This window comes from Quercus suber, unplaced genomic scaffold (assembly GCF_002906115.3).
Source record: "Quercus suber isolate HL8 unplaced genomic scaffold, Cork oak 2.0 scaffold_167A, whole genome shotgun sequence".
Taxonomy (NCBI): Eukaryota; Viridiplantae; Streptophyta; class Magnoliopsida; order Fagales; family Fagaceae; genus Quercus; species Quercus suber.
The window spans coordinates 69,955-142,043 of record NW_027071807.1 but is presented as its reverse complement, the minus strand read 5'-3'; the positions used below and the strand labels follow the sequence as shown (position 1 = coordinate 142,043).

The window sequence follows — 72,089 nt, the reverse complement described above, 5'->3', positions numbered from 1 at the left end:
TTAGCGGCGACAGGGAGAACGGGCACGCGCCCTTTGAAAGTGTTGTTTGTAGCCCAACATCCAGCCGAAGAGTCTCGGACAGAGCCGAAGAGGGCCAGGAAGGATTTTCCCCCAGCCTTGAGTTTCTCGGAGGAGGACAAGATTGGGACCACCTAGCCCCACGATGACGCACTGGTCGTTACCCTCAGGATTGGGGGCTACAACGACATGAGAAGAGTGATGGTGGATGGTGGCAGTGCAGTCGAGGTCATGTACCCAGACCTTTACAAGGGGCTGGGGCTAAAACCGGAGGACTTGACGCCTTATAACTCCCCCCTAATGAGCTTCGATGGGAAGCTCGTCATCCCAAAAGGCATGATCAGGTTGCCTATACAGACTAGCCCAGAGGTGGTGGAGGTGAACTTTGTAGTGGTGGACACGTACTCCTTCTATACAGCCATCGTAGGGAGGCCCTGGCTCCACACCTTGGGGGGTGTTGCCTCCTTCTTGCACCAGAAGGTGAAATTCCCATCAGGGGATTAGGTTCTAGAAATTCGAGGTTGCCAGCCCACAGCGAGGCAGTGCACGGTGGCTGCCATATCATATCCGCTTGACCCACAGCCCTCGGCCACCACCGAGGAAGGTTTATAGCAATCAAAGGCCGCGGTGGCGCCTCCTGGTACAGTTGCCGAGGAGGCCAAATGTGAGGACCTGGAGAGGGTGGTAATTGACGATGACCCGGAGAAGTTCTTCCAGGTCGGGGCCCAGCTGCCTCTCTGGGAGAAGGAGGAGTTACTTGAGTTCCTTAAAGGGAACCTCGACGTGTTTGCATGGGACCCCTCCGATGCCCCTAGGATTGACCCATCCTTCATCTGTCACCACCTTAACATCAATCCATCCATGATCCCCAAGAAGCAGCCATCCCGGCACTCGTCGAAGGAGCATGCTGATGCAATCAGGGAAGAGGTTAGTAAGCTTAAGCGAGTAGGGGCTATCAAGGAGGTTTTTTACCCCGAATGGTTGGCCAACACTGTGGTGGTCAAGAAGAAAAGTGGAAAATGGAGGGTTTGCGTAGACTTCACGGACCTAAACAAAGCATGCCCAAAGGACCCCTTCCCAATGCCACGAATAGACCAGCTAGTAGATGCGACGGCAGGCCATCCTCGGATGAGCTTCCTAGATGCCTTTCAGGGCTATCATCAGATCCTACTAGCTCTGGAGGACCAAGAGAAGACAGCCTTTGTGACGCCCATTGTGAACTACCACTACAATGTTATGCTATTTGGCCTAAAGAACGCAGGGTCCACCTATCAAAGGATGATGACAAGAATGTTCGAGCCAATGCTGGGCAAGAGCATCGAGGTCTATGTTGATGACATGGTGGTAAAGAGCAAACTGGTGTCCGAACACTTGGGGGACCTCGGCCGCACATTTGACGTCCTGAGAAAGCACAAGCTACGTGTAAATGCCTTAAAATGCTCGTTTGGCGTAGGCTCTGGCAAGTTCTTAGGATACATGATCACCCATCGTGGGATCGAGGTCGACCCTGACCAGATCAAGGCCATTCATAACTTGAAGCCTCCGCAGAACCCCAAAGAGGTCCAAAAGCTCGCTGGGATGATCGCGGCGCTAAACCGATTCATCTCCAGGTCGGCTGACAAGTGCAGGCCCTTCTACCTCCTGACCAACAAGTGGAAAGGATTTGAGTGGTCCGAGGATTGCGTCGCAGCTTTCCAACAACTCAAGGAGTATCTATCTCGGCCGCCTGTCATGTCCAATCTCGAGGCCGACGAGGTCCTCTACACATACCTTGCTATGGCATCCCACGCAGTGAGCCTAGTACTTATACGGGATGACAATCGCGTTCAAAAGTCAGTCTATTACGTCAGCAAGTCTTTGCATGAAGCGGAGGTCAGGTACCTACCCTTGGAGAAAGCCATACTAGCTGTGGTCCACGCCACGAGAAAGCTCCCCCACTACTGCCAAGCCCACACAGTGGTTGTCCTAACCCGACTGCCCTTGAAGTCTGTACTCCGGATCGTAGACTACACAGGGAGAATCGCGAAGTGGAACACAATTCTGGGGGCTTTCAACGTCAAATACATGCCTCGGACCTCCATAAAAGGCCAGGTTCTGGTAGATCTGACAGCCGAGTTCGCTGAGCCCATTGTGGAAGTGGCAGCCGAGGAGAAGAGTTGTGATGAGATGTCGGTTGGGGTGATCTCCATCCCAGAGTCACCATGTTGGGAGGTATACATTGATGGCGCGGCAAACCAAAGGGGGTCTAGAGTGGTGCTAGTCCTAGTATCCCCTGAAGATTATGTCATAGAGAAGTCCCTGAGGCTTGGATTCACGGCCACAAACAACGAGGCCGAGTATGAGGCTTTACTGTAGGGGATGGTCATGGTACAAAAGTTGGGCGAAAAGTCGGTGGAGATGTTCTCAGACTCGAGATTGGTTGTAGGGCAGGTAAGGGGAGAGATGGAGGCCCGAGACCTGAGAATGCAAGAGTACCTGAGCCAGGTCAAGCGCTTGCAATCAGACTTCGACCCTTTCAGTTTGTCTCATATTCCCAGAGGTAGAAACAGCCATGCCGATTCATTAGCCACACTCGCAACTTCCTCGGCAGGTGGTCTACCTCGGATCATACTTGTGGAGCATCTAGAGAGGGTGAGTGAAGCGGTGAAGGGAGCGACCCTCATCCATTAGGTCAAGATGGGGTCCTAGCTGGATGGACCCCATAGTGAGGTTCCTCAAAGATGATGTCTTGCCCGAGGAGAGGGCGGAGGCGAAAAAAATACGAAGGAAGGCCCATCAGTTCTGGTTGTTCGAGGATCTCAAACTATACAGACGCTTCTACTCTGGTCCGTACCTACTGTGTGTCCACCCAAAAGCGGAAAAATCGCTGCTTGAAGGGTTGCACGAGGGGATCTGTGGGAGCCACACAGGAGGGAGATCCTTGTCTCACCGGGTCGTCACACAAGGATACTGGTGGCTGGGGATGCAACAGGAGGCCCTGGAGTATGTCAAAAAGTGTGACCAATGCCAAAGGTTTGCCCCAAATATCCATCAGCCGGGAGGGGTCCTCAATCCTTTGTCCAGTCCCTGGCCATTCGCCCAATGGGGCTTGGACATTATGGGACCTTTCCCCAAGGCACCGGGGAATAAGAAATATCTGTTGGTGGCTACGGACTACCTCATCAAGTGGGTCGAGGCCAAGCCGTTGGCCAACATCAGGGACGTAGACGGAAAGAAGTTCCTTTGGAGGAACATTGTCACGCGATTCAGGGTCCCTCGCACCCTCATCTCGGATAACGGGCTCCAATTCGATAGCAAGGCCTTTCGGAGGTACTGTTGTGAACTTGGGATCACAAATAGGTACTCAACGCCAGCCTACCCTCAGGAAAACGGATAGGCCGAGGCTGTCAACAAGGTCATCGTCAATGGGCTTAAGAAGAGACTGGACGATGCCAAAAGGAGATGGGTAGAGGAATTGCCCCATGTCCTCTGGACGTACCGGACTACGCCTCGGCGATCAACGGGGGAAACACCTTTTGCCATGACCTATGGTGCTGAGGCAGTGATCCCCCTAGAAGCAAACCTCCTGACGCTAAGGATGAGCTCCTTCACTCCAGGCAGTAATGATAAACTGCTGGGGCGGAGCCTAGACTTGATAGACGAACGAAGAGAACGAGCAATGATCCAGTTGGCCTATTACCAGCAAAAGCTCAAGCAAGGATATGACGCTAATGTAAAGCTCAGACCACTAGCATCGAGGGACCTGGTGCTGAGAAAAGTCATAGGGGTTGCCAGGAACCCTTCATGGGGAAAACTGGGACCCAACTGGGAGGGGCCCTACCGAATCACCTCAGTAGCAGGGATAGGAGCATAATGTTTGGAAGATTTAGATGACAAACCTGTACCTCGTCCATGGAATGTAAATAACCTGAAAATGTATTACTATTAATAAAGAAGTCTTTTTTAGTTCTGATTTTTAGCCTATCATGATTATGTGTCTCGCTCCCTGACGGCCAAAATTAAGTGTTAGACAGAACCAAGGCATTGCATGGTCCTCGGACTCAATCCTATGGGGAAACTAACTACTTCAAGAAAACTAAGTGTTAGATAGAACCGAGGTATTGCATGGTCCTCGGACTCAATCCTTAGCAGCCCCCTCGGCCTCAGAGTCATCTAGGGTAGCCTCGCGGATGGCAGGGGGGAAGTACACACTCTCCTCTTTCCATAGGGCAGAGGAGGCCTCTACCCTAGCTTGTTTGAGGGCTTCACCCCAGGTCTGGGAGCTGTAGCACAGGCATACCTCAGGGACTTGGGATTTGAAGGCAGCTGCCGTCTTGGCTGCCCTCGCAGCATAAGCTGCCTCCTCAGCTTCCTCTTTAGAGGCCCAGGCCTCCTCTCTACCCTGGTCTGCCTCAAACTTGGCCCTCTCAGCCTCTCCCTTGTCCCATTCAGCCGCCCTCTTGGCTTCCTCAGCAGCGGCCACATCCTTCCTGAGGTCAGCTATCAGCTCTTTGGCAATCTTCAGTTGATCCTTGGCCTCACCCAGACGCCTCGTCTGATCCTCGGCCTGCTTCTGGAAGCCAGCGAGACCTGCCACTGCGTTGTCCCGGGCCCTGGTCATTGCCTTCAGCTTTTCCCTGGCCTTGGTGAGGTCTTCCTCGGAGGTTTTGAGGGTCCGAGTTGCCTCCAGGCACTTCTCACGCTCTGCATCCATGGCCTTTCCTTAGTCATGGGCCGCCTCCTCCAGCCTATAGGTGGCTTCGACAACCTGTTAAGCAACACGGAAACATAATAAGCCAAGCACAAAAAAAAAAAAAAAAAAAAGAGAAGGAGAAGAAAGACCGAAGCAAGAAAAATCACAAGTAATGAAGGACTCACCATTCCCAGGTATTGTTTGAGGCTGAGGAAGACCTAGTTGCTCCTCATGGCTCCCAGCTCCGCTATGTCCGCGGGAAGTAGCAGGCACCTCTCCACCGCGTCGGCCACATATGCGCCTTCGCCCTCCCTAAAATCCCTGAGGGAGGAGTCATCCCTCAAAGGACCCCAATGGAGCATTGGGGCAGGGAGCCAGGCCTGAGCCTCGGGCTGGACATCGACCTGTTTGTCTTGGCCTCGGGAGCCTATTTTCAGCTGCTTCGAGGGATGCCGAGTGTCATCCCCCTCTCGCGTGGGCCCGGACTTGTCCTCGATGGGCTTCTTGCCTTTGTCCTTCTTTTGTTTAGGATCAGCGGGATCGTGCCCGGGCGGTAAATTCTTTTGAGGTGGGGCGGGAGGAAGCCTGGATTGGGCAGAAGCCGACCTGGTCTGGGCAGGCAGAGTTTTGGACGGAGGAGGAGAAGGAAGCTTTGGCTGGGACTTCCTCGGCTGGCCCTCAATTAAATCGAGCAGGCTGGGTTGGGACTTCTTTTTGTAACCCATGACAAGCCGAGAAGAAGACTCTGATGTTAGGAAGTCTGCTTCGGTCAGACGAGGGTCACCCAAGTCTTCAGAAGGGTCCTCGGACTGGTGGACTTGTTCAAACACGTCAAAATCGTCCTCGGCAGGACCAAAATCTGCAACTTCCTCTTCCTTCTCTAAGTTCTCTTCCGCGGCCTCTGGGAATATGTGAGAGGAAGAGGGGCCTGCTAACGTGACGCCTTCTGGAGCGGAGGGATCCTCGGGAAATTGGAACCCGTCCTCGGTCACAGTTATTCTCTGCAGCCGAGGATCCTTTGCTCTGATCACATGCTTTGGGGCCGTGAACGACTTTTGGATCGGGGTGTACCCCAGGATTTTGTGGGTGGCTCTAAGATGGTCAATTTCATTCTCGAAAGCCGTTGCCTTGAGCACCTTCTGCAAATCCTCCCTATTGACCAGGTTGAACTGGTGCGCGAGGGTGTGTGGATCTGCAGAAAGAAGACACATTCATGTTAGTAACCAAACAGTAAAAAAAATATATATATATATATATAAATAAAAAAGATAAATATAGATAATAACGCATAAAATAAACTAAACTAAATCTTTTGAACCCCCTCCTACTCCCACTGCCCCACCTAGTGTCCCTTCCGTCGTTGGGCAGTGAGCCATCGTGCCACTTTCCTGACACGATGAGAAAATCCTCGTTCAGCCCCTTGCTGGACTCAGGGAGGCACTGGATAAGCCGGACCCTGTCGTCCCTTGTCCTCATGTAGTACGATTTGTTCTTCAGGTGTTGAAGGTTGTAACAGTAGTTCACGTCGTGATGGGTCAGCTGTAGCCCCATCTTCTCGTTCAGAGCATCCACACTACCCAGAATTCTGAACATGTTGGTGGCGCACTGAGTAGGGGTTAACTGGAAGTATGTGAGATAACCCCTCGTCATCGGCCCCATGGGGATTCTCATACCGCCTTCCGGGAAGGCGATGATGGGAATCACCACCTCGCCCTCTTGCCTCCGAAGGAGCCACTCCCTATCCTCACGATACCTCAAGCCCACGTTGGCCGGTATCTTGTAATCGGCGATGAATTTCTCCATCGCCTCCTCAGTATAGACGTACTTCTTAAGTCTACCCATCCTAAATGACGCCTAAGAGAGCTAAAGAAGGAGCTAATAAAAGAGAAGGAGGAGTAGAGAAAAAGAAAAGAAGTTCAGAGAGGGATAGAGTAACTTACAAAAATGAGGAGAAGCTCATCGGACAGGCTTTTTATGCTGGGGATGTAGGTGGAAACATTGCTGGACTCACGATATGTATGCGCAAGAGTTCTGGATTGCGAGTAAAGAAGAGGAAAAGCAGTTCAAAAGGGTATTTATACCCCAAATCGAGGAGCCGTGCGGGCTTTCCCGCCCATAAATGATAAGCGAATCCCCACCGTTAGATTGTCACCTACCCGTTGGCGTGGGGAGCACAGAGCCGCCTGAATTTAATGAAGGACACGTTACGCGCACCAAAGCGTCAGTAACGTACCTTGGGCAGGTGAAAAGGATCCGACACTGACGTGGGACAAGACTCGATGGGACGCAGATTAGGCCTGAGGGTGTCAAAATCCCCCTCTCCGCCCGAGGATGCGGATAGCAAGATTTTGAGGGGCTATTGTGGGGCCAGAAAGAGTTAGCCGGTCACGGCTCGCTTCGAACCAGGCCTAAAGGCCCACGCCGAGGAGGTGTCCGAGGTCCAAGGACGAGGGCGTAAAGCCCAGTTGCCTAAGAAACAGTGCCGAGGAAGATTCCTTCCTCGGATGGACGAGACCACAAAGTGGACACGCAGCACGCCATCAAGGGGAATCTTCCTGAACACCCAAAGAGCAAATAGCAGGTACCTAGCGACGGTAGTGGAAGCATAGTGGAGGAACAAGCCCCGAATGAACTGTCACCTCTACATTAAATGCCCTCAACTAACGCCCTGGCCGCATTAATGAGGATATGATTCCTGAACAGTGCTGCCTTGGGTGCTGCAACCCACAGGAGGAATGGGGATGCGGCTGATAGGACAGGTTCTCAAGTGGTGGCCTGGCTGTTCAACAAATGTAGGGCCAGGATCAACTGAAAGAGATATATATAATGTAAGGAGTCCCTCTTGAGAAAGGGACACAGAAAAAGGGGCCAGAATTGAGAAGTACTGTAGCAACTTGTGTTCTCTCAAACCTTGTAATCAATCTTAAAAGAAGTAATAAGGATTTCAAGTTCTATAAGGCTCGTCCGAGGAGCATTATTGTACCTCCCAATTTACGTTTAAGTTATTACACCCCCAAACATCCATGCATGGCCGCTGCATTCCTCGCTAGGGCCTAGTTCTCGAACCCATTCTCTATAAATTCATTGCAGGGTTAACTGGGCTTGGGTCCATTCTCTGAATAACAGAAGAGCCCAAAACTGGTCCCTACATATATATATATATATATATATTTTTTTTTTTTAACAAAGTAAAGGAGAAGAAAATAACATAAGACAAGCTCATATCTTTACTCGGTTTAAAAAAAAAAATTGGGGTTTGCTTTGTTTTTATAGTGTTCATGATTAACCTCGCAAATTTGGAGACAAATTATCAATGTTTGAGTTTGAGTTAAAGTTAAACTTGTTAGAGAGATAGAATTTCACTCCTTATTAAGTTTGGATTAAACAAAAATAATTTTGTTTTAAAAAAATGATAATGATAAGTTTGAGTTTAAGTTTAAGCTAAGCTGGACTTGTTAGAAAGATAGAGTCTCACTTGTTGTTAAATTTGGACTAAACAAAAATATTAAATAAAATGATAATTTTATTTAAATATTGTGCTGACGTGAAAAATTGTGAGAGATTCAAAAGTTTCGGTTATATATATATACTCCGTATATAGTAATAAAATGATAATTTTATTTAAATATTATACTAACGTGAAAAATTGTGAGAGTTTTAAAGGTTTTAGTGTTATATATATATATATATATATAGAGGTAGATGAGAGAGCACAAGTAACTATTACAATAAAAAACAACATAACTATGGTTCACCAATGTTTTTGCCTAAAACCATGGACTACAAGGATTTGGTTTTGTAACCCATAATATGTGGTTTTAGAATTATCACACATATTGATTCTTAAAAAAGAAGAAGAAAATATGTTATATTTTATATATTTATTTATCAATATTGTGAGATACACACTGCAACAGATCTAACTTTTTTCAAGGGTCAAAACCCTTAAAAAAAGTATTAAAAAACCTTGCAAAAAAATTATTTCAAGAGTCCAATTGACCTTTGATAACTTTTGAAACATATACCATCGAAAAGGAAATTTTGAAGGCCTTCGTGGCCCTCAAAACAAGTGCTCTAATCTTATTTTGACGACTAAGAAACCCTTAAATAACCTTTTACCAAGGTGGTATATTGCTACAATTACACTTTCTTTTATCTCTAAACTCAAACCTACAAATTAACAGATTAGAGGCCGCATACAAACTGCCGATATGTCAATTATTGTTTAAAAGAAAAGATATCAACAACCACAATTTGTACAAAGACCAAATTTGTACAAGAGTAAAAAGTTTTTATATATTTTATTCTTCATCATTATCTCCAAAGCAAGAAGTTATTAACTAGTACAATTGAACATTTCAACCATTATGGGTGCCCTCAAGTTTCTGAAAAAGAGAGAATGATACCAAAAGTTTGTTAATTTCCCAACTAATGTATCTACACACATTGCTGCAATATCAAATTCAAGATACCCACAATTTTAAAAAGAACAAAAAAGACACAACAGAATTCATATATCTAAATAAAACATGCTGATTAAAGAAACATCATTCATCAACAGAGTCTTACGAAATTACTTTCTTTCATAAAAATCCATTTATCCATAAAAAATAAAAAAATAAAATTAAGAAGAACACTTGGAAAGAACATAGGTCCATAAAATACGTGGGTACCTCTCTATTATTTCTTATTTCATTTTTAATATTACAAATAATCACACCAAGCAAACACAGCAATTTAGTTTCCCAAGCAATCAAATTACATCACATCAATATAAAACCAAAAAAGAAAAAATTACATGCGGCAATTGCTAAGCACAGGGTATATCCAACCTTGAAGCAGAAAAAATCTGCCACAACCAAAAAAAAAAAAAAAAAAAAAAAAAAAAAAAAAAAAAAAAAAAAATGAAAGTCAATTCAACACATACATATAAAAATCCATGTACAGAATAGAGAGATGGGATATATGGGAGATCTTTTTGGAAGGATTGATGAGACAAATACCAACGTTTCTCCTATAATTCTTTTTAATTTCAAAAAGAATTAAATAAATGTCTTGGTTCAAGGTTTTGGATTTATGGTTTCAGAGACACTCACCAATTTCTAAGGTAATGAACAAACTCTGAAAATAACTTACATCATCCAAATTATTCACAAGTTTATCATCTTTAATTGATGGAGCAGAATTTGAATGAGGGAGAGGAACATGATTAATAGAAACATTATGACTTGATTTTGATTTACCTGCACAGATGCATGAATTGGCCAATTAAGGATAGAAATTTCGAAGAAACTAAATATTTATGATAACTGAGTATAACTAACAGCACAGTTAACCAGGGAACAAAATAGCAATAAAATATAGTCATTTAAGAAGATATAAGCTGACTCATACAGTGGAACTCAAGAACATAACTAAGTAGCCAACAAGAGAAATTACTCATACAGTGGACAAAGATTCATGTAGGACAACTTATAAGGATTAAAATGGCAGAGCCTACTTCCAATAGTGTACTTGCTTTGCAAATCCTGTGAAAAAGAAAAATGAAGACAGAGACACCATTAGATTATTTTGACGTTTTAACTTTTAATTCAATGAAATGATTGCTTTAAAAATTCACATTAGTATGGCAGCACTCTCAGGATAAGCAACTCAACCATGACAAGATTGAAATCAATGAGATAGCCTTTATTTAGCTTCCAAGAGAAGATGAAGTTCCTAGGCTTAACATCTCTGTGAACCACTCAATGCAATTACAAAATAAAGACCTTTACATATGCTCCACATAAATCTACTCCTCTATGCTCATTTCATAAAAGTGATTCATCACAGCCCCCATAACTGCTTCAACCTCAATTCTCTCTGAATCAAACCCATAGATCCACAAACTTTCATGCCCAAAACTCCACTTCGTAAACCCAAGCAAAAATTACCAATTTCTCACAACTAAAGCAAAACCCAATCATTGAATCAACCAAAAAGAGGCAAGTTAGATCAAAAAAGGGAATTTAAATACAAACTGGGTTTCGGTCATGGATGAGAAAAACAAGAGGGAAAAAATTAAAAAGAAATAAAAAGGAAAATAAAGAAGAGAAGCAGAGAGAGAATCTGAGGAGCGGCAGCCACCGCTAGTGGTGACGCCATCGTGGACTGGTGTCTATTATGGTGTCACGAAAATCGATCATGGCTGAGCTCAAAGACCCAGTAGTGAGATGAGAGAGAGGATCCGAGAGAGATAGAGAGCCACCCCCATTGTGACTTGCAGTGGTTGTTGACGGCAATCATGAGAGGTACATCCATGGAGTTGAGGTCTGGCTATTTTAGGTATTTGAGATGATTTATAGTTGCATTTGGTATTATATTTGGGTTGATTTATGGGGTGTGTTTTGGTATTATATGTTGATTTTCGGTTGTGTTTGGTTGCTAAGAAAGTCAAAGAAAAGCTGGAGAAATTTTTTGAATTCACCCTTTAATTTTTTTATCCGATGTGGAGTTTTTATTTTTTAAATTGTTACATGGCTTTCTTTAATAGTAATTAAATTTTTTTTTATTGTTTAATTAGCCATGTCTGTGCCGTGTGTGCAAACTATTTGCCACGTAAACATTTTTTGTTATTGTTTTAACGGTAGGGATTAAAAATAGCAAGGATTAAATTGATTATTATTAAAATGTAAAGACCGAATTAACTGTAATTCCAAAACACAGGAAATAAATAGTATTTTTGCCTAAATAAATATATTATAAATTCTTATGGGAAAAGATGCATCACAGATTTTTTCTTTTTTTTACACGTGCCTTTACAAAGTACTTAAAGGAAGTTAGGTATAATTGTTAATGTCTTTGAAGAAGAGGTAAGAGCACCCACAGCAGATGTGAGATATGTGCCAAATGCTAAATATTTGGCACATAACCCACACCAAACCGTGTTTAGCCCCATTTATCAGATGGTGTAAATGGTATATTTTTTGCAACATTGAACAGTACAATCACAAATTTGCAATTGTACGGTAAGATGTGGTATATTGGTTTATTAATTTTTTAATCCTCATTCACTCTCATTTCTCTTTCGTCTCCTTCAGTGTTCAGCATTCACCGCCTCCATCTCCATCTCCACTCTCTCATTCTCTTTCCGCTTCCCTCTTCCCTGTTGCTCTATTTTCTTCCCGTTCAAGAATATGAGCTACCACCGACTACCATCACTGATCTATATCCTTCGTTGGTTTTTTTTTCTCCCATTTCTTCACTCTTTCCTCTCTCTTCTCTCGGCGTGGGTCTGGGTTGTGGTTGTGATTTTCGATTGTGGGTTTGGTTGTAGGTTGTGGTTGTGGTTTCCGATTGTGGGTTTGGTTGTAGTTTCCGATTGTGGGTTTGGTTCTAGGTTGTGGTTGTAGTTTCCGATTGTGGGTTTGGTTGTAGAAAGATTGAAATCAATGAGATAGCCTTTATTTAGCTTCCAAGAGAAGATGAAGTTCCTAGGCTTAACATCTCTGTGAACCACTCAATGCAATTACAAAATAAAGACCTTTACATATGCTCCACATAAATCTACTCCTCTATGCTCATTTCATAAAAGTGATTCATCACAGCCCCCATAACTGCTTCAACCTCAATTCTCTCTGAATCAAACCCATAGATCCACAAACTTTCATGCCCAAAACTCCACTTCGTAAACCCAAGCAAAAATTACCAATTTCTCACAACTAAAGCAAAACCCAATCATTGAATCAACTAAAAAGAGGCAAGTTAGATCAAAAAAGGGAATTTAAATACAAACTGGGTTTCGGTCATGGGTGAGAAAAACAAGAGGGAAAAAATTAAAAAGAAATAAAAAGGAAAATAAAGAAGAGAAGCAGAGAGAGAATCTGAGGAGCGGCAGCCACCGCTAGTGGTGACGCCATCGTGGACTGGTGTCTATTATGGTGTCACGAAAATCGATCATGGCTGAGCTCAAAGACCCGGTAGTGAGATGAGAGAGAGGATCCGAGAGAGATAGAGAGCCACCCCCATTGTGACTTGCAGTGGTTGTTGACGGCAATCATGAGAGGTGCATCCATGGAGTTGAGGTCTGGCTATTTTAGGTATTTGAGATGATTTATAGTTGCATTTGGTATTATATTTGGGTTGATTTATGGGGTGTGTTTTGGTATTATATGTTGATTTTCGGTTGTGTTTGGTTGCTAAGAAAGTCAAAGAAAAGCTGGAGAAATTTTTTGAATTCACCCTTTAATTTTTTTATCCGATGTGGAGTTTTTATCTTTTAAATTGTTACATGGCTTTCTTTAATAGTAATTAAATTATTTTTTTTTATTGTTTAATTAGCCATGTCTGTGCCATGTGTGCAAATTATTTGCCACGTAAACATTTTTTGTTATTGTGTTAACGGTAAGGATCATAGTGACTACTAGTTAAAAATAGCAAGAATTAAATTGACTATTATTAAAATGTAAAGACCGAATTAACTGTAATTTCAAAACACAGGAAATAAATAGTATTTTTGCCTAAATAAATATATTATAAATTCTTATGGGAAAAGATGCATCACAGATCTTTTCTTTTTTTTACATGTGCCTTTACAAAGTACTTAAAGGAAGTTAGGTATAATTGTTAATGTCTTTGAAGAAGAGGTAAGCCGCTCTGCAAAGCCATGGATGGCTTTTGGGTGCTTTATTCAAGTTGTAAGACATGGTGCAAGACAGCTTGCAAAGGGTGGCCAAACTGTATGGTGCTCCACCAAGAAAAAGATAGAAGCCTAAGAGTCATTAAAATAGGTATGCCAATGAGCTATAATTCAAATGACACCACCTCTCACAAAAATGGAAGGAGGATGAGGTCGTGGGTTTAAAACCTACGACATGTTTTGTACAACAACAAAGCCTTAGTCCCAAAACTCAGCTTGGAATCTTCAACAAACTAATAGATTAATGCAACAAATCAACACTTATTATTTCTGCACTTTTTAAATGCAATTCAATATTCCTTCTCAAAAAATTCAACACTAACTACTAGAATTACTGCAATATATACCACATACATTAAAGGGCTCTCATTAAAATCAACATTGGTTTTTATCAATAAATCCATTACACAGAAAACAAAGGAAATAGGAATCCTAAAACTAGAAAATATGATGCACAAACCTTAGGAGCCAGCGTAAGCATGGATTTAAGAGTCAGTTAACGAAGGAAAGCAGATGTGTCAGAGAACCCGGTAGCAACATGAGGGTAAACCTAGTTGCAAACACCAAATGAAATTTTAGAATTTCCACACTGCTAAAACAATAGATAATAGAAGAAAAGTAATTAGAGTTTGCATGATTGTAAAAGACATTAAAATCATTTGTATCAATGACCGCATACTTGTAAGTACATTTTTGTACAGCATTAATCCATAGTAATTAATTTTAATGTTAAGGTTGTTGAGGAAAACTTTTTTACACCACGTGGCTTCATTTCATTGGCGACCCACACCACGTCAACACTTTCATGGATTTTGGGAAAATTTCTTCTAAAGCCCAAAAGAGCTCGTATTTACACAAAAAAGGCGTTAAAGCCCATAGTTCAAGCTCATAGCACATCATCTCATTTTTGGCTCATGATCAAAGCTCACGAGTCTCATCGAGTGAATTTTGAGAGTCGTGGTTTGGAGGGCCAAGAAGTATGTTCAGTAAAACTCCAGTGGTTCAAAGTTGATAAAGGAAAGCATGTTGTTTGGCATGTCTTCCCTAATTCCCTGAACTCTGACGGGTTAGTGTGCAATAGGTAACATTTGGTAAGCTTCTCATATCACGTAACACTTAAAATGATAAAACTCCCCATACTTTTTACAAAATTAATGTCCATCATATAATATAAGTTTTAAAATATAATTATATCATTCCATATTAATTATATTATTATTTTCATATAAATCAATTCCAAGCACATGGCTAAATATATATTAGTATCTCATATCTAGCATTAAATGCTCTCTTTACTCTCTAAGATTTGGTTAAAATACAAAAAGACCATAATTACATCTCTAAAACTTCATCAAAAATCTACCAATTAGTCTATTACTTACCAAAATTATATATGAACTAAACATATAATTTTTCCAAGAGAAAACTTAGCTGAAAATACCAATAGCAGCTCTAGCAGAAGCAGAAACAGCTCCAGCAGAAGTAGAAACAACTCCAGCAGAAGCTGCAAACAGCTCCAACAGAAGCAGAAACAACTTTTGCAGTAGCTACCACAACTCCAGCACATCTTGTAGTAGCTCTAGCTGTGGTACCAGAAATAAAAAGATCTCTTAAAGATTATCTTACCATTAATGCCAAGTATTTTCCTCCAAGCAAAAGATGTCATTCATATGACATCATCCAGCTGTGTTAGCAACATTTAAGTCTCAAACTTTCTTCTTTTGGTTAAAAAACAAAAGACCACTTACTTTGTCAAAGATTTTCTCTTATTTGCTAATTTTCCCTTCAACTAAGTTTTGATCAAGTTACACACTTGGCTCTATAAAAAGAGAACCAAGCCACACACTAAAGGGGGATCCCCTCTCTCATCCTCAATAATTTTGAAACTTCTCTTCACCTTGCTGCAGATATCTCTAAACTTCTCCATACTTCTCTACCTCTCTTACAAAATCACTTTTCATGGATAACAACACAACCATTACACACTATCCATCTCTCCCATACTTCAATATTCTGAAACTTCATCACTTTTGCTACCCAAAAACACATCTTCATCTCATTCTTTATTCCTCATACAAAATCTCCCTTCTTAGAAAGCAATATAACCCATGACATAACACAAATAATCTCATGTATTTACTATATTATCTATCTCACACTTCTATACATATTACAAACTCCATATCTTACAATACACACACACACACACACACACACACACACACACACACATATGTTTCTTACCATCTCCACACATCTTAAAAACATATCAAATACTCTTCCAAGAACACATTATAAAAGCCCTTTCTCATGGAAGGCATATGAACATCAATATTAAGGCCTTTTCCTAAAAGGCACAAAGACTTCATATTAAAAATCATTCTCATTAAAGACATACATTTCTAATACTTAAAGCTATTCTTATGAAAGATAATATCATTCATGCTTGACTAAAAACTTAAAGAGCATTACATGGGAAAAGTCATTTAAGTGCATGATGAAAGAGGACAAACTTAACCAACCTATGCACACGGTTGGACGTGCTCTCTCTCCCTTTATTCCATCCTATTTTTCCTCTTTTATTTGTAACTATGAAGCCTTTAATCCGTTTTTAGTATTATTATGATGAAGGCCGTAATGTTTTTGGAAACTATGAAAGTTTTCCCTTATATTGACTTAATAATAATAAGGAAAAAAAAATATGATTTTTACCATGTAAACACACTTACTAACCTGAAATTACTCTACCGCTAGATATAATATTGTAACACTAGAGGACTGATTTGAACTATCAGACTAGGACCATTAATGTACCAATTAAGTATTGTAACGTGTTTTTCATTGGACTTTTGTTGCTGTTTTGTCATGTGCAGCCTTTGTTTCCTGCTTGTGATAGGCTTTGTCATCACATCGAAAGCCTTTGGGTATCATCTTAAGAGCCCATAGTCAAGTTTCAGTTTGGCTTCCCAACATCTTAGATAGAGGCATCAATTCACCCCTCGACAAAGGTAAAGGAATGCTTTATAAAAAGTTGGAAGTCATCATTCAAATGTCAAATTGCCCATATCTGCAATCAAAATTTTAACTTAGATGGAAGGTCTTATTCCTGTTATCCACATACTCAAATGGTAAATTTTCTAGCACTACAGGAAGTTTTACAAGTTTATAATGCATCGATATGATGCATTGACACCATGCCATGACTACACCGAGTTAATACTTTCAGGTCAGACATAAACATCTTATCAAAAAGAAAAAGCATGCAGGCTTTATATTCATTGGAACAAAACAATAACAAATATAAGGGAAAAATAGATTGCCAATTCCAAGCTACATAACTTGAAAATGAATTTATAAACTTCATAAGCTCTAGTAAGTTTTATAAACAAAATGAGTGTAAAAAATATCTGCAATGTAAAGAAGCTAAACAGAGCATTGAATTGCAATGACACAAACCAAGTAAAAATTGAATTAATACTATTGATAAACCAATGCTCGTTTCCATAGGAAACCTAAAATTAACAAACACAGCAACACAAAAAAACCTCATAGATCCAACGCATACTTAAATTGATATTAGTGAAATACTACACCATTAACACTTACCAACTCCTTTTTAAGCATTTCTTCAATATAATATGTTCAAACCATACTTCAGATTCCAAATGACTGGTATGTATTTCCATTTCCAAAGTATCCAAACACTAGCCCCAAATTATATTATTGGTGAGGAAGAGAAATATCAATGGAGAGAATGAGAGAGAGAAAACAAGAGAGAATACCAAAAAATTCTTTGCAAAGTTCTACTAGGTAATTTCCAAATTCAATATTTTTTTTCTCAGGAAACAAACAGAGAGAGAGAGAGAGAGAGAGAGAGAGAGAGAGAGAGAGACCTATAATCGGAAAAAAGGGCGGAGGAGAGAGCTCTGACTATCAACGGCAGGATGACATCGAAGATAGGATTGCCAACCATTGCGCCTCAACCTATTGTCAGACGTGATTGAAATTAGGGTTTCTAAGTTGCCGGTCGGTAATTGACACTGAAGATTCATTGATAAGCCACAGAACTCTCCGAGCTTCACCATCAACTTAGTAACAACAAAAAAAAAAAAATTGATTAATTATTCACAAAAAACCAAACGAATTCACAAAAATCGAATACAAAAATGGGAGAGCACACAAACTTGTGAAAGAAATAGAGCGATCGACGGTGAGGACACATGTCAGGTCACCGGCGTAATGAAGAGTGTCGTCGGTGTAGCGAGGGAGGATTTTCTCACCATAACTGCAGAGGAATTTGATGGTCTCTATGTTTTTGTTGTTGTTGGACTCCATGAAAGTTTTTGAGAGAGAGAGAGAGAGAGAGAGAGAGAGAGAGAGAGAGAGAGAGAGAATTTTCTAAGAGAGTGAGAAAAGATTTTATTCAAAAATTGGTTTTCTGAATTCAGAGTTTGAGGGAGATAGAGAGACTTTATATCGAGGGTTGAAACATTTGGATTTCTTTTATTAAGGGTTGTGTAAGAATTTCATTGAAAAATGTAAAAATTTGGAGGCAACAATTATGCGGGATTTTAGTTTTTTAGTTTATTTCAGGGGTTTTAATGACCATTGTAACATGGTTAGTCAGAATTTAATTATCATGCCAGTTTGTTAGCGTTTGTTTCAACCATTTTCAGTGAACCCTTGGAAAAAGTGGGTTGAAACAAGTCATGTTTTTTGTAGTGACAATACTATATAAAAAAGATGTAAATGTATTTACGTATGTGTGTATATCTGCTTACAATGTTTGACGCAAATCAAAATGTATTATCAATTCATGTGTGTATAGAAGAAGAATAGAAGTAGGTTAATCGGTAAATATAGTGAAGAATTTTCAGCTATAATAATAATAATAATAATAAAGAAATGATAGATATACAAAAAAGAAGTCATAACTTATTGAGGTAGCAAATTATGACTGGCGCAACATAATTTGTTTAAACATATTATTGACATCACTTTTATTATATACAAATCACAATACACCGCCTTAACAATAGTGGGAAAGAAATTATGAATTTGATAGGATATGAGAGAGCACAAGCAACTATTACAATAAGAAACATCATAACAATAGTTGACCAATGTTTTGTTTGATGCAATGGGGTACAATGGAAATGGACTATGGGGGTGTGGTTTTTTAATATTTTTAATATATGGGTTTAGGATTGCCATATATATCTTGATATATTTTATAACAATTTATATATTTATTTAGAGGTAGATTCAAATTATACTTTAATTCTTTTCTTTTTTTTTTAATGAAAAATACTTTAATTCATAATTAAACTTTAGATGAGTTACACATTTTTAAAACATAGATTGTTTGAGAGATCTATATAAGTTACATATGATTAGGGGTATGCAACCAACCCACTAATCCGCAAAAACCAACCCAACCTGCTGAGTTGGTGTCGGTTTTTAGAGGTGAGTGGGTTGGTGTGGGTTATTAAAATTTTTTAACAGTGGGTTGTTGGGATTAGTTACAGATTTTTAGAACATAGATTGTTTGAGAGATCTATATAAGTTACATATGATTAGGGGTACGCAACTAACCCACTAACCCACCAAAACCAACCCAACCTGCTAAGTTGGTGTCGGTTTTTAGAGGTGAGTGGGTTGGTGTGGGTTATTAAAATTTTTTAATAGTGGGTTGTTGGGATTAGTGCTCTAAAATCCTATCGTATGATATTATGTATGATATTATGTATGACATTATGTTTGACATGATGTATGACTTAATATTGTAATTAATAAAGTTGTTTTATTATTATTTAAAATAATGGTAACATGAATATTTGGATATTATCATTTAGTCCATGAGATGAACAATATGTGATTTATATGGTTTAGTCACAGAAGATATAAGTCACAAGTTCTCTGTAAACTCAAAATTTTAGTTCGTAGTCGGTGATGAAATTGGGCGTTTCATTTGCAAAGACTATAACATATAAACTAAGATGATTTGTCTTGATCATGGAAGTGGAGACTTCTAGTTGATCTGTTGATATATTTTAAGAGTTAAGACATATTGAACTGGACCGCTGTTAGATTTATTACTCTCCTAATGACTGTCAATTGAATAATAAATCTCACGACTTATATTTGCATGAACTCTTAATCCTGAGAGAATAATGGACCTGATCATGAAGTGTATGCTACTTTGATATATCAAGAGTGAAATCTAAAGTAACGAACAAAATCTCAGTATGTTGGGCAGCCACATTTAGTGTTGATGGAACATATATTCTCAAGATGGAATTCATAGTCTCTTAACGGAGATATAAAATATTCCCTTGAGATAAGTTTATTAGGTTCAGTTATTTAGAGAGTTAGGCCTAACCACTTTAGTAAGAAATTACTAAAGTATATATATATATATATATATATTTATGAAATTGGATTTCATAAATATATGGTGAATAAAAAGGATTAAACCAGGTACTCAAGTAAGAAATTACTAAAGTATATATCAAGAGTGAGATCTAAAGTAATGGTCAAAATCTCAGTATGTTGGCCAGACACATTTAATGTTGATGGAACATATATTCTCAAGATAGAATTCATAGTCTCTTAACAGAGATATAAAATATTCCCTTGAGATAAGTTTACTGGGTTCAGTTATTCAGAGAGTTAGGCCTAACCACTTTAGTAAGAAATTACTAAAGTATATATATATATATATTTATGAAATTTGATTTCATAAATATATGGTGAATAAAAAGGATTAAACCGGGTATTCAAGAATTAAGATGTAGTAATTTACAAAGTTGTAGTCTACTTTCATAACTTTGTATTACTACGAATATTTTATGAAGGGGTTGCATGTATAATAAATTCTTGTGATATAATTTATTAATAAGGCCTAGAGTGCAATTATATTTATATAGTAGTATTAAATATAATTAATGGTAACTTTGGACTTGTCAAGAGTTGATAGAAAAGCCCAAGGTCTATTGGAGCTAATGTCTTATTAGTTCCTTTTGGTCCCACTCCAAGCCACATACTAAAACCCAATTGGAAAGGCCTAAAAGGCTAGCCCAATTAGACAATCAGTTATTAGGAGAGAAACATACAGAAATTTATGACAGACAACAAATTTGTGAAATGGTGTGTATGTGTGAGTGAAGCCACTCAATTACTCTCCCTTGGAAACTGATTGAGACCACACATCTTAAGCGTTAGTGGAATTGGAGTGAAGATTGAAAGTGTTCCTGAAGACCGCTGTGATACCAATTGTTTGAAATTCACTACATCAAGGTACATTCTCTTGTTTTATATTCAGAAACTTATATTATGCATGTTATCAATTCTGAATAAAGTAGATTCGTTATTTTTTCACTGCGAACATTTGTATTTCCAATAATTGGTATCAGAGCGGTCTTCATTTTCGAATCTGTATAATATGTTTAGTGAGTTTTAGAATTAGAGAAAACTATTTTCATAGTTGTGAAAATTATGCAGTCATTTTTCTGCATATTATAGTTTTGAAATTATTGTTTGATTAAAATTGTTTTTGATGTTATGATGTTGTTCAAGTTTGATTTTAACCATGTAAAATTGAATTTTAACACTTTAACATCAATGAAATTCAAGTTTTAATCTTCATCTCATCATTTTTGATCATTAAGTATGTGTTTTGTTCATTGGAAACATAAAAAACGGTTAAACAGAAAAACGGCTATTTTTGGGTTTTTTCGCTACTGGCGAGTTGTGAGATAAGTTGCCAATGAGTTGCTAAAGTTTCTAGATGAACTCGCGACTGGAATCTTGCGACTAGGCAAGTTGCCAAAACAAGTCGCCAAAACTCACGACTGGGGTAAGTCGCCAAAACCAGTCGCCAAAAATTCTGACACCTATTTATTACATGTATAAAGTGCAAGGCTATGTGTAATTAGTTTATATATGTATTAAACAATTAAAAAACTTTCTTTTAAAAAATCTAGTGGGAGAGAGATACAAGGGTTGAATCTCATGGCCTCCATTATTAGTTCATAGTAGTGTGAGGTAAGCACCTCGTCTTGGCGTATATGCCTCGCGATCCCAAAGGAGGGTGTTTACTTCATAGTACTACAAGATTGAACTTGCCCATTTAAAGTAGTGTGGACAAGCACCTCGTCTTGGCGTATATGTCTCGCGATCCCAAAGGAGGGTGTTTTGTTCCATGGTACTACAAGTTTAAACACCATAAAGGGAGATGAAATGTGGCTACACATGATTCTAGATAACGGTGTACACTAGACTAAGTGTAATGTTAACCTCCCAAAGGAGCTATGTCATTATTACTTAGAGGCTAAATTTAATATGGCATATTATTAGTGTTTGATAAGAGTTATCATGATAGCACTAATAATGAGAATAGTTCTCAATCAATTACTGTGTTTATAATAAACTTGCTACCAAGGAATTATAGATATAGATTGGGTTGTCGTTGCATATATTATTTTATGGTTTTATTAAGGTTCCATTATATGTTTATATGCTAAATTGATAATGTCCAGGTTACTTATTATATTCATGTTTATTATTTTCAGATTTGTTTATGGCATCATTAAGCCCACTTGTTACTATTCTTAATCAAAACAAACTGATTGGATCCAACTATGTTGACTGGAAAAGAAATTTGGACATAGTTCTCACTGTTGAAGAGCATAAATATGTGCTAACTAAACCATGTCCTAGCTTTCCTTCATTAGATGCTCCTCCTAAGGAAAAGCAATGATATGATCGTTGGCAGAAATCTAATGAGATGGCCAAGTATTACATCTTAGCATCTATCTCAAATGTTTTACAGCATCAAATGTAGGATGTAGAACTAGTTTCGGGCATTATGCTAAGTCTAAAGGAGATGTTTGGTGAGCAAGGCCGTTCTGCAAGGCACGAAACCATGAGGCAAATTTATAATACCAAAATGACTGAAGGTAGTTTAGTGAGGGAGCATTGTCTTACAATGATATCTAATCTGAATACATTGGAGGTTTTAGGTGCCGATATTAATGGAGAATCCCAAGTGGATATGATACTCTAGTCACTACCGGAATCATTCAAGGAATTCAGACTCAATTATAACATAAACAAAAAGATTTATTCATTGTCCGAATTAATGAATGAATTGGTAGCGGCAGAAGGCATTCTTGGTACTTCTAATGTTGAAGCCAATGTGGGCGAAGCTTCTACTTCTCAATCTAAGTCGAAAGGCAAAGGTAAGAAGAAGAAGAAGAAGGACTTCACCAGGCAAGATGGTAAACAAATTGCCTTAGGGGTTGTTGACAAAGGAAAGAAGATCAAAGGAAAATGTTTCTATTGTGGTGAGAAAGGATATTGGAAGAGGAATTGTCCAAAATTCAAGGCTGCAAAAAAATAAGGTTATGAATAGTTCTTTCCTCCTTGAAATATGTTGGTACAAAATCCCACAGATTCCTGGTGTGTGGATTCAGGTTGTACTAATCATATCTGCAATTCATTGCAGGGGTTCTAGGAGACCAAAAAACTTAATGAAGGAGAATTGCTTCTTACTTTGACTGATGGGAGCAGGATTTCAATTGTAGCTGTTGGTGTTTATAATTTATGTTTTAAGTCTAGAGTTTTAATATTGGAAGACTGTCTGTATGTACCTAATGTTCGTAGGAATTTAATTTCTGCAACTTATTTAGGTAAACATGGATATTGTGTTATCCTTAAAGACAATGTTGTAATAAAGAAGGGCAAAGTATTTATCTATTTTGGCAATATTGTGGATGGTCTTTATATTTTAACTCCTGATAAGCATGAATTATATAATTCTGAATTAAATAATAACTCTTATGTAAAATCATTAAAGAGAAAGTTTCTTTCTACTAATGAAGCATATCTTTGGCACTTGCATTTGGGTCATATTAATCCAAATAGAATTCAAAAACTGATCAATGATGAACTCCTAGAGCCATTGGACTTTGATGAATTTCCAGTTTGTGAATCTTGTTTGGAAGGAAAAATGACCAAACGACCTTTAATGCAAAAGGTAGAAGAACCCAAGATTTGCTTGAATTAGTTCATACAGATGTATGTGGTCCTATGTCAACCCAAGCAAAAGGAGGTTATAAGTACTTCATCACTTTTACTGATGATTACTTAAGATATAGTTATGTGTACCTAATGAGACGGAAGTCCGAAGCCTTTGAAAAGTTCAAAGAGTTTATGGCTGAAGTTAAGAATCAATAAAAGCCATTCGATCTGATCGTGGTGGCGAATACCTTTTTGGGGATTTCAAGGATTGCTTAACTCAAATGGGATCATATACCAATTAACTGCACTTGGAACTCCCCAACAGAATGGTGTAGCAAAAAGAAGCAATAGGACTCTTTTGAAAATGGTTAGGTCCATGATGAGTACTCAACTTTACCAGTTTCTTTTTGGGGATATGCACTAAAAACTGCAATGCACATTTTGAATTTAGTTCCATCAAAATCTGTTTCTAACACACCTAAGGTATTGTGGAGTGGGCTATCTCCACATTTGGGGATGTCCACCACATGTGTTGAAAAGGAAGTCTGATAAGTTGGAATCTAAAACCGAAGTATACATGTTTTTAGGATATTCAAAAGAAGCAAAGGGTTATTTGTTCTATAATCATAAAGATAACAAAGTGTTTGTTAGCACATATGCCAAATTTTTGGAAGATGATTATATGAATAATTTTGATCCTAGAAATAAAGTTGTTTTGGTTGAAATGAATGAACTTGTAGTTGAACAACCAATAGATGAAACTAGGGATGATGTGGATGTATTGGATACATCACAAGATACTACTCATGAGATGTCTAGTACACAGGTGCCTCGTTGTAGTAGGAGGATTGTTAGGCCACCTATAAGGTTTATAGGTCTAGGAGAAACTTGTGAAGCTATCTCAGAAGAGGCCGAAACCGATCCTTACGAAGAAGTAATGAATGATATAGATGTACATCATTGGGTTAAAGTTATGAAATCTGAATTAGATTCCATGTATTCCAATTAAGTTTAGGATCTTGTAAAGGCGGCTAATGACATTAAACTTGTTGGTTGCAAATAAGTTTACAAAAGAAAGAGAGGGATAGATGGAAATGTTGAAACCTTTAAAGTAAGGCTATTGGCGAAAGGGTATACTAAAAAAAAAAGATATTGATTATGAAGAAACCTTTTCACTAGTAGCAATGCCTAAATCTATCAGAATTCTCTTATCCATTGCTGCTCATTATGATTATGAGATTTAACAAATGGATGTTAAGACTGCATTTCTTAATGGCAATCTTGAATAGGAAGTCTATATGGTGCAACCAGAAGGTTTCGTAGCAAAGAAACAAGAACATATGGTATGCAAGTTGAAAAGGTCCATTTATGGACTTAAGCAAGCATCTAGGTCATGGAACATTAGATTTGATCAAGCAATCAAGTCATTTGGTTTTGAACAAAATCTTGATGAACCATGTGTGTACAAGAGACATCGAGATAAAGTAGTAATGTTCCTAGTACTTTATGTTGATGATATTCTACTCATTGGAAATGATGTAGGGGTAGTGTCATTAGTAAAGGTTTGGTTGTCAAGTTAATTTGATATGAAGGACTTAGGTGAGGCTAACTTTATTCTAGGGATCAAGCTTTGGTGAGATCGCAAGAATAAGATGTTAGGCTTATCACAAGCTGGATATATAAATAAGGTTCTAGAACGGTTTAGCATGCAAAACTCCAAGAAAGGATTACTTCCTTTTAGACATGAAGTTCCTCTGTTTGATGGCCAAAGGCCTAAGACTCAAGAGGAAGTAGAAATGATGAGACAATTTCCTTATGTTTCTGCAGTAGGAAGTCTTAAGTATGTCATGATATGTACTAGGCTAGATATTTCTTATTCAGTTGGCATGGTCAGCCGATATCAATCAAATCCAGGATTAAAACATTGGCAAGCTGTAAAGCATATTCTCAAGTATCTACGAAGAACGAGAGATTATATACTTGTTTACCGTAGTGAGGATTTGATTTCCATTGGCTATACAGATTTAGACTTTCAATTGGATCTAGATTTCAGAAAGTTCACATCAGGATGTGTTTTCATCTTGGGAGGTGAAGCCATAACATGGAGGAGTGTCAAGCAATTTTCTCTTGCGGAGTCCACCATGGAAGCAGAATATGTTGCTGCTTGTGAACTAGCAAAAGAGGCTCAAGAAATTCCTTTTTGACCTTGGTGTAATGAGAATGGAACAAATTCCCATCACATTGTTTTGCGACAATAGTGGTGCAGTTGCACAATCAAAAGATTCAAGGAAGCACAAGAAAGGAAAGCACATTGAGAGAAAATACCACATCATTCGAGACATCATTGCTTGTGGAGATGTAGTGGTTGCAAAGATTGAAAGTGCAAATAATCTAACAGATCACTTTACCAAAGCTTTGCCTCAAAGGACCTTCGAGTCACATTTGGAGGGAATGAGAGTTAGATTAGTGCACAATAGTCTTTAGGGTAAGTGGGAGATTGTTGGGATTAGTGCCCTAGAATCTTATTGTATGATGTTATGTATGATATTATGTATGACATTATGTTTGACATGATGTATGACTTAATATTGTAATTAATAAAGTTGTTTTATTATTATCTAAAATAATGGTAACATGAATATTCAGACATTATCATACAAATCTAGTCTCAGATTTAGGTTTTTACCTCATCAAAGAACAATTTGGTCTAATATGACCAACAACACCACAAAGGTGACAGGTAGGCACAAAAATAGATTTATTATGCTCTCTAACAGTAGGTTTAGACTTAGGTGTAGAAACTTCAGCATCTACATCAGAACTTTTACCTTTGTCTAACCTAGCAAAATAAGTCTTCTCTTTATTATTCCTTTTGAAAGGAGGGATATAAACTTTCTCAGTTTTAGGCTTAAGAGAAACAGAAACACTTCTGTTATCAACAGCAGGCTTGGTACTAGTCAAATTTTCAATTTTAGTTTTAGATTCAACTAACTCTTGTTCCAAGCTTTTCATCTTTTCATCTTGAGAGGAAATTTGATTTCTCAAAAATTCATTCTTTTTATTAGACTCATCTAATCTCACAATCAAATCCTCTTTTTCAAGATTAGCCAATTTTAACTCTTCTTTAAATTTCTTAGAAATTTTCAAAGATTTAGATAATTCCTTACGAAGAGTTTCAAAAGCATCAAAAAAATCAATAGAAACAATAGTGTCCTTTTTATTCAAAACATCACAGGCATCAATAAAATCAGCAGAAGCATGAGCAGAAACATGATCAGAAAGACACTTCAAATTATCCATGACAACAGGGGTCAAGGATCAGCTCTTAGATCAAAAGATCTAAAACAAAAGAGCTACCCGCTCTGATACCACTTGACCGGTTTTAGACCCCTTAAAACACAACCAGATTGGTTAGCCTAGATTAATTAGCCAAGTTGTCACTTAGTCAAATTATGCAATTCCAGGTTAAAGCAATCAAATAATCATATCAAGATATAACGCAGCAGAAAATAAATGAACACAAGATATGATGACCCAGGAAACCACACAGTAAAAACCTGGGGAGGATTTGACCTAGCTATCCTCAAGGTAAAAAGCATATCCACTAGAAAGAATCGAAGTTCATACAGAAGGACTACAAGCCCCCCGCTTGACTTCCTAATGTTACCCACCAGTAGAACTTACTGACATGACCACGTGCAACCTCCGAATCCACGGACTCCTTCTTTATTTGGCTTTTACAAAACACAAACACCCACGTCTGTGACTTTAAGATCCCACTCAAAGGTTTATGAACACAAACTCTCCTGTTTGTGACTCCAAGACCACCCTTGAAGGTTTAGATTATCAACACCTTTGATGACTAGAGAAGGCAACAACTTCTACAACACCGAATCTTGAGATTCTTCAAGGAATAGCACCGGTAGAAAACATAAGAGAGCTTTTGGGTACAAAACCCTAAAAATTCAAAGAGGCAAAAGAGGCACTCTAATCTCTCTAAAAAGCTCTAAAAACTATACCTAGGGTTAGCTTATGATGTCCTTTAAATACTGGAAAAAACGGCTCGCGATTTGGGCTTCAAACGAATAAGTTATGGCCTTTTTACGTTTGCTGATTTTCCTGATACATGATTTTCGATCGATCGAAAATTAGATTGGATCGATCGAACCAACCAGCTTGTAACTCATTTGTTTTTATCCTGAACTTGAAGTTTTTGTCTTGGGCTTCAATGTAGACCATTCTAAACTAATGAGACTTAGTTTTTGTCATGTTTTGTCATGGTTTGCCAACATTACAAACTCAAAACCTAACAGTAAGAAATTACTAAAGTATATATTTATGAAATTGGATTTCATAAATATATAATGAATAACTTAAAAGCATAAAGCCGGGTACTCAAGGATTAAGATGCAATAATTTACAAAGTGGTAGTCTACATTCATGACTTTGTATTACTACGAATATTTTATGAAGGGGTTGCATGTATAATAAAGTCTTAAGATATAATTTATTAATAAGGCGTAGAGTTCAATTATATTTATATAGTGGTATTAAATATAATTAATGGTAATTTTGGACTTGTCAAGAGTTGACAGAAAAGCCGAAGGCCCATTGGAGCTAGTGTCTTGTTGTTCTCTTTCAGTCTCACTCCAAGCCACATACTAAAGCCCAATTAGAAAGGCCCAACAGGCCAGCCCAATTAGATAATCAGTTAAATATAAAGGGAGACACATACATAATTTTCTAGATTAGAGAAAAGAGAGACATCATTGTGAAATGGTGTGTATGTGTGAGTGAAGCCACTCGATTACTCTCTCTTGAAAACTGATTGAGAGACCACACATCTTGGGTATTAGTGGAATTGGAGTGAAGATTGAAAGTGTTTCTGAGAACTTCTGATCTTTAGTTTTGAAGTTCATTGCACTAAGGTACACTCTCTTGTTCTATATTCTGAAACTTATATTATGCATGTTATCAATTCTGAATGAAGTAGATCCGTTATTTTTCTACTGCATACATGTGTATTTCCAACACATATTAACTAGAAGTCTTCACTTTCATAATTAAGACAAACTATCTTAGTTGAAATGTTATATTCTTAGTAAATGAAATGCATAATTTCATCACCGACTATGTAATCTAAATATTGAGTTTATACGGAACATGCGATTTATACTTTTGGTAACTAAATCACATAAAATGCATCTTAAAAATTGTATGATAATGTTCAAATATTCATGTTGCCATTTTTTTAGATAATAAAAAAACTTTCAATATTTTAGTACATTATGTTATACATAATGTCATACACTACATAATCCAATATAATTTTAGGGCACTAATTATAACACCAATGACTATGATAGAAGGAAGAAGAAAACTCACACCCAGATCCTTATTACGTCTCTTGCTTGTGTTTTCTCTAGCTTTTGTGTATAATGTATGTGCTGCTGGAAATTCCCTCCGCTAAATTTTATAAAAGGTATTAAAAAAAAAAAAAAAAAAAAAATCTATAAAAGGCTTGAGAACATGGCCCAAAAAAGAAGTGAATAAGGTGTTATGGGCTTGGACCAAAGTCTTGTTCGGCCGTGTAACTTCAATGGTAAGATCTGCCCACCACATAGAAGAATTCAATTAAAATGAGGATCCACAATACAGACAGTAATGAATGTTTGAGGATGTTTTTATGTGTTTTAGGAAGAAAAAAAAAAGGTGATGGGTTAGGCGGTAGAGTACAGTATTAAACATAGGTTCGTTAAGCAACAAAAAATTTTGAGTAGGAGAAAAACTAGTTTGGCCTAAAATTAATCCAAATAAGATGTGGAATCAAAATAATGGGTGAGAAATTAGTGGTTATAATCAAATTAAGTTTTCGGCATTGCATGTGATTGGGTGCACGGGGGTTCAGACGATGATAATAATAATAAAAGATTAAAGAGACAGAGGCAAAAGAGGAAACCAAGATGGATAAAACTATTATTTCCAAAGACCAAGCTGAAAAGAGAATTATCTATGAGAATGATGAGCCACTCGTTCATTATTTCTTTTCTTTTGACTTGGATTAGTGGGGAAGGCCATGTGGCGGATTTCCTTTGAGTTAAAACTTCTGTTCAACCCAACTAACAAACACACCAAAATTTGTGGATGCCAATTTTTCAATATCTATCAGACTATACTATTACTTTCACGAGCTCTCCACATTTGCCTACCTTATAATAATATGGTTAGCCTTTTCTTTTCTTTTCTACTACAGCAACTCCAATTGTCCAGTTACATTTAGAATTGAATGGTTTTAGACCCCTTAAAAACAACCAGATTGCGTAGCCTAGATTAATTAGCCAAGTTGTTACTTAGTCAAATTAAACAATCCTAGGTTAAAACAATCAAATAAACATATCAAGATATAAAGCAGCGGAAAATAAAAGAACACAAGATATGATGACCCAGGAAACCACATGGTAAAAACCTGGGGAGGATTTGACCTAGCTATCCTCAAGGTAAACCTGAATCCACTATGCGAAAGAATTGAAGTTCATACAGAAGGACTACAAGCTCCCCGCTTGACTTCCTAATACTACCCACCAGTAGAACTTACTGACACGACCACGTGCAAGCTCTGAATCCACGGACTCCTTCTTTCTTGGATTCTTCAATTAGCTACAAGCACCCCCGCTTGATTATCTTTAAGCTTCAATGGTAGCAACCAAGTTGATCATCAAGATGTAGATATTATCTTCAACTTGAAAACCCTAAGCTTTGTGTAAAGGAAAACTCCTCAAAGATCTCACAAGAGATTTACACAAAACAGCAATGTATGAGCAACAATACAATTGGAGCAACCCTCAAAAACGTGGCTAGGGTTTTGTTTATATACCTAGGGTAAAAACATAAAACCCAAAACGTTTAATGAAGTAGGGCTGAGTTGGAAATTCTGCAGAAAATTCAACCTGTGCGATTTTCGATCGATCGAGTCTAANCCAATACACAGAGATACACACCTAACCAATCAAAAACAATGAAATTCCACATATTGTTATTAATACCGTATAAATTTTTGGCTTTTTTTTCCTCCCTGTGTTTGATGTTTGAGGCCTTGAGCCATTGCCTTCTAGAAAAAAAAAAAAAAAAAATCCACTACCTTCATCTCTATTTAAAACACAAGATGAAAAGAAAAAAAATGAAGAACAAAATGAAATAGAAGCAGCAAAGAAAGAAAGAATAACAAAATTGATAGAGAGGAGAGACCAAGTGAGAGCATTCCAATAATTTGAAACTTAGAATGAAAACATTGGGATAAAAGGAGACTCTTCTATTCTTTTGGGTAAGGGTTAATTTAGAGCATTTATTATAATTTAAGATTACTACATTTTCCAACACAAAAAAAACCTAGGGGTGTGATGAAAAAAAAAAATCACTAGCAAATGCATCGCACTCATTACACTCCTAGGTTTTTTTTTTTTTTTTTTTTGTGTGTGATTGAAAAATATTAGTAATGCATTAATAATAAAAGTAAAAAAAAAAAAATATATATTGAATTAATTAATAATAATAGTGTTATTTGATAATTTTATGATGACTAATTTGCTTGACTTATGGTTTAATTATAATTCTAATATTGTACTCGGGCCTTGACCTATTTGACAATAATTAAGTTCACGTTCATGACAATTCTAACTCATATTTATTTGGTTAGAATAAATGTGAGCAATTCTAACTACCATTTTTTTCTTTTACGGTAAAAGTGTCAATTATTTATTTATTTATTTATTTATTGTTAAGGAAAGGCTCCAAATGTGTATTCACTTTTTTTTTTTCTTTTACAGTAAAAGCTAATTTTAATCCTAAAATGTAGTGTTTTAATCCTAAAAGTTAGCCACTTACTACACATCCATAACAAAAGTAAAAAAGAGTTTAAATTTCAAATATGTCAACTACATTTAAAACTGAGAAAAAGGTATGTAATATTTTTTATGGAGTAGTAAATTAATAACATTTTTGTTAAAGGAAATGATGTTGTTCTTTTTTCAAATTTTTATGTATGGCAGTTATAATTTTTTGTCAAATCCTATAATGTAGTTTTTTAACCTAAATTTAGCCTTTACTACACATCCATAATAGAAGTAAATTAAAGTTTTAAATTAAAAATTTTTAGAGATACACATTTTTTTTTTTTTTTTGGTGTTGTTGTTCTTTTTTTTTTTAAAAAAAATTTAATAACATTTATCAATTTTTGTTTAATCCAAAAATTTAGTTTTTTAGTCCTAAAAGTTAGCCACTTACTACACATCCATAAGAAAAGTTAAAAAGAGCTTAAGTTTGAAATTTATCAATTACCTTTAAAACTAAGGAAAGGTATGTAACATTTTTGATGAAGTAGTAAACTAATACTTATATAAAAAAAAATGTAAATTGAATTTCACATAGAATTATACAAATGAAAAATATAGTTTATGTTACAAAAGACATTTTTCTAACAACAATTTCTTAGATAACAACTACTTTATGTAAGGTTTGAATCATATAATAATTCTTGTAAAGTCTCTCGCCCGAACTTATCTAATATTCCATTCAAATGACTCCTCATTGTAATCCAAAAAATTTGTTCGTATGTAAACCTGAGAGAGATAAAAGAATTAGGGTTAAAAAAAAAAAAAAAAAACTTTAATCAACAAACCAAAGTTAGTGTGTGTGTTATTAAAGATAATAGTATAAATTTGTTAGAGTTTGTGTTTGATTTAAATTTTGATGAGATAAATTTTCCTGAAAATCCTAATAAAATTGTTCAAAATAAAGATAAAGGTTTTTTAGAGTTTAACTCTATTATGGAGCCTTTAAATCTTATCACCACATCATCAACTATTTAAATAAATAACTAATTATTAAATGTTTTTAAATTGGGTAACCATTAACATGATACATCAAATATATTATAATACCCTCTAAAAAAAGTAGTGTAAATTACATTTTTAAAAAAAAAAAAACCCAAAAAGAGAGTTTGTGTTTGTTTTCAATAGGGTAACAATTAACATGATACATCAAATATATAATAATTTAAAAAAAAAAAAACAAAAGCTAAAAGAAACATAGAATATTCATTACTTATCAAAATATTAGTCATAAAATATTGAATAACAAGGTGGCGTTGCTATTATAATTTAAGATACATTAGTGCCCAAGATGATGATAGACACGGAGAGAAATAAAAATTATAATTAACATATAGGTGCAAGCTTCTTGGCTGAAACTATATGACAAATTTCTTAAATAAAATGTAAAAAAAAGCTAGTAAAGGTGGTAAGGGAAGCCATACTGTTCACGAATGATTTTGAATGCTTCTTCTGTAGCATAAGGCAGCCTTGTCTTTGAATGATGATACCTACAACATGAAATGACAATTCATTAAGAAGTATAGTGGTAGAGTATACGAAGGAACAATTCATTTAAGAATTACATTTAAAAAAAAAAAAAAACAAAAAGAGAGCTTGTGTTTGTTTTAAATTGGGTAACCATTAACATGATACATCATAAATATAGTAATTTTTTTTTTTTAATAATAATATTAACAAACGTTGAAAGAAACATAGAATCTCATATCATATTACCTTATTTTTATTTTTTTATTTTGTTTTTCTAGATTTTGGTAAAGTTCACCCCTGTGATTTTGTTTGCCATTGCATGTAAGAACTCAAAGAAAGTCAATCATAAACAAAAGAAAAGAAAAGAAAACAAAGACAAACTTGCAAAAGATAGAACCTGAAAGTTGTTGGACCCACTGACAGTAAATGTCTTTAATCTGAAGAAAAAGAAAGGAGGATGTTGAGCTAAACTAAATGTCTTCAATCTGAAGAAGAATAAGAGATAGAAAGTGGCAAAGTGTATGTGAGTTTGTGAGTCTTAAAGTGTAGGAATTTCAATTAACATATTTGTAGGGTCACAATTTATAGCCCAAGTTCAAAAGATATGGGAAGTAGGCTCAATGAGTTCAGTACAATAAATTTGTAAAGAGTGGGTGAAAGAACTGGGCATTTTGTGAATTTAATAACGGCTAGTAGGGATTTAAAAGATAAACAAATAAGAAAGGCATGCAAAATCTGGATGAAATGCTTGGCCGAGGAGACTGATTATAAAACGAACCAATAGAATTCAGTCCTAATTCAGTTTTTTAGTGCTATCGATCCTCTTCTCTGCTTTCTCCGATCCCCCTCTTATGGGAGGTTTTTTACATTACATAGTTCCTTTCAGATCATCTTGCTCGTACACTTGTTAATTATGTAAGCCTTCACTTGAGTGCATGTCCCATCAGACATCTTTTTTGGCTTTCTGTGAATGGTGGTAGTTGAGACTGCACTGTTCAGGGGTCCTCTCTACATAAATGCTGTTTGAAAAGTTGCTATAGTGCATTTAATGTGATGGTAGCAGTTTTTCTTTTAGAAGGTCACTTAAATTGCCCAAATACAGGTTTGACTGATATTCATCGTATTCGAGAAGGAGCAGCTCCTCGGACTATGTTCCTCTATTCTTTCCTTATGTGATTCTTAACTTTGAGGCCTCTTTCAATTATTTACTCCTCCTCGGACATGTCCACATCCTTGGATAAGGCCCAAGGCCCAATATACAAATTTGTGCTCTTATCCCTACAATATTTATCTCCATTAATTGAAAACTTGTAAGTAGGCATGATGAAGGCATTTTAGGCATCAAAATTGAGGAATCCAAACAGGGGATATATATATATATATATATGAGAGAAAATTTTAAAATTTTTTTTCGGTTGTTTTTTTTTAAAGGACTTATAGTGGCGTTTATGAAATGCTACTATAGGCCCCTTAATTTGTTTTTGTGCGGTTGGGCTATAGTAGCGTTTCACAAACTACGTTGAATATTGATCCTCCCTTGACCAATGAACATACAAACCACATCCCATCTAACCAATCCTAACATACATTCAACAACTTTAATATTCCAACTTGACTTTCCTTTTAAAATGTATAGAAATATTATTTAATAAAACACTTACTGCACATTGATATATGTGCAAAGTTTGACTTGAAATAATTGTGATAATAATAAAGCATTTAATGCACTTTAATTCACCTTAAAATGAATGTGATAAGATAATCATTTTATATGACACAACTAAAGTTCACAATATTTCAAAATTAGCCTACTACTTTGCACATACAGTAACTCCACATAGATCCACTATAATTTGAAATTTAATTTTCTTTAATTGCACGTGTAAGAAGATAGGCTAATTGAAGAATATTTCAAATTGTTGTGAAAATTTGTTATTTCCTCACGGTTAAAGTTTGGATACAATTACACGCAATATCTTTTTATTGGACGTGAACTAAATCCATCATTACATTGTATTTTCTTCTTATATCATTATATTTGTAAAATTTTTAGAAAATCAAAGATCGATAACTATGTTATAAATCAAATATTTAAATCTTAAGTTTTTGTAATATAAAATTATGCATAAAAAATAAATTTATAGATCGAACAGTAAATAACATCCATTTGACATTGAATTTGTCATTTATTATTATTATTATTATTATTATTATTATTATGTGAGATAAACCCTTTATTTATTTATTATCCATTTGACATTATTTATTATTATTATTATTATGATGTGAGAGAAACCCTTTATTTATTTATTTTTTTGATGTGACAAACCCTTTATTAAGTACTGCAAAGTAGTTCATATTCATAAATTAAAGAGATACTATTATTAAGTGTACTTGGGAAGAAAAATGCTACCAGAGTAATTGATAATTTTTTTTCTTTTAATCTTCTTCATGAATACAAACATTAGTCATCTTATGCTTTTATTGCAAAAGCATTGGGAACGACATGAAATCCCACTGGAACAATGCTGGAGATTTTAAGATCCCCTCCAACAGTAAAGTCCCCCATGTACTTTAAGTTTGATTCCAAGTGCCCCGCAGAAGGAGATGGTTTGGGGCACCTGGTGAGGGCTGCGATAACCACTAATTTGCAAGTCTTCAATATTTTAGGGATCGTATAACGTTGATAATCAATGGTAAACAAAAATCCTCCACCGGCATCGGTATAGGCATATTCAATCGCTTTTCCATCACACACGACATGTATTTCAGCGACTGTAAGAAAATTGAAAACAAAAAAACTTGGTGATGCTAGCAGCAGAAGTACCATATATATATATATACAAGAAAAGTATAACTAACACAAACACTCTAACAAGATATAAAGCTATTACAAAACCTTGCATGCTGAGCTTGCTAGGGAAGTATTATATATATATATATATATGCAGGTAAAATAATTAACCTGAGCAAACTTACCTGGGAAAATGCCTTTGTTGGTACCACTGGCATTTGTATTGCTGTTGCCTGGGCAATACACAGTGCCGTGGATTTCAATAAGGTGACCCATGCGTTGGGCTCCAGAGATTGGAACTGCTAGTGCAGCAACCATAATGGAAACAAAGAGAGCTAATTTCATTGCCATGGTTATTTTACTATTAGTCTCTTACAATTGACTAAAATGCTGTGGATGGGAGAGCACAAGTAACTGTTATAATAAGAAACAACATAACTTCACCAATGTTTTTGCCTAAAACCATGGACTACTAGGATGTGGTTTTGTAACGCCTAAAATAGTAAATAATAAAGATGCAGATGTATTTGATTATACATGTGTATTGGAGAATACAAGAATGGCGATCGACAAATTCAGTGAAGAGAAAGAGTTACATTCTTGTTGTTAGTTCCCCTTTTCAGCTATAATAATAATTAAAAAAAAAAGGAAAAATCATAACTTACTAAACATAATTATTGTTTAGATATATTATTGACATTACTTTTATTATACACCAATTAAAATACACCACCTTGATGATCATGAAAAATAAATAAAAAAAATTATGAATTTGATTGGATATGAAAGAGCAAAGCAACGGTTACAATTTAAAACATAATAACAATAGTTGACCAGTGTTTTGTCTAAAACAATGGTCCACAATGGAGTATAGGTGTGGTTCTTTAATACCTCTAATACGTGGTTTTAGGATTACCATATATATCTTGTTATATTTTATAATATTTTATATATTTATTTAGAACTGGGTTCAAGACATCTTTTTAGAAGATTATTTTTTGAAAGTTTCAAATTTTTTATATATCTTTTTTTTTTTTTGGATAAAAATTTACATTGTGGACCTAATTATGTTCTAAAAATAATTATGTTCCTGTGTGGTTATAAAAATAATTATATACTAATGACGTGAACCATGCCAATGAACATACCAGAAATAAAAATAAGAAAAAAGAAACCCACAGCTTACTGGTATAGCTTCATAAATTTAGCACCTCCAAAATACTCTTCTTGTTTGAATTGCATCCATTTCTAATGATTATGTTCTTTATCATCAGAACAAAACACCAATTGATTCTGGTATAGGTAATGATTGAACCTCATATCTCTTATTTAAATATCATAGATTTTACTAAATATAATGGTTAAAAATACACTATTGAAATGTCATCTTTGAAACATTTATTGCTTACCATTTTAATTTTGTCCCTTTAATAACATTATTTATTTTGAGAGAGAGAGAGAGTAATGAGAATCCCACCACGAACTCTTGGTGTGATAGTCACTTTACAATTACTAGTTATTGTGGGAGTGGAGATCGGGGTAAGACTAGGTTTAATCCTCTAGGAGGGAGCTTCACACACATCATATCATATATTATTATTGGGAAATGCTAACGAGTGCCCTTAGGGCACTGGTTAATAACCAATTTAAAGAAAATTTTTATAGGAAATGAAAAAAAAGTAATTAATATTTTAACAGTTTTTTTCATTTTCCATAAAAGTTGTATCAAAATTTTCTTAAAATAGATTATTAACAAATGTTCTAAGGGCACTTGTTAGTATAACCCATTATTATTATATAATGCTTAGAAGCTGTAGTTGTGTCAAGTGACTACTCTTACTATTTAGTAAATTAATTTCATATAATTTGTTAGGTTATATATTTCCTCCTTTAATGGCACTCGTTAGTATAACCCATTATTATTATATAATAAAAGTTGTGCTTAGAAGTTGTAGTCGTGTCAAGTGACTACTCTTACTAATTAGTAAATTAATTCCATATATGTGGCGTTTGGTACAGGGTAATATTTTAGGATTCCTAGGAATGTTTAAAGATTCCTATGTTTGGTTGCAAATCATGTTAGGGAATCAGATGCTAGGGGAATCTGGATTCCCCCTTTAAACCCTTCTCAGTAGGAATGTGGATTCCCTTTAAAACAGGTGGAAATCCAGATTCCCAAACTTAAAAGAAATTGTATTTTTTATAAATTGACAATTTTAACCCTTTTTTTTTTAAATGATTTGGTAGTTCACATTCAAATTTAAGGATAAAATGGGAAAAATAAATAATTCATTTAAGATTCCTGGGAATAAACCAAATATAGGAATAGCTAGCGTGGGCATCCGACTGAAAGCCCCATCTCCTCGGATGAAGAGTGTTCCTCATTCAGGGCCTTGGGCCCAATAAGTTGGGCTGGGTTTTTCTCCCCCCACAACACCAATTGATTCTGGTATAGGTAATGATTGAACCTCATATCTCTTATTTAAATATCATAGATTTTACTAAATATAATGGTTAAAAATACACTATTGAAATGTCATCTTTGAAACATTTATTGCTTACCATTTTAATTTTGTCCCTTTAATAACATTATTTATTTTGAGAGAGAGAGAGAGAGTAATGAGAATCCCATCACGAACTCTTGGTGTGATAGTCACTTTACAATTACTAGTTATTGTGGGAGTGGAGATCAGGGTAAGACCAGGTTTAATTCTCTAGGAGGGAGCTTCACACACATCATATCATATATTATTATTGGGAAATGCTAACGAGTGCCCTTAGGGCACTGGTTAATAACCAATTTAAAGAAAATTTTTATAGGAAATGAAAAAAAAGTAATTAATATTTTAACAGTTTTTTTCATTTTCCATAAAAGTTGTATCAAAATTTTCTTAAAATAGATTATTAACACATGTTCTAAGGGCACTTGTTAGTATAACTCATTATTATTATATAATGCTTAGAAGCTGTAGTTGTGTCAAGTGACTACTCTTACTATTTAGTAAATTAATTTCATATAATTTGTTAGGTTATATATTTCTTCCTTTAATGGCACTCGTTAGTATAACCCATTATTATTATATAATAAAAGTTGTGCTTAGAAGTTGTAGTCGTGTCAAGTGACTACTCTTACTAATTAGTAAATTAATTCCATATATGTGGCGTTTGGTACAGGGTAATGTTTTAGGATTCTTAGGAATGTTTAAAGATTCCTATGTTTGGTTGCAAATCATGTTAGGGAATCAGATGCTAGGGGAATCTGGATTCCCCCTTTAAACCCTTCTCAGTAGGAATGTGGATTCCCTTTAAAACAGGTGGGAATCCAGATTCCCAAGCTTAAAAGAAATTGTATTTTTTATAAATTGACAATTTTAACCGTTTTTTTTTTAAATGATTTGGTAGTTCACATTCAAATTTAAGGATAAAATGGGAAAAATAAATAATTCATTTAAGATTCTTGGGAATAAACCAAATATAGGAATAGCTACATTTTTAGGAATGTGATTCCTAGGAATCACATTCCTAGGAATCTGGATGCTAGGAGTAATGTAGATTCTCCCGTACCAAACGCCACAATAATTTGTTAGGTTATATATTTCCTCAAATTACAGGATAAATTTAACAATGGTTTAATTTAGATAAAATTTTATCATTTAAATTTCAACAAACTTAAAATTTATTCAACATAAATTCTAATATAAAAAAATTTCTAAAATAAACTCTCACGCAAACCCACGTTTTCATAAAAATAAAATTTTAATTATTTTTATTTTTAATATTGGGCTATCCAAATGGAATTAGCAATTTCAGGTGTTATTTGGATCCTTCACATGGTCTACCGAGGAAAATCATTGGAAGGTCTAGAGTGTGGTTTGGGATGTGGTGTTATGTATAATGCGATATATACGTAACACCTCATCTACGTAAGAGTGAGTCATTCACTTGTGGAATCTACCATGTGAGAGTGATATTATAGATCACTATTACGAAAAATAAAAATTAATGGTTTGGGCTTAGGAGGGCGAAACAGATTTTTTTTTGCTTACCTCTAAGCTCACCCATGAGCCCAAGTGGAAATTCGAAAAGTGGGCTTAGAGCACTTGCTACATCCATATGCTAATGAGCGAATCCAAGTTAATTACATCCGTTAAACCTACTCTAGAAACATGTTGTATTACCTTAATTTTCAGTCGAATTGTCTCCAACTATTAATTAATTAATTAAATGCTTGGATGCCATCATTTATTTGCAACTAACTTTTTTTTTTTTTTTTTTTTGGAGGAAGAATTTGCAACTAACTTAGGGTCCGTTTGGTTCCCGTAAAATATTTTCCGAAAAATATCTATTTTCCAGAAATGCTATTTTCCGGAAAAGGAAAATATTTTCAAGTGTTTGGTTGCATTATGAAAATTGTTGTAGAAAATATTTTCATGTGTTTGGTTCTATTTTGAAAATGTTATTTTCCTACAATTTTTCACATTTTCTCAGCTATTTTCTCAGTATCTAAACAAATTTTGTTACAAAAAATTTCAAAATCACAGCCAAATCCCAACACCACACATCACCAAAACTCCAATTCAACTCACGGCAGCAAACTCCGGCAATCAAAAGCCACAAAAGAAACAAAACCAAAGAAAAAAAATCATCAAATCCGGTCTGCTTGTTGCGGTGAGGCGACTGGGTTTGATCAGCAAGCGCGGTGTGGCTCGCCGGTGTGACTCGCGGTTCGACTCGCTGGTGAGACTCGCTGGGTCTGGATCGAAGGTGCGACTGGGTCTGCTTGTTGCGGTGAGGCGATGGGGACTGGGTTCGTGGTCGCCGGCGATGGGCTCTGGCTTGGATCGGCGGTTCGTGGTCGCCGGCGATGGGTGCTGGGCTTGGATCGGCAATGGCGCTGGGCTCTTTCTTTCTTTCTCTCTCTCTCTCTTCGTGCACTCTGTTTCTCAATTTTCCGGAAAATAGTATTTGAAGTGAAAATAGAAAGGGAATTGATTTTCACCTTTGACCATTAGTCAACTGAAATCAATTTCCGGAAAATTGATTTTTCGTGCACAACCAAACACCCGTAATTATAGAAAAGCATTTCCGAAAATGATTTTCACCCAAAACAAACGCAGCCTTAATATCTTACATTTAGCTGTTTTGGAAGGGACTAATCAATATATATATAACCGAAGACTTTGAAACACCCACAATTTTCCACATCAGCATAGTATTAAAAAAAAAAAACCGTAAACCCAACCAAAAAAAAAAGCGCAAAAAAAAAAAAAAAAAAAAAAATCCTATTCTAAAACCCCATAAACGCAAATATATATTTGAAAACCCTAACCCACGCTTTGCGCCCTGCCTTATCCTTCCTCCAAAACACAGACCCACGCTCTGCCGTTCCTTTCTCTTCTTATTCCCTACTTCTCGTTCCCCAAAACCCAACATTGAAAATCAATCTTGCCAAGAAGCCATCCCCACACTGTTAGGTCCGAGATAGAAAGAAGGCATCACCGAACAAACCACTGTCCCGGTCGTGGCAGAGGGTATGGCTACTGTGTATAACTCCCTTGGTTCTTAATTTCGTTTCATAATTGTAGTCTACTTTTTCCTTTTGTTGATTGGTTTCTCACAATCCTAAAAAACCACAAACTAAGCAAAGAAGCCATGAGTCGTGGAGTATTGTTGTAGATTCAAGATTGGTCATAAAGATTGGGCTTTTAGGGTCGTTTATGAGAACCCAAATAGATTTTTTGAGGGATTTTGTTTGATTCTTTGTTTGGTTGCAGACCTAAGCTTCTTCTCCAATGTCCTTCCCTTTTACTATTTACTTTTGTTGTTTTGGGTTGCTATGGCTGAATGATTGGCCTTTAGTTCGCCAGCCTTAAAAAGGGTTTCAAAATAATAATAATAATAATAATTGTATTTACTTTAGGGGCTATGGTTTCTTCTACTTTATATCTTATTGTGGTAATTGTTGAACACTTTAGTGGGTTTTCAAACTTGGGCTTCTTTCTCTAGAGGTGGAAGATTCTTTCTTTAATTTTTGGTTATTGGTTCTAGATTTACACTACTTTGCTATTATTATTATTTTCATACGTGATGCGTAGAATTGGATCATGGGTGAATTATAATTGAATTCATAGATTGATGGGTTTAGATGTAGAGGGTTTAGATAATTCAAATTATTGGACGCATTGAATTTTTATGTTCCCATCTATGTTGTGAGTTGTTATTTAAAAATATTGTATAGCTTATATCATCAGTTGCCCTTTTTAGTTGGTAGATTTAGGATCAAGCTGAATTGCATGGTGTCCTTTCTTCAAAGCATCACCCGATGTGCTCGACAATTGTCTGAGTGAAGTCAAAATAAAAAAAAATAGCTTGGAAATTTTTTTATGTTTATTTTATGGAAATCCTCTATTTTCGTTTGGATTATTTATTTATTTATTTTTCATGCCAATACAACATGATATTTGTTTTGTTTACTACAAGGATTTCATAGTTATTAGAATATGATGAGTTACCTTGATTTTTTTTGCTGATTCTTTCCACTGTAGCGGTAATACTGTTCAATATCCCAACCAAAGCACTTAGGTTGTCCACCTATTTCAGACCTTTGTACAACCCCTTTCAGTTTTCAGTTCAAGCCATTGATATCTACACTACCTACAAGGTCTCTGTCTTTCTCCATGTATATGTGTATGTGTGTAAAGTTTGTTTGTTTGTTTGTTTTTTTTTTTTTTTTTTTTCTATTTATGTGTAAAGTTTGACTTTTTTATGGATTTTCAATGGGTAATATTTTCATTTAGGTTGGGATTGCTTAGGTGTTTCAAGTTAGAGTGAGTTTTGTAAATGATGTGCAAAAGCAAGAGGCATGGTGGGAAAGACAACATGAACTTGCGGCTGAGAATTTTGGGGTAAGAATTTCTTCTAATCTTTCTTTTTCTTCATTTTCTTCTCTCAATTTTTATTTCTTTAAGTTTTAATTTTGTTTATATAGAACTGTTAGTGTTTACATGTATTTTTGTGTGGTTGTCTTTAGAATAAATAGATTACGACTTTGGGAATTTACTTTCTGACTTAAGTGAATTATAAATGTTGGGGCCTTGAAGCTTTTTTTCATCATAATTTACCACAAATCAACTAATAATGTATGACATATTATCTATATATCTTTAAAAGAAAAGGTTTGTAAAAGGTGTCTTTTTTTTTTTTTTTTTTTTTTTTTTTTTTTTTTTTTTTTTTTTTTTTTTATTTTTTATTTTTTGNCTTACATTTAGCTGTTTTGGAAGGGACTAATCAATATATATATAACCGAAGACTTTGAAACACCCACAATTTTCCACATCAGCATAGTATTAAAAAAAAAAAAACCGTAAACCCAACCAAAAAAAAAAGCGCAAAAAAAAAAAAAAAAAAAAAATCCTATTCTAAAACCCCATAAACGCAAATATATATTTGAAAACCCTAACCCACGCTTTGCGCCCTGCCTTATCCTTCCTCCAAAACACAGACCCACGCTCTGCCGTTCCTTTCTCTTCTCTATTCCCTACTTCTCGTTCCCCAAAACCCAACATTGAAAATCAATCTTGCCAAGAAGCCATCCCCACACTGTTAGGTCCGAGATAGAAAGAAGGCATCACCGAACAAACCACTGTCCCGGTCGTGGCAGAGGGTATGGCTACTGTGTATAACTCCCTTGGTTCTTAATTTCGTTTCATAATTGTAGTCTACTTTTTCCTTTTGTTGATTGGTTTCTCACAATCCTAAAAAACCACAAACTAAGCAAAGAAGCCATGAGTCGTGGAGTATTGTTGTAGATTCAAGATTGGTCATAAAGATTGGGCTTTTAGGGTCGTTTATGAGAACCCAAATAGATTTTTTGAGGGATTTTGTTTGATTCTTTGTTTGGTTGCAGACCTAAGCTTCTTCTCCAATGTCCTTCCCTTTTACTATTTACTTTTGTTGTTTTGGGTTGCTATGGCTGAATGATTGGCCTTTAGTTCGCCAGCCTTAAAAAGGGTTTCAAAATAATAATAATAATAATAATTGTATTTACTTTAGGGGCTATGGTTTCTTCTACTTTATATCTTATTGTGGTAATTGTTGAACACTTTAGTGGGTTTTCAAACTTGGGCTTCTTTCTCTAGAGGTGGAAGATTCTTTCTTTAATTTTTGGTTATTGGTTCTAGATTTACACTACTTTGCTATTATTATTATTTTCATACGTGATGCGTAGAATTGGATCATGGGTGAATTATAATTGAATTCATAGATTGATGGGTTTAGATGTAGAGGGTTTAGATAATTCAAATTATTGGACGCATTGAATTTTTATGTTCCCATCTATGTTGTGAGTTGTTATTTAAAAATATTGTATAGCTTATATCATCAGTTGCCCTTTTTAGTTGGTAGATTTAGGATCAAGCTGAATTGCATGGTGTCCTTTCTTCAAAGCATCACCCGATGTGCTCGACAATTGTCTGAGTGAAGTCAAAATAAAAAAAAATAGCTTGGAAATTTTTTTATGTTTATTTTATGGAAATCCTCTATTTTCGTTTGGATTATTTATTTATTTATTTTTCATGCCAATACAACATGATATTTGTTTTGTTTACTACAAGGATTTCATAGTTATTAGAATATGATGAGTTACCTTGATTTTTTTTGCTGATTCTTTCCACTGTAGCGGTAATACTGTTCAATATCCCAACCAAAGCACTTAGGTTGTCCACCTATTTCAGACCTTTGTACAACCCCTTTCAGTTTTCAGTTCAAGCCATTGATATCTACACTACCTACAAGGTCTCTGTCTTTCTCCATGTATATGTGTATGTGTGTAAAGTTTGTTTGTTTGTTTGTTTTTTTTTTTTTTTTTTTTCTATTTATGTGTAAAGTTTGACTTTTTATGGATTTTCAATGGGTAATATTTTCATTTAGGTTGGGATTGCTTAGGTGTTTCAAGTTAGAGTGAGTTTTGTAAATGATGTGCAAAAGCAAGAGGCATGGTGGGAAAGACAACATGAACTTGCGGCTGAGAATTTTGGGGTAAGAATTTCTTCTAATCTTTCTTTTTCTTCATTTTCTTCTCTCAATTTTTATTTCTTTAAGTTTTAATTTTGTTTATATAGAACTGTTAGTGTTTACATGTATTTTTGTGTGGTTGTCTTTAGAATAAATAGATTACGACTTTGGGAATTTACTTTCTGACTTAAGTGAATTATAAATGTTGGGGCCTTGAAGCTTTTTTTCATCATAATTTACCACAAATCAACTAATAATGTATGACATATTATCTATATATCTTTAAAAGAAAAGGTTTGTAAAAGGTGTCTTTTTTTTTTTTTTTTTTTTTTTTTTTTTTTTTTTTTTTTTTTTTTTTTTTTTCGCCCTGTTTGAAGCTTCTTAATGGGTATCACTAAGACTTAGTAAGAAAACCACAAATATGATAAACCATATGTAAATTTACTTAATATATTGATATAAATTATTATTATTTAAAAATTTTCTCAATTATTAATATACAATGAATCATTGGATGTTGTTAAAAGAGAATTGGATGTTAAATTGTAGAATAAATTGTGGTGGGGTTATTATGAAATTTATTGACATTAAGAGTGTTTAGTTTTACATTGTAAATCTTTGATGAATTGGTATAATTTGGTGTTATACTTGATACTAATTTGGCGAAAAATTAAGTAGCTTGAAGAAGTTGAGAAAAGAGAAGAGACTAAGAAAGGGAGGAAATACATTCTTGAAAAGCATTGGATAAAGCTTGAAGATACAATTGTATATTTATTCTATTTATTGGTTCTTTTGAAATACTTATTAAACCAAATGTAAGAGCACATTATGATTATTGTAATATATTACTTCATAATATTTGTATTTATCTCATTTTTAATATTACTTCATAATATTACATGTTTCATCTTATATTAGAGCCAATTTAGCTTTCAATAATTGAAATTTGAGAAATGTTTAAACCTGAACATGTTAACATTTGATTTAAAACAATCTTGTACGTTGCACGGGTTAGCAACTAGTTAGAAAAGAAAACCAAGGGAATTTTTGGTTAATTAACTTTTCCAAATCGACATCAAACTAAATTATCTCAACCTGCCACTAAAGATTGTTACTCTCTCGAAAATCCAACAACCAAAAGCCATTCTCACCGCCTAAAGGTGGATCTTATATTTTCCCTTGAACTTCTCTAAAGGCATAGCCAAATGAAGGCATTAACGGATCCGGATCCTCTCCATTTCCCTTTGAAATGGAGAGGCTCCAGTTCACGGTGGGGATTTGCTTGAAAATTATCAAGGGCCAAAAACGTGCCACATCATTTAAAATGTAAACACCACACTTAACCCTAGTTAAACACTTAACTCTCACTAGCCGTTCAAACTCTCTCTCTCAAATTTCAAAGTTCAAACTCTCTCAACCTCCAGATTCTAGTTTTAACGTAGGTTTTCTTCTCTAACTCTCTATCCCTCTCCTCTCCGTTTCTCTCTCCCTCCCATCAAACCCAGCGATGATCATTGGTCAAGCTTCTTCAGTTCTCCATACCTATGCTCGGTTGTGCATCAACTGTATTTCAGCCATCCATCTCTGTCTCTCTCTTTCTCTCTTAGGTTTCTCTTTCTCACCGAATCCAATCGAATTAAGGGGGAAGGGGAGGAGGGGTGTTTGTTTCTCGAGAATTCGAGAAAGATTTTGAATCGGCTTCTGGTAAATCCCCCTTATTAACAACTCTTTGATTTTTTTTTGACCCTTTTCCAGGCTTCGATTATACTCAGATCTGCGAGCTTTGTTGTTCTGCTTGTTATTGTTGTGTTGTGTATTTGGGTGGTGGTGGTGGTTTGTACAGATCGGCTTCGAGAAGCTTGTGATGTAGTAGTTTGATTCAAATTTTGGAACTTTTTACTGATTAGGGTTCTGGGCTTTGGGTATTTTTGAAACTTTGTTATTGTTGTGATGTAGTGTTTTTGTTGGAAATGGTAATTTGGGGGTTTGAGCTGTGAGAAAAAAAGGGTGTTTTGGATATGGGTTTGTTGTGAATTTTGATTTGACTACTTTGTATGAACTCAAATGATAGTGAATTCATTTGTGCAATGCTTGTTGTAGTTTATGCTTTTGTTGTTTTTACTTTGCAGTTAAAATTTTGAAATTGTTGTGAAATATTGATTAATAGCAGAAATCTTTGTGATTGAGTAATATAGCTGAGTTTAACTCGCTGTTGCTTCTGTTTCTAAAGGAAGTTTTTAGTTTATAATTTTTTAAAGGGAGTATATGTATGCTACTTGTATATACTTATCCCAAAAAAAAAAAAGGTTTGATGCTTGTATATAAACTGTTTACTAATACAGTTTGTATCACTTGATTCACTTGTCAAATAATAAGGCTTACAGGTATCATCTCTTTTCATGGTTTTGTTTTGTGTTTGCAAGAATTGATTATTTGAGGAATCCTCTTGGTATTTATTTATTTTTCAAAATTTTTTATGCTGAATTACTGATGAGTTTAGTTTTTGCAGATAAGCAAGGCACTTGCTGGAGCTGACAGAAAGATCTGATGAGGAAGTTGCCAAAATTTATATATGATGAGGAGAAAACTTTGGAGGTGAGAAGTTGTTCCTGCATTTGCAATCCTTTAAATTATTCATTATGTGTGTATGCATGTTTGTTAATGTGTTCAGCTTTGAAAGTAAAGTCTTTTTGTTTACAAATAAAGGCTTAGTTATGGTTGGTTGTCATAAGAAAGACAAGAAAAATATAATGGTTCGTATGTATAAGTAAGCTTTATGAATTGTGCTTCAAGAAAAAAAGAAAAAAGAAAAAGAAACACTATACAAATTGTTTGTGTTAACTTGTATTTTCATCCTTTTTTAACTATTATTGATATTGTTTAAGTTATCATTTTTTTTAAATGTTTGCAATGCATTGATATTGCATTGGTGGTGTGATGACTACAGAGAACCCGCAAAATATTAACAAAGAAGACTTCTTAGTTGAATTCAGCCATAGACGATGTTTCTGCTCAGCTTCATGGAGATGATGCCCCTAATGGAGTTGCAGTGAATTTAGATGAAGTTAGAGCTTCAATGTAACAGAATATTTGTTGTAATTGCCATATAAACCATCACTACTTACGTGTGATTAGTACTGGAAAAACAATGTTTTGAATTCTTTATCTCTTTTAATTTTCTATTTGGTTAATAAATTTAGGTTGATTGTACTTATATAAAAAATTTACTAGAATGATAGCAAAATATGATTTTTTTTCACAGTAATTTTCTCTTTGTAGTAATTATTTATATTTAGGTACTAATTGTTCTCTCACGTGGTATTCTCACATTCCTACAATAGAGTATTGTGGATTTTTTTTTTCACACAATCAGTAGCAAATTTTCCACCTAAGATTGCACACTTGAGCTTATGAATAGTGCAATGATTTTAACTCTCTCCCTTTCCTTTTTCTTGTTTTGTATTAAAATAAAATTTCAAAGAATCCTTAGCTGCTAGTGCTTAACTTTAAGATGCATTCTATTTGTTGTTGACGGATTTCTAATAATAATTTGATTTTTAACTTTTGACTTTAAAAGCATCGGTCATACAGCCAAAAAAATTGAAGCACGACCATTCTCAGTTGAGGAGCATCTACAGTATCTACTGTAAATTTGTTGTGTTTGGCAGTATTCCACCTCATATTACTTATCTTAAAGAATGTAAAATTGTTGCACAAGTAATATATAACTGTGCTAGTTTCTCCAAGCTATGGCCTTTGATTTTGTTAGCAATATATATGTTAGGATTGCTTTAAGTATCTTATAAATCTTTAAGAAACTAATCTTTAATTGCTTCAGTGACTCCAAATCAGTCATCACAAAGTACTTATATAAAAGGCACAACCAAAGTGCATAAAAGCTAGTAATTTCTTCTCAAAGATAGGCTAATAATTATGATTCTCAAAGACAACAAAAATTCATTGAAATTTTTATCCACAACCAAATGAACAAAACCCAAAACAAAAAGGCTTTATAGCTTAGCTAAATTAGCTTCACAATATAAATATGTGATTTCAATGTTTCAAGAAGGCCAAAATAGCTACATCTTGATTTTGATCCCAACTAAAATAGATATGAGTCACGTTCTTTATATCTAAAATTTCATGAACAATTTCTCCCAAAAAAAAAAAAAAAAAATTTGTGAACAAAGCCAGCTTCATGGTCTTCACTAATCCCTCCAGCACTTGCCTTTTCTTGTTCTCAGTGAGCAAAAGAAGAATAGCATACCTATAATCATGCCATTCAACCTGACAAAAGAACAAAAGAGTGATTTCATTGATAAACATATATCAAAATTTCCAAAAAACTTGATCTAGCAGTAAAGGAACTTGATAAATGATAATAAGACCAAAAATATTTCCTATCATACATTACTTTAATGGTAATAATAACTGCTGATCACCACCATCACATCCATTTACAACTAATCCAATCGTCTTGAAGGACTTGAAACTTTTATGGGAATAGCTAAAACATAAAAATTAGATTAGGCAGGGATTCGTTTGCTTCACAGTGAGTAGCTTGAAAGTCACAAGTTTGAGCTATTTGTATTAAGCCTTTTTGCTACACAGAACTCCAAGCCATAATTCAGCTAAAACTACCCAAATACTCACAAGTTGATCATGATAATGGAATTGTACCCAAATACTGCCCATGAATTTAGCTATAAGAAAGCATGTCTCTAGTAAAAAAAGAACTTTATTTTTTCTGTGCAAGAAGTAGTGTTGCAAGTTTGCTTACACTTTGGAAACAAACCAGAGAGTTCCAAAAATCAACCAATATCTAATAAGCTATGATAAATCCTAAAGCCCCCATATCTGCTAACTGCTAAGGAGTATAACCAAATCATAAGTAGAGCTAACCTTATAGCACTTTGACGCTTGTTCTCAACATTATTTCAAATGAAGCTAATTTGATCAAATTCAACAAACTATTCTTCTCAATTATAGCCAATGGCCTTTTGGCCACCGTTTACAAATCAGATTTTTCATGAAAGACATAAAACAAGCACAAAATAAAAATTCAACCTTTAGCCAACTAAAAACACAATTTGAAGAAATAACACTTTGGAAACAAACAAGACAGTCCCAAAAAACAACTAATTATTCAACCAGTATGTACTAGAACAAGATAAATCCTAAAGCCTCTGTATCAATCTAAGATATTAGCTAACTGCTAAGGAGTACAATAAGATCATAAGCATAGCTAACCCAATGGCACTTCACAACTCCCTGTATGAGGGCGTTTGACCATCAGTTCTCACCAGTCTTTCAAATAGATCTACTTTGATCAAATTCAACAAAACTATTCGGCTCAATTATTACCAATGACATATCAAATTAAAAACATACAAGACAAGCACAAAATAAAAATTCGATCTTTAACCAACTAAAACAAATTTCAAATCCCATCATTTTGTTATATTTCTCCATCTTTCTCCTTCAATATATGTTTATCAAAAGCAAGATATCATATATCCACAATGAAGTTGCAAGCCATGCAACTAATCCAAAACTTTATACCTATTTCCATGAATAACGATTCAAAATATAACCATTTAAATGCTAAGATAAATTCATTCTTACATTAAACAAGCAGCTAGACTATAAACACTTAAGCTCATCATACCGTCATACACATGAAAAAAAAAATGATCAAGAAATACTCCAATTTGGACCCCAAAGAAAAAAAATTTCCTAACTTTTGAGGAATTCATTTCAAAGGTCTGCTAGAGCAAATACTCGCTCACTATTAAGCAATTAAAAAAATCATTATTTGAAGTAATTTTCAGTTTATAGCTAATCAAGAAAAACATGGAACATGAATTAGAAAAATTCATGAATTAGTTTGACAATGGTAAAACGCATTCATCAACTTAAAGATTATGATGAATATATAACAACTTTAAATCAGCAAAGCGAAACTTCGTAAAAGTTTGGGATTTAGTCCTCTCATGGTGAAAAATGACAAAAGATAAATGCTTGTTTATTTAAAAGGAAAACAAGTAGGTAAACCACCATTTATACATACAAATTCTGTTATTTTTGTTGTCTTTTCACTTGAACACAATCTGTATCCAATAACACAAATTCCACATTTTTTTTCCCCCAAGTACAATAGGGAATTCAATTTCTTTATCAAAAGAAAACGAAATCCTAATACAATACTAAAAATTAAAAAATCTTTTTTTTTTTTTTTTTGGGGCTAAACTTGTTAAGTATGACTGGTAACAATTCAAGCAAGCAAAAATTTTCCCCTCAAGTTAGCCTATCAATAGCCACAGTTTATACCTTTAAAACGAACTACAATAGGCAAAATACCCATCTGCAATTTAGGAAAATAATGGGTACCTACGAAAAATTAGGAGAAAAAGAGAAATTTCATAATGATTTTTTTAGCACAGACCAAGCAACACAATTACTTTACTGATGTCAAAGACAACAACACACAACAACTACAAGCAGGCCACTTTCCCTTCAATCATAGCACATTTGGCTGTACCCAAAAACCTCCATTGTTTTATGCAAAAGGAAACCTAGTCACTAATAAAAATTGAAACAAAATGGGGGGTTTCGGTCATATCTAAAATGCAAATAAAAAGAGAAGAGACAATAAAGAGAAAAAGAGGGGTACCAGCGGCCACCAATGGTGTAAACACCGTCTATATGCACCGCCGCTGGCAGTAGTGTTGTTGCAAGAAGAAGCTCAGCCAAGAAAAATATATATATATATATATATATTTGTTGAGAAAATTAAAAGAAGGAAAAATCAAAGAGAGAGACAGAGGAACTTTACTGGAACCACGGCCAGAATTGGTGGAGCGGAACACGATGGCTGCTAGCAGTAGCCATGGAGATTGGGCATCAACTTCTCTCTTTCCTGATTTTCTGCAAACCCAAACCCTAACCTTCTCTAGTTTGGGTTTGAACCAAATCAGCAAGGTTGGCTCACCGCAACCACCACCTCCGATGGTAGCTTCTTCTCTCCATCGACCAAAATCTCTTTCTCTATCTCTCAATCTCATTTCCCTCCATAGATTAAACCTGAAAGATCATCAACTTCTCTCTTTCCCGATTTTCTCCAAACCCAAACCCTAACCTTCTTTGATTTGGGTCTGAAACGCATCAATGTCTCTCTTTACACTCGATTCTCTCCAAACCCCAACCCTTACTCTCTCTCTGATCTGGGTCTAAAAAGGATGTGTGTATGGGTGTCAGGATCTCTGGTGAGCTAAGGTTTTTTCTTTGTTTTTGCTGATGGGTTTGAGTTGAGTATGCTAGAAGTGGAGGTTGAGAGAGTTTGAACTTTGAAAATTGAGAGAGAGAGAGAGAGAGAGATGAACGGCTGGTGAGAGTTAAGTGTTTAACTGGGTTTAAGTGTGGTGTTTACATTTTAAATGATGTGGCATGTTTTTGGCCCTTGATAATTTTTAAACAAATCCCCACCGTGAATTGGAGCCTCTCCATTTCAAAGGAAAATGGAGAGGATCCAAATCCGGCATTAACTAAGTTTCCACCTACTTTTTTTTTTTTTTTTTTGGTAAACCAAGATAATCTCATAAATTACGATAGAACAAGTCTATTACAATGCATGTTAGCTTTATCAAAAGCCAAAATACTCTCCACCATAGGCGATGGGTTACAAAAGATAACAAAAGATGATAAAGAGTTTGCTCCAAACTTAGCCAGCGCATCTGCACATTGATTAGCTTCACGGTAAGTGTGAGAAACCCGTTTCTTTGGGATTGCCTTCAATAGGTTCCTGCAATCAGTGAGAAGGGGTTCCATCAGCAAATTTTCAGAGTCGTTGTTCATAAGAGTAACAACACTTAGAGCATCAAGCTCTATAATGAGATTGTTTAATCCTAGCTCCACTACTAGTTCCAGTCCATCTCTAAGAGCCCACAATTCTGCAATAATGTTGTTGGTACTGCCAAGAGCTCTGGCATAACCACGTATCCACGTTCCTTCATGATCCCGAATAACTCCGCCTCCCCCTGCTCTTCCCAGGCTCCCCAATTAAGGCTGAACCATCTGAATTTAATTTCATCCATCCTTCTTGTGGTTTTTCCCATCCAACTGAGATGATGGTTTTCTCATTTTTCCTTTTTGTCACCATGCCAATAGAGAAGAATTCAATAGCCATCTGCTTACAGCTTTTCATGATTAGATTGTCCACTCTGCCTGTACGAAACACAAAGTTGTTTCGGTGTAACCAAAGCTGCCACACACCCATAGCAAACATCACTTTCCACAGGATGCCCAGAATTTTCGAATTCAACTCAGACTTACAGTTTAGTTCAAGCCACTCTCTAGCTGGCTGCTTAAAAGATTCTCTAAGGCAATAAGGCACCTGAAGCTCCTGCCAAAAATTTTGTGCTACTTCACACTCCCTAAGAAGGTGTATTATGGATTCGTTACTTCTTGTTTTCACCTACCTTCAATTAATCACATTTATTCCCGCACTCAAAAGAAGAAAAAAAAGGTAAGAAGTATTAAAAATTTAATATGCATTACGTTGATTTAAGTATTTAACCCACTTTACTTCAAAAAAATAAATAAATAAAAAAGAAGTATTTAACCCTTTGATAATAGATTTTATGATTTATTTGATTATTTAGAAATTTCTAACAATTATCGTGGCTTATGTTATTTGGGAAATCTTTGTCATTGAAAGCCTTTAATCAGACTTAAATAAATGTTATGAAATTTGACAATATAAAACATGTGAAGTCTTTACGCTTTACATTTGTATGATGACTATTACGTCTTCCATTAAAAAAAAAAATGATGACTATTACGTCCTCGTCATTAAAAAAAAAAAAGTTATTAAGTCTTTGTGGTAGCAGTTTTTTTGTTGTTGTTGTTAATAAGTGCCTTAAGTTCACATGTTAAAAATTAATAAATTCTCAATTGTCAGCTGTAATACATATTTTTCAACCCAAAAAAAAAAAAAATATGTGTGCTTTCTTGGATATATATATATATATATATTTTTTTTTTTGAAAAGTGGGCTACCCATCAATTGTGGGTGGGAATTTCCTTTAACCCAAGGGCAAGAAGTATACTGAATATTGGCTCTATGATGAACAAATCAACATACAAACCAAACCGTATCTAGCCAATCTCAACATATGTTCAACAACTTTAATGTCCCCAACTTGACTTTCCTTTTTAAATGTATAGAAATATTATTTAATAAAACATTTAATGCACTTTAATTCACCTTAAAACGACTATGATAAGATAACCATTCTATATGACACAATAGAAGTTCACAATATTCCAAAATTACCCTACTTCTTCGCACATACAACAACCTCACATAAATCCACTATAATTTGAAATTTGATTTTCTTTAATTGCACGGGTGTAAGAAGATAGTCTAATTGAAGAATATTTCAAATTGTTGTGAACATTATATTTGTTATTTCGTCATGAATAAAGTTTGGATATAATTACACGCATTATCTTTTTATTGCTTGTGAACTAAATGCAATATTACATTGCATTTTCTTTTTATATCGTCTATACTTTTAAAATTTTTAGAAAATCAAAGATTGATAGTTATGTCATTAATCAAATATTAAAATTTCAAGTTTTTGTAATATAAAATTATACATAAAAAGTAAGTTTATTGATTGAACAGTAAATTACATCCATTTCACATTTAATTTAATATATATGTTAAGAACATAAAGAACAATCCACTAGATACTTAATTTGACATGCGTGTTAAGAACATAAAGAATAAGCGATCTAAAAATTGAAATTTTAAAATATATAGCCAATTTTTTTTTAATGATAGTGCCAAACTTAGTCCTTTCCCAAAAACGAATCAATATTTTTTAAACAAGTTTAGATAAAGCCTTTATTATTATTATTATTATTATGTGTGACAAACCCTTTATATAATTGTTTATTTTTTATGTGACAAACCCTTTATTATCCTTTATTAAGTACTGCAAAGTAGTTCATATTCATAAATTAAAGCGATACTATCCTTAAGAGTAGTTGGGAAGAAAAATGCTACCATAGTAATTGATAATTATTTTTAACTTCTTCATGAATACAAACATTAGTCATCTTATGCTTTTATTGCACAAGCTTAGGGAACGACATGAAATCCCACTGGAACAATGTTGGAAATTTTAAGATTCCCCCCAAGGAGGAAAATAAGTGGAGTAATGGAGATTTATGGGGACAACGGTAAGGCCAGCATTGAAATGCATGGGACAGCTGGAGTCAACGCATTGAAGTGCATGGATCCAAATTTGAAGACAGCCATAGATGCTTATAAGGAAAGCATTGAAGTGCATGGGACAGCTGGGTTTAACGTATCAGGTATGGAGAAAATGGCCAACACGGTGGAGCGAATGCAAACTAACCAAGTGGACATTTACATGCAAGATAGGCCGGATGTGCCAAAGCCCAAATCTACGTGTGGCTTGTGGGCCTAAGGAAAAAGAAAGTGGAGAAATTCAATCGGCACTGAGGAAAAGGACAGCCACGGAGATACAAGACAGGGAGGGTGATACCGGTACTGAAGCATATGGTGGGAAGAGGGGTAAGGTGGAAGCTCATGACAAATACTCAGACAAGATATCGGCGAGGGTGGATGATCACCCTTGCCGGAAGCAATGAAAATATTAAGTTGGAATTGCCAAGGGCTTGGGAACCTTTGGATAATTCGCAGCCTTCACAAACTTGTGAGGGATCAAGCTCCCAGGATTTGTTTTTTGATGGAAACAAGACTTAATAAAGAAGGTTTTAATGATTTTTGTGAGGACTTACTGTTTACTAACCGCTTTATTGCAAAGTATCCAAATGCAGGGGACGGGTTAGCTTTACTTTGGAAGAGTGATGTCCAGCTAGATGTTATCAATTATACGGCAAATCATATATTGGCCAAGGTTGTAGAGGAAGATGGATTTGTGTGGTTTTTTACTGGGTTTTATGGTTGGCCTGAAGCTTGTCAGAAGGTTAAGTCTTGGGGGCTCCTTCGACATCTCAAGACGTTGGTTGATGGTCCATGGGTATGTATTGGCGACTTTAACGCCATCTTGCAGTCCATTGAGAAGTTGAGCAAGAGACCGCCACAACAAGACTATATCCTCATCTACATCTTTCGCATATCTAGCTAAAACATGTGCCACGGAATTAGCACCTCGCTTAACTGACTAAAACATACCCATCTATCTCATTGGCCAACCATTGGATATCCTATATTATGTGTCCAAGTCGTGACTGATCAGCCCCAGATGATGAAATTGAAGACATGATAGCTGCATTATCCCCCTCAATGACCAAATCTGTAAAACCTGCGTCTATGGCAAACTCCAGCACTCTTCAACATGCTAAAATTTCTACCTTTCACTGCCTCCAACTGGTGGACCTTTTGCAGTCATTGCTGCCATTACCTCCCCCTTGCAATTCCTAATTATTACTCCTACCCCAACATGTTTAAGTCCAGAATATGGCAGCATCAAAGTTTACCTTGAAAACAGGGTCCGCGAGGTTGCCATGTGCTTACACCTACATCCGTTTGAACTGGAACGTCCAACTGTTCTGGACTGTTGGAATTCATTCAAGTAATCGCACGCCTCTTGTTTAGCCACCTCGGTCCCAACATTTTTCCCGTGAACAACTGCATTCCTTTGGTTCCATATTAACCAAGCTTGCACAATGAAAAGTTCGAACCCGGTATGGTCAAACGGTTGAACATTTCGAGAAAAAGTTGGAGCACATCTTGTTGACCGTATGACTTTTATGTAGCCTGACCAAACTCCCTCCCAAACATCTTTTGCACGGCACAATCCCACAAGGTGTGCACCCCTGTTTCGGACTCCCTAAAGCAGAGCAAGCAAACATCCTCTTCAACTATTTTTCTTCTCACCAAGTTAGCTCAGGTAAGAGGGTGTTTAAGCATGCCCTCCATCCGAAGACCTTAATCTTGTTGGGCACTTTGAGTTTCCATAATTTTGACCAAACCTGAGCTCCAAAAAGACCCGTAGATGTCTCAGCCCCATCTTCGCACTGCTTCAAAAATCTTGCAACATGGTAACCTCATCTAACTGAGTATGCTCCCTTTTTTGTATGTAGCCATATTATTGCATCCGAGGCTTGTCTGTGGCTCAGTGGTATCCTCAAAATAGCATCGGCATCTTCTTTGTGGAATTTCGCAGTAATTAAGTCACTCTTCCACTCTTTCAAGTCTTGATTGATTAGATTAGACACGTACCATTCTTGCTCCTCTTCCTCAAGTGGATGAATCACCCTCTTTGTTGGATGATTTGGAATCCACTTATCAGTAACCACCTTCACTTCTGATCCATCCCCAATCCTCCAACAACAGCCAGATTTCAGAATTGGTATTGCTGCCAATATGCTCTTCCATACATATGAACAGTTAGGTACCTCCTTTACTTCCAGAACATGACACCATGGGAAATATTTAGGTTTAAAGCACTGGTAAGTAAAGAGTCTTGTTTCTGTATTAGCCTCCACCCCTGTTTTGCCAGCATGGCTAAATTGAAGGTTTTAGATCCCTAAATCCCAAACCTCCCTTCTTCTTGGCCTCGGTTAATTTGCCCCAACTTGTCCAGTGGATCTTCCTCTTCTCTCCTTCCTGCCCCTACCAAAACCTTGCACACATTGCATCAAGTTCGTCACAAAGCTTCATGGGCAATTGAAATACCCCCATGGTGTATGTGGGAATCGATTAAGCAACTGCTTTAATCAACACCTCTTTCCCAGCTTTCGATAACAACTTACCCTTCCACCCTTGGAGCTTCTTCCACACCCTATCTTTAAGATAGTGAATGAGTGGTATTTTGCTCGACCTACCAATGTGGGTAGCCCCAAATAAGTCTCAAACCGGTCCACCTGCTTCACTCCTAAAGAATTTTTGATCAAGTTTTTCTGCTCTACAAGTGTATTCCTGCTGAAGTACATTGATGATTTCTCCAAATTTATGCATTGTCCTGAGGCTCCCGCATAAACTTGCAGGATTTCAGTAATTACCTACACCTACTCTGCCTTGCTTGACAAAAGATCAAAGAATCATCTGCAAACAAAAGGTTGGTGATTCTTGGGGCCCTTCGACGAATAGAGACTCCATGTATAAGCCCCTTAGCCTCTGAATTCTGCAACAAAGACGTGAAACCTTCTGTACATAATAGAAACAGGTAAGCTGAGAGAGGATCTCTTGACAGAGTCCCCTGGATGGAGAGATAGTACCATAAGGTTTTTCATTTATCAAAACTGAGTAAGATGGGGTGGTGACACAACACATAACTCTATCCCCCATATTTCAGGAAAACCCAATCTGACCATAATACTACGAAGGAAATTCTACTCTACACGATCATAGGCCTTACTAACATCCAGTTTAAAAGCAAGAGAGCCATGTTTTCCTTTTTCCTACCATGCATGGTGTGTAGTGTCTCATATGCTAATAGTACATTATCAGTAATCAGGCGGCCTGGGACAAAAGCACTTTATGTTGGGGAGATTATATGTGGGAGAATTTGCTTCAATCTATTGCTAGGACTTCAGAGATGATTTTATATATGACATTTCATAAGCTAATAGGGGGAAATCAGAAAGTTTCTCGGGTGATTTTATTTTGGGAATAAGCACAATATAAGTATAATTTATTTCAGGCACCTATGACCGGAATTAAAAAGTCTAACACTGCATTAGTGACCGAGTCACCTACAACGTGCCAAAATTTTTGGTGAAAGAGAGCATTCATACCGTCAGTCCAGGAGCCTTTGTTGGTCCCATTTGGAACAATGCTATTTTGACCTCTTCTGCACTAAACGCACTGGACAATATATGCTGCATGTCAGAGTTATCTTTGGGTTAATGGTGTTGAGACAATCCTCCATTCTGTCACATGCTCCTCCCTTAAACAAATCCTCAAAATAACCCACAGCCACACCTGCCATATCTTCCACTTCCTCCACCCAAATATCATCTGCATCTTTTAATCTTTGAATATGGTTCCTCCTTCTTCGTTGGGATGCTTTTGAGTAGAAGAACTTTGTGTTTTTATCCCCATNGTAAAGAGTCTTGTTTCTGTATTAGCCTCCACCCCTGTTTTGCCAGCATGGCTAAATTGAAGGTTTTAGATCCCTAAATCCCAAACTCCCTTCTTCTTGGCCTCGGTTAATTTGCCCCAACTTGTCCAGTGGATCTTCCTCTTCTCTCCTTCCTGCCCCTACCAAAACCTTGCACACATTGCATCAGTTCGTCACAAAGCTTCATGGGCAATTGAAATACCCCCATGGTGTATGTGGGAATCGATTAAGCAACTGCTTTAATCAACACCTCTTTCCCAGCTTTCGATAACAACTTACCCTTCCACCCTTGGAGCTTCTTCCACACCCTATCTTTAAGATAGTGAATGAGTGGTATTTTGCTCGACCTACCAATGTGGGTAGCCCCAAATAAGTCTCAAACCGGTCCACCTGCTTCACTCCTAAAGAATTTTTGATCAAGTTTTTCTGCTCTACAAGTGTATTCCTGCTGAAGTACATTGATGATTTCTCCAAATTTATGCATTGTCCTGAGGCTCCCGCATAAACTTGCAGGATTTCAGTAATTACCTACACCTTACTCTGCCTTGCTTGACAAAAGATCAAAGAATCATCTGCAAACAAAAGGTTGGTGATTCTTGGGGCCCTTCGACGAATAGAGACTCCATGTATAAGCCCCTTAGCCTCTGAATTCTGCAACAAAGAGTGAAACCTTCTGTACATAATAGAAACAGGTAAGCTGAGAGAGGATCTCCTTGACAGAGTCCCCTGGATGGAGAGATAGTACCATAAGGTTTTTCATTTATCAAAACTGAGTAAGATGGGGTGGTGACACAACACATAACTCTATCCCCCATATTTCAGGAAAACCCAATCTGACCATAATACTACGAAGGAAATTCTACTCTACACGATCATAGGCCTTACTAACATCCAGTTTAAAAGCAAGAGAGCCATGTTTTCCTTTTTTCCTACCATGCATGGTGTGTAGTGTCTCATATGCTAATAGTACATTATCAGTAATCAGGCGGCCTGGGACAAAAGCACTTTATGTTGGGGAGATTATATGTGGGAGAATTTGCTTCAATCTATTGGCTAGGACTTCAGAGATGATTTTATATATGACATTTCATAAGCTAATAGGGGAAATCAGAAAGTTTCTCGGTGATTTTATTTTGGGAATAAGCACAATATAAGTATAATTTATTTCAGGCACCTATGACCGGAATTAAAAAGTCTAACACTGCATTAGTGACCGAGTCACCTACAACGTGCCAAAATTTTTGGTGAAAGAGAGCATTCATACCGTCAGTCCAGGAGCCTTTGTTGGTCCCATTTGGAACAATGCTATTTTGACCTCTTCTGCACTAAACGCACTGGACAATATATGCTGCATGTCAAGAGTTATCTTTGGGTTAATGGTGTTGAGACAATCCTCCATTCTGTCACATGCTCCTCCCTTAAACAAATCCTCAAAATAACCCACAGCCACACCTGCCATATCTTCCACTTCCTCCACCCAAATATCATCTGCATCTTTTAATCTTTGAATATGGTTCCTCCTTCTTCGTTGGGATGCTTTTGAGTTGAAGAACTTTGTGTTTTTATCCCCATGTTTCAGCCAAGAATTCTCGACCTTTGCGCCCAGTAAAACTCTTTCTTACGAAGTAGAGCATCAAGGTTTCTACTAGTCACCAAAAATTCAACTCTACTATCTTCAGTAAGGTCAACGATTTAGTTGTTCACTTCGCTTCTGTAGTTTCTTTATTTCTTTAGCCTCGGTTGTGCTTTTGAAGAACCCCAAGCCTGTAGGTCCAAAGCACATGCATCGACTTTTTGCTTAACCACCCCAAGTCCTGTAGCTTCGCCCCACCTCTCTCCCATGCTGCTTTAATTACCTCCTCGCAGTCACCAAACAACAGCCACACTTCCTCAATTTAAAACTCTTCTGGCCTTTGTACCATGACTTCCTGGAGCTTTGGACATTCAACATGATCGGCAAGTGATCAGAGGCATGACTAGATAAATGTGTCACTATGGTTAATGGAAATTTTGTTCTCCAATCAGCCGTCACCTAGCTCTGTCCAATCTCAATCTGGTGTTCGCATCGCCTAGCCCTTATTATTCCATGTAAACTGGTAGCCACTAAAGCCTAAATCTTCAAGTTGGCAATGATCTAAAGCCTCACAGAATGCATCCATTTGGCTAGGCTGGAGGATACCCCCCCCCCCCAACTAGCTATTGAGGCATTGTATTATGATTCCTTACATTTAAATGAATAATAGATCAGTCCACTTTCAAAAAAAAAAAAAAAAGATTCCCTCCAACAGTAGTGTCCCCTATGTACTTTAAGTTTGATTCCAAGTGCCTCGTAGAAGGAGATGGCTTGGGGCACGTGGTGAGGGCTGAGATAACCACTAATTTGCAAGTCTTCAATATTTCAGAGATCGTATAACGTTGATAATCAACGGCAAACAAAAAAAAATCCTCCATTGCCATTGGTATAGGCATAGTCAATCGCTTTTCTATCACACACGACATGAATTTCAGCCATTGTGAGAAAATTGAAAAAAAAAAAAAATTTGGTGAGGCTAGCTACAGAAGTACCATATATATATATATATATATATACATATACAAGAAAGTATAACTAATACAAACACTCTAACAAGATATAAAGCTATTACAAAACCTTGCATGCTGAGTTTGCTAAGGACTATATATATGTATATTATGTTATAGGTTTTAGGCCCAGTTATTTTACTTGTATAGCACACTTGTACTTGTACTACACTTTACTTGTATCGCACACATATGTTTACTTGTACCACACACATATACCTCCTATATAAAGGCATCGCATGTATATTCCTTCATTATAAAATACTATACAATCATTCAGTATTTCTAACATGGTATCAGAGCCACTGCTCTAACCTTCCTCTTAGTAGTCTTGTCTCTTCTGGTGTTACTCTACCCTTATTGCTTCCGCCATCATAACAGCCACTGCAGCCAATCACCGTTGAACCTCCGACGTCTCTCAGCTGTTATCCTTGGGTTCCAGGCCTGCAGCTGCCATTGTTAAGGAGTCTCGCACCATATAGACCACTGCAATCACCGTTTCCGCCGTGCATCTTGCTCCGATAACATTTTTGCAGGTACCACAACGATTGGCTCACCTCGATCTACACAACTATGGAAGTCTTGCAAGCATCAGAGCCTGCACGAGCCCTCACGCGTTGCCCAAAGAAGCAGTGCCTCAGCCATGCGCCTCACGAGCCACCTTCAAGTCCTGTTGACGTCATTAGTGACGTCATACTACCATGTCACCTAGGACTGATGTCATCATCCACCTTCTGCTGACATCACCCACCACATGCAGCTGATGTCATCGTTGAGCATTATTGACTGGACCGTTGACCAGAGTTGACTTTGACCGAGGGTTAACTTTGACCGTTGACTTTTCTACAGGGTCTTTTGCAGTCCAGGTTTTCTTTACCCAGTTTTTCACGTAGATTTCGTTTTTGCAGTCTGTTTTTGCATATTGTGTTTCTAAATGGATAAAAATGGTGTTTTTCTTCCTCGCCCCATTAATACTGTATTGGAGGGGAACAAGAATTACTTATCTTGGTCTCATTAATACTGTATTACCATTCATGTCAAGGGAGAAAGTGAAGAAGATGCTGCCTTCCTTGGTCGCATGATTGAATGGGATAGTCACAACCACATGATCCTCACATGGATTCGGAATACTTCCATTCCCTCCATCTCCAATCTGTTGGGCAGCTTTAATGATGCAAAATCAATATGGGATATGTTGGCCAAAAGGTACTCCACTACTCACGGATCCATGAAATATCAATTAGTAGTTGAATTGCATCAACTTCGACAAGAACCAGGGCAATCCATCAATGACTACTATAATCAGCTTCGCTTCATTTAGGACCAAATTGACCTTTCTGATCCAATTTGGCCATGCTCAAAGGATGCTCAGCAATATGCTACAGTTAGAGATGAATTTCGTTTCTATGAATTCCTGATGTCACTTCACAAGGACTTTAAGCCCATTCGAGGTCAGCTTCTTAATTGCAGTCCTCCTCCCTCCCTTGATACTGCTGTAAACGAATTGGTTAGAAAAGAAGCTCGGCTTGCAACCCTTCAAGCCTAGAATAAGTTCAATGTTTTGGCTATTACTCCTTCTGCTCTTGCCATTGAGCAAGCTCAGCAATCAGGTGATTCTTCTAGCTCTAGCAATTGTCGCAAGCAGACCAACAAGAAGTTTTGCAATTATTGCAAGCGTCCTGGCCACACCATTGAGACTTGTTACTGTCGCAACAAATCTACTGCTGCTGTTGCTAATACTGAGCCTACTCCGCTGATGCCTTCCATTTTAACTGAGTCCTAGTCTTTTGGATCTATTATCAACCTATCCCCCACTGAACTACAGGAGATCATAGCTCAGGCTGTTCGTATGGCTGGTAATGCATCTCTTTCCACTGCTCTCTCAGTTCTACCCGGTAAGTCTCAAACTTGGCTTTTTGATTCTGCCTGTTGCAATCACATGACACCTCATTCATCCTTATTCTCCAAACTTGACCCTGCACCACACCTTCTTAATATTCATATAGCTGATGGTTCCACCATGCATGGGAATAGTTTAGGTTTTGTTTCAACCTCTAACCTCTCTATTCCTGGGGTCTTCTATGTACCTGACCTATCCTATAATTTGTGCTCTGTGGGACAATTAGTTGAACTAGGATATCGCCTTATTTTTGACTATTTTGGGTGTATTATGCAGGATTTGAGGACGAGGCAAGAGCTTGGGACCGGTCCTAGAGTTGGGTGTATGTTTCCCGTGGACAATCTTCATCTTCTACCTGTTGCTCTTGTCTCTGTTGCTGCTGTAGTTTCTTCCTTACCTTCTCTTGCACTTTGGCATTCTCGTCTTGGTCATGCCTCATCTACTCGGGTACAACAGTTTGCTTCTAAGGGTTTGTTAGGTTCTGTGTCCAAAGACAATTTTGATTGTACTTCATGCCAGTTAGGAAAACAGCCAGCTTTACCTTTCAATAATAGTGAATCTATCTTTAATAGTATTTTTGAGTTAATTCATTTTGATGTTTGGGGACCTTCTCCTGTTACTAGTATTGGTGGATCTCGTTATTTGGTTATTTTTATTGATGATTATTCTCGTTATAGTTGGATCTTTCCTATGAAATCTCGTTCTAAAATCTTACCAATATACAGTAACTTTGCAAAAATGGTTGAAACACAATTCTCCAAACATATCAAAACTTTTCGTTCTGATAATGCTCTTGAATATACTCAATATGCTTTTCAAGCTCTGTTACATTCCTATGGCACTGTACATCATCTAACCTATCTGGGCACCTCTCAACAAAATGGTCGAGTCGAAAGAAAACTTCGTCATATTCTTGACACTATTTGTGCTCTTCTTCTTTCTGTCAAAGTTCCTGCCCCATTTTGGGGTGAAGTTGCTCTTCATGCTGTTCATGCCATTAATCACATTCCAAGCACTGTCATCCATAATCAGACTCCGTATGAGCGCCTTTTTGGGTCACCCCCTAACTATGATTACCTTCACTCCTTCGGATTTGCTTGTTTCGTTCTTCTTCAGCCTCATGAGCACAACAAACTTGATCCTCGATCTAGACTTTGCTGTTAAACACATTTATAATTTATACCCTAATTCTCAATCCATCTTTATATGTATATTATTTATTACGGTCCATATACAAACATATTCAAATTCACAACATATATAATAATGAATATTTCATTATCCAAACCAATTTATTTATTACTTTGTTGAATTACATACATAATACTTTATTACTTTGGATCCCAGCAAAAGAATTACAGCTAGAAGTGACTTTGAGCAATAATACTTTTAAAATTTTAGCCACATATGAATCTAGATTGTGATCATTTAAGATTCTCAAATTACATTAATTTAGTCAAAGTTTTTTTTTCTTCGATCAATATTGCATATGCTCACTCAACACAAACTCATTCAATCCAATCCACACAATCTAAGAATTTCATAGTTTATGTGAAATTTTTTGGGGAGATAACAATTTTTGGGTTATGTAGTATCCTATATGTTATATTAAGGTTTCAACTAGTGTAAGGCAATATGAGAAGATTATTAAAGTGCCTTTCATAGTTGGAGTAGGAACAAAATTCGTGTTCTTAGAGTCTACACAGTATTTATCACACAAGGCAAGCCCACAAAAGCCCATCCAAATTATCTTTAAAAAAATGCCCAACAAAATAATATTACATATTATGCTAGATCAAAGAAGAGTGATGTAACATAAGGCTCCCATGGATGTGGACATACAGGTTCCCATGGACATTTTGTAGGGTTGGCAATTGCCTTCCATGAATGACATACAAAAAGTTCATGGATGATGATAGAGGAAGAGAAAGTAAGTACTTGTAATTCCTATTTTGCTAGTTTGATGAATTAGAAATTTGGATGAAAACTTGTTACTTATTATTTGTTTTGACGCACCTGAGAATTATTTAAAAAAAAAAATTATAGGAAGTTTAATTTTTTTTTTTTTGTTGAAAACATAGGAAGTTTAATTTCAATATAAGAGATAAATGACCCAATGGCTAGGACAAAAAAGCCTAGCTCAATTAACTCAAACCAATCACCTATGGGTTAGTTTGGTCCGGTTATTTTCATGATAATTGATTGGTTGGGATTGCCAATTTTTGAATCGAATGATGTTGGTTTAGATTGAAAATGCCCCAAACTAAACCAATCCCTACTTTTTTGGCCTTAATTTGGCTCAGGCCTTTGAGAATTTCTAGAAGGGTTCGCTCCAGGCCCTGATGAAAGTAATTAAATTAGGAGACATATTTCGTTACAACATGATTCCAAATTCAGCCCAGAAGCATATATATACTAATGCCCACATACTTACAAAACCATAAAGATATATAAACTCAACTCATAGATTATGTGTGATCACTAATAACTGTCACACATTTGCACAAAAATAGAATTGGGATAAGTGTTTGTTAAGGTAATTTGGTCATCATCATTTAGCAAAGAAATTGACCATTGCCTGCACAACTTGATTTCTAAAACAAGCACCCAAAGGATGTTCAATGCCCTATACGTATTCCTCTCTTTCAATTTTCCTCAGGCCTTTTTCTTTCTCCTCATGTATCATGCCCTCTCTCCAATATTCATACCCCATACCTCCTCAACCTTAAAACCCATATGCCAATCAATGCAATGCGTGCCAAACAAACTTAAATTAATTCAATTCTGTCAAGACCACAAATAAATCTAAACCTCCATCCATGGCAACAATGACCCTAAGACTCATCATTTCTAGCCTCCCTAATCTCATTATCTGGAACACCCTACACCATTTTTTGATGGTAGTAGTTGTTGGACTAGTTGTCCTATATCTTAAATACAAAAGAAAAGTCCCCATTTATTTACTAGACTTTGCTTCCTACAAACCTCCCAACTCTTATAGGCTACCCAAGTCAATGTTCCTAGAGGCTGTCTTTCTTAATAACCTGGATCCTGCCAGTATTGCTTTCCAGATCAAAATCTTAGAAAAATCAGGGTTCAGTGAGGAAATTTGCATTCCACCTTCACTTCCTCGAGTACCAATTAGAAAATCTCTCCCACTTGCCGTGGAAGAGGTTGTGACAGTTATCTTTTCTGTGGTCTCAGACTTGTTTAAGAAAAACAGTATCAACCCCAAAGCTATTGACATTGTAATCTCTAACGCTAGTATGTTTTGTCCTACACCATCTCTCAGCTCTATGATAGTCATTAAGTTCAGAATAAGAAGCAATGTCATGAGCTTCCATCTCTCTGGCATGGGATGTAGTGCTGGAATCATATCTGTGGGGCTAGCTAAAGACTTGTTGAGAGTGCATTGTAACTCTTTGGCTCTAATTGCCAGCACAGAGAGCCTACACTTGAATTGGTACACTGGCAAAAACCCACCCATGTTGTTAACCAATTGTCTCTTTCGAATGGGAGGTGCAGCTATATTACTATCTAGCCGTAAAGGAGACAAGAGCAAGGCAAAGTATGAGCTACAACACCTTGTTCGAACAAACAAAGCACAAGATGATGTATCCCATGCTTGTGTCTATCAGGATGTGGACTCTGAGAACAAGGTTGGGGTATCAATATCAAAGGGTATACTACATGTGGCTGGAGCTGCATTGAAAGCAAATATTGTTGCACTAGGACCATTGGTTTCGCCATTCAGAGAGCAACTTAGATATGGATTTTCCATACTATGCCACAAGATGTGGCCTAATTACACTATGCATGTCACCCTCAAGATACAACAACTCAGTCACCTTTCTAATTATCCTTACAAGTCTACACTGCTTGTAGAATAGGAATCTCTTAATTGAACTTTTCTTTTAGCCAAAAATATAGTGTATCGAAGGATATCTTATTTTCATGAAATTAGATTTTGATTCAGCAAAAATGTAGGTAGTTTTCTTTTTTACATGAAAATGGTGGAAATAAGAAAATTGATTTTCTCATCTAAAATCGGACATGTTGGCCGCATATTCATATTGGCTGAAGAAACATACACTAATGATCAAGATTATTTGGGTTTTAAATTTACTTTATTGTTGTTATAATTATCTTTAAAATGGATAGTAAATAGTAATTATATTGAATCATAATATATCAATGCCAACGGTAACATAAAAACTGTACAAGCAATGATGGTTTCAAGCAATATTAAAGATGATGGTTTCAAGCAATGAATTAAGATTGAATAATAGAAAAACGTTAGCCGCTAACGTTTACTATGCAGCCAACTCATAACAAATAGTTAAAAATAATAATAAATATAAAATATTATGATTTTTATAAAAATATTCCAACACTTAACACTGTAGTTTACCAAATATTCTAAACGCTATAATTCTTTCCGGTTAAAATAAGTTTTAAAATTAAACTTTTACTTCCTACGTACAACAATACCAAAACGAACACCATCAAAAAGGTTTTTTGCCAATTAACATAGCCTTGATTACCATATACAAGTCAAACGAAATCCACAACTAAGTCCATATTCATTAGTGGGACATTAAAGGCTTTATTAATTATATATAGCAACAGGAGTACTCCTTAATTAGGAAAGGAGTTTACAGATTGGATGACAATCTTCATAACATTATTAAAGAGTTGGAAAGGAAAATACTATATCATTGGTTCAATTGACCTTATTCATGTAAATACTCTTCTATTCCTCAAGTTGAGGAAATGTAACGGAACCCAACTGGCCTATAAATGAAAACAACACGGCCGATTGAAACATCGGTTCGAACGAACTGTATGGCCGATTGCAAGACTCCCACAGCAGGAAGCACAGTGTATTGCTCTATCGAAAGTCGAAACTGGCTTGCAGTAGAAATGCTGGCCATTCAACCATTTTATAGGATAAGTGTGGCCAAGTTGCAGCCGATTTTTCTGACATAAATCACGAAGCTAGAGCTCTCTGTGCAAGTCAAGAGAGATAATAACTCTCATGTTGTATGACATGAAGTTCACCTTCACCATGGATGCCGGCTTCGTGGGGTTACACCTACTAGCAGGCAGCAGCTTGATGTAGTTTGAGGCTTAGTGCAATAAATTTAAGCGGAATGTCTTTCTTTGTTTCATATTTAAATTGGTAGCGTGTTCATCGGTTCATGTTCATGTTATGCACAAATTAATTACAAATTATATATATATATATATTATCACTTGAAATTCTAAATTAACTAATATAACAAATATGTTATGTGGAAGTTTGTTAATATTATTAAATTATCTTATATTATATATAATAAGTGAACAGAAATATATATTTTTTGTTGACATGTGAGAATTTCATTAAAATCTTGTGCTATATTTATCAAAAAATCCTATTTGAGATTCAATTAACAAATTTATGTCTATTTCATAAGTTTTTATATTAAAATTGATAATTTCTAGTAATAAAATTTATGTCTATCTAGAATATAAAATATTTGATCGCAAGAGCCATAACCTCGAGATCCACCCCAATGAATGGGTAGAAGAAGTGCGTTAATATCTCAATAAAATCGACTAATTATATTTGCCCCCGTATATCGAGGGCTTTACATTGTATTACCCACTAATTTATTAAAATGTAAAAATAAGAAAATAATAACAATAAAGTAATATCTGCTTCATTTTAATTAAAATTTTAATTTTAATTTTAATTTTAATTTTAGTTTAATTTTTGTTGAAAAAAAAGTACATAACGTTTTTTTCTAGTTACAATTTGAGAAAATTTACATGACTTTGTTTTATAAATACATTCTAAAAAATAAAAATTTACATGACTTTGTTTTATAAATGCATTCAAAATATATATATATATATATATATTAGGGACAACGTTAGGCTACAAACTTGGTTGTAGCCAAATTCCACAACTCCCACTAAAAAAATTAACATTGCTATATTTTTTGAAAATCTAATTATCGAATTGCTTATTCTTTGTGTTCTTAACAAGTATGTCAAATTTCATATCAATAATATGTTATTTACAACTTGATAGATAAACTTATTTTTTAAGCATAATTTTATATTACAAAAACTTAAAACTTAAACATTTGATTGATGATATAACAATCGATTTTTGATTTTCTGAAAATTTTGCATACATGAAAGATATAACAAAAAGTAAATGTTATTAAATAGTGAATTTGTCAAAATTCATATTCAATATGAAAAAATAAATATTGAGTAAGTTATTGCCATTGACTATAACCAAGTTTGTTGCCAAACTTTATCCAAATTTTAGCGTGTATTTAATTAATAGTTGGATCATCGATATAAAAAATGTTGACAACAATTTAGGATCAAAGATTTGAATCTAATCTAGAGACCATGTGATGCCATGGCCTTCCCAACCCCTAAGATTTTTTTTCTTTTTTTTTTTAATGGGGTTTATAGTAAAAGTATGTAGTCTATACTTTGGAGACTTGTAAGTAACTCCTCTCAAAAGCTAAATTGGTCCAAAGGGGCCCAAAATATATAAATAGCCAACTTGCCCATATGTAGTGTTTCCATATTGAGGGAATCAACTCATCTAGGACCACCAGTACCTTAAGGACCTCAACACTACCATCAATATGGGTTGGACAAAAGCTCTAACTTTCATTCCTCTAAGCTTGCTCTCTCTTTGTGGAATTAATTTTATGAAAAGAAAGATTTTGAATTAATCATTATTATTGATTTTTTTTTTTCTAGAATACAAAAGGCTTAAAATTTTTGAGTTGGAAAATATGCCATTTTTTTCTATGCTTTATTTATTATTATTTTTTAGTTAATTTACCAATTTCAACTATTAGAATATGAATTTGAAAAAATTAAGAAAGTAAAGGCTAATTATATTTGTATGTTTTGGTGCTAATTTAGTTAAAAGAACGAGGAATAGATTATAACATAAAAATGATCACTTTCTCTTTTTGTAGTTGTAAGGACCCAAAATGCGTTTGCACAGCAGCCCACTCGAAATAATGAACTGAGTTTGTTAAATTTGGTCCAAACCAATAGAATTTATAAGAGATGGAATAGCACAACAAGCATGGATTCTTCACGAGAATTGTCTATTTGGAAGAAATCCCCTTTGTCCTTAGGATTAGGTACACTAGTAATTTTTCATTGAGGCTCCTCAATCATGGCTAGCCAAAAGATCATCCCCCCCCCCCCCACCTTTTATAGCCCCTTCCCATTACATCCTCTCCGTCCATCACTACTGGACATTTACCCCTCTTCAACACCTGTCACCTGTCGTATCTAAAGTAGGTGGCGACGGTAGCTGGAATGGCTGTAACCAACACTATTCAGGTCACTTCCTCATTCAATGTGGCTAATAAAGCTAGTGTATACCATTTAATGCGGATGGGATAGGCCGCTCCAAACCGGCTGCTCCTTGTCTGCCACTGACCTTCATTTCCATTAGTTTGAAATTCATTCTGCAAAGCTACAGATGGTACTTCAGCAGATCCATCTCCTTCCTCGGGCGTCATCGCTCCTTGCGCCCATGTTCGGTGTTGTGCCCAAGTTAATGCCGCTACCTTTCCTATTCCTCTTCGGGCCTCGGCCCAGTACTTCGACCCTTTAACTTCCTCCTTGGTCCTCGGGTACCCACAATAACCCCCTAAAACTTTCACTATTTGTCTACAAGACAACAGTGAAGTTTTAGTTTTATAAGTGGAACATGTACGTGCCATATGCGTTTACACGTATCTGCGTCCCTTAATCTGTCATTCGCACGCCATTGGCGCTTCGGACTTTACAAACCCTCATTTATGGCATCAGGTGGCTGCTTGTCTCCCCACGTTCTACGGTCTGATGGGAATCGTACGGTTCCTATTTCTTCTCATTTAATAGGCGGGAATTTTACCGCCCATTTTTTACTCCTATAAAAGGAGGATCCACAGTTGGCCAAGGCTCATTTTTGATATCCTGGAGACTTAAGCTTTGACGAAAAGGAAAAAACTCTCGAGGAGCGCTCATTGCTTTCTGCAGTAGGTGTGTTGGTTTTCATTGTGTTTTGCTCTTTTATAAGTTTCACACTTTGTACTTAGAACAAAAACATGGGTAGATATGCTAGTTTTGTAGACACCAAGGAGGCTAGGACAACTTTTAGAGCTCAGTTTAGGATCCCTTGTAATGTGGAAATTAGGCATTGCGAGGAGGGTGAATGGTTAGTTTTGAACCGACCCCCTGAATCTGTAGTTTTTTCCATGATCGTCTTCATTGAAGGCGGGATGGAACTACCTATGGGACTAGTAACTAGGGACTACCTCATAAATTATAGGTTAACCCCGACCCGGTGTTCTCCTAACATTTTTAGGATCCTTAGGTGCATAGATGCCATAAACCGTAGGATGGGGACTCACCTCACTTGGCATGACATGAACTGGGTCTATAACTACCAGAAAAGGAAAAAGACAAAATACTACATTAAATGTTGGGTCTCCGCAGTTAGGTTAATCTCGTGCCTGCCTGACTCAAGCAAAGGCATGGACAAAGATTACCTTATTGTTTCAGGAGGATGGCACGATGGGAGGCACTGCTCCACCCAGAAAGGGGAACCAGGTAGCACTCCCGAGGACCGGGGTCATCATTAGGACTTTGAGTAGTTTATTTTTGTAACTGTTTCTTTCTCCTCCACTCCTTTGCTAACAATACTCATGGTTTCCTTTGGCAGACGAGTACCACACAGCCCCAGCCAAATAGTTGGTGAATTTTCACGGCTTGAACAGAATCCTCAAGTCGAAGATATTCCTGCACCGAGAAGGACAGCTTAGGGTAGTGCACGTCATCCTTGGCTATAAACCCTCAACCAAGCGCTTTCAGAGTCCAAAAAATGTCATCAAGGCCCGTGATCTATGCTTGGCT

The 72,089-nt window shown here is 36.1% G+C and overlaps 4 protein-coding genes and 3 long non-coding RNA genes across 9 annotated transcripts; 3 read left to right on the top strand and 4 right to left on the bottom strand.

Moving 5' to 3' along the window:
• Positions 1–4,135: 4,135 nt before the first annotated feature.
• Positions 4,136–4,711, bottom strand: LOC112032733 (uncharacterized). Its single transcript, XM_024065493.1, has one exon. It carries the CDS (start codon positions 4,709–4,711, stop codon positions 4,136–4,138), a length of 576 nt encoding a protein of 191 aa, XP_023921261.1.
• A 5,324-nt stretch (positions 4,712–10,035) lies between these two features.
• LOC136066243 (uncharacterized) lies at positions 10,036–11,177 on the bottom strand. Its single transcript, XR_010627703.1, has 2 exons — positions 10,311–11,177; positions 10,036–10,218 (listed from the first exon to the last, which is right to left on the bottom strand). It is a non-coding gene; the product is annotated as an uncharacterized LOC136066243 (long non-coding RNA).
• Positions 11,178–25,096: 13,919 nt separating this feature from the next.
• Positions 25,097–25,594, top strand: LOC136066239 (secreted RxLR effector protein 161-like). Its single transcript, XM_065770219.1, has one exon. It carries the CDS (start codon positions 25,097–25,099, stop codon positions 25,592–25,594), a length of 498 nt encoding a protein of 165 aa, XP_065626291.1.
• Positions 25,595–35,115: 9,521 nt separating this feature from the next.
• On the bottom strand, positions 35,116–35,948 carry LOC112032727 (uncharacterized). The gene is made up of 2 exons (XM_024065487.2): positions 35,726–35,948; positions 35,116–35,521 (listed from the first exon to the last, which is right to left on the bottom strand). Exons 1-2 carry the CDS (start codon positions 35,889–35,891, stop codon positions 35,220–35,222), a joined length of 468 nt encoding a protein of 155 aa, XP_023921255.1. The 5' UTR covers positions 35,892–35,948; the 3' UTR covers positions 35,116–35,219.
• A 7,043-nt stretch (positions 35,949–42,991) lies between these two features.
• LOC112005259 (uncharacterized) lies at positions 42,992–47,757 on the top strand. 3 transcript variants are annotated; one of them, XR_010627690.1, is made up of 4 exons: positions 42,992–43,203; positions 44,469–44,576; positions 47,067–47,147; positions 47,500–47,757. It is a non-coding gene; the product is annotated as an uncharacterized LOC112005259 (long non-coding RNA). The 3 variants fall into 3 exon arrangements; XR_010627689.1 differs by having other exon boundaries at positions 47,062–47,147; XR_010627688.1 differs by having other exon boundaries at positions 42,994–43,203; positions 47,071–47,147.
• A 732-nt stretch (positions 47,758–48,489) lies between these two features.
• Positions 48,490–52,053, bottom strand: LOC112032745 (uncharacterized). Its single transcript, XR_002885125.2, has 2 exons — positions 51,388–52,053; positions 48,490–48,839 (listed from the first exon to the last, which is right to left on the bottom strand). It is a non-coding gene; the product is annotated as an uncharacterized LOC112032745 (long non-coding RNA).
• A 13,930-nt stretch (positions 52,054–65,983) lies between these two features.
• Positions 65,984–67,045, top strand: LOC112013180 (probable 3-ketoacyl-CoA synthase 21). The gene has a single exon (XM_024045565.1). It carries the CDS (start codon positions 65,984–65,986, stop codon positions 67,043–67,045), a length of 1,062 nt encoding a protein of 353 aa, XP_023901333.1.
• Positions 67,046–72,089: the final 5,044 nt, after the last annotated feature.

What these genes read in the sequence shown, in the direction of transcription:
- LOC112032727 (XM_024065487.2), bottom strand. Translation starts at nt 35,891, where the DNA reads ATGGCAATGAAATTAGCTCTCTTTGTTTCCATTATGGTTGCTGCACTA. An exon ending in CAACAAAGGCATTTTCCCAG is followed by an intron (nt 35,522 to 35,725) that starts GTAAGTTTGCTC and finishes ATTTTCTTACAG; the next exon opens with TCGCTGAAATACATGTCGTG.
- LOC112032733 (XM_024065493.1), bottom strand. Translation starts at nt 4,711, where the DNA reads ATGGATGCAGAGCGTGAGAAGTGCCTGGAGGCAACTCGGACCCTCAAA.
- LOC112013180 (XM_024045565.1), top strand. Translation starts at nt 65,984, where the DNA reads ATGACCCTAAGACTCATCATTTCTAGCCTCCCTAATCTCATTATCTGG.
- LOC136066239 (XM_065770219.1), top strand. Translation starts at nt 25,097, where the DNA reads ATGCAAAACTCCAAGAAAGGATTACTTCCTTTTAGACATGAAGTTCCT.